This window comes from Ictidomys tridecemlineatus, unplaced genomic scaffold, assembly GCF_052094955.1.
Source record: "Ictidomys tridecemlineatus isolate mIctTri1 unplaced genomic scaffold, mIctTri1.hap1 Scaffold_46, whole genome shotgun sequence".
In the NCBI taxonomy this organism is placed as follows: Eukaryota; Metazoa; Chordata; class Mammalia; order Rodentia; family Sciuridae; genus Ictidomys; species Ictidomys tridecemlineatus.
In genome coordinates, this window is record NW_027522984.1 from 206,978 (window position 1) to 275,577 (window position 68,600).

Consider the following 68,600-nt stretch of genomic DNA (forward strand, 5'->3'; position numbering starts at 1 on the left):
TAAGTAAAGAAAGGGAACAAATAACATGGTATTCCACATACTTATTGAGAAGCAAAGGGTCAAAGAAATTAAATTTTAAGAGCTTCTTGACTTTCTTTACAAAGGGATCTTGTGGGTTGTTGAGGGAATCGATGTTCACTCCAAATGATGTAGCAGTGCTCACATTCAAGCTGTAGGCCCCAAAAATGCTGAATAGAGAAAGATATAATATGAAAAGATAAAACCAGTGCCTCTTCCCAATCTTTCCACTACACATGCAGCAAGAATTAGGAGTAAGTTCACATACCCAGGCAAGACAAGCAGAGAGCCACACACTCACAGTTATCTGCTAAACTATCAGATGACTCCATGATCCCTTCACACATACTATGAGGCCTTTATGAGTTTCAAATTAGGTATTGCCCTTGTTCCAGGAGTGATGGGTACAGTGAGGTGAGTTAGACTCACCTCTGAACTCAAGAAGCTTACCCACACCAGAATAAGATCCATAATCAGACACACTACAGTAGCACAAATAGAATGTGAATAATGATAGTTGTATACAAACTGAGCTTCATCAGGACAAGGGAGGAATAACTAAGTCTTCCTAGAGGACTCACGAAAGGTGATCTTGACCTTGTCTTCTAGTATATCCAAAGTCACAAATATTTGCAGCCAAACAAACCTTGGCAAATACAGGAGAGATCCTTTCTCCCCCAGCTGCCCTGTCTCCTTCTGGGAGCAGCATCTTCTTGGATGAACAGTTGGAGTTGTGACTCCAAACTCTTGCTTTGTCTGCTCATTGCACTAGCTCAACATTTGAAATTCAGTTCTGTGGCAGGCAGTTGGAGGGGCTCCTGCTTGAGCTTGGAATGCCAGAGCTGCCCTTTTACTTCCTCTTTCAAATTGATAAACTTTCCCTTCTCTGATTACAGTCTTATGTTTTTCACCAACACATCTCCATACTGGTTAATGATGGGGAACATCTACACACAAAACACAAGATCACCCATAGTTAAGTAAGGAGACTCAGTCCCCGACGCTATAGCTTTCCCAGGATGAAGAAGTATGAGGCATTTATAATGAATCTCACTATATCTCTTCTAAAACATAATGACAGAAGAATATTTTTAGGAAGTTCAAATTCAGAGGACTATCCGTTTGAAAGGGACTACTATCTCTCTCACTTTCTACCCATACCCAGATTAAGCCTTTAAGTTTCCTATGAAAAGCCTTCCTATTTTATTACCTCCTTGAGTTTTCCACTGTTGAAGATTGGAGACAGCAGTGTTCTTATTCTCTTCTATTCTTCATCCTCAGATACAGTGATGGCTTTTTTTCATTAATCCCACTGGAACAAAATTCTAAGTCCAAAGAAAAAGAGATTTTGTCTACATAAATGTGGAGGTCTCTACAGTTGCAAAAGTTTGTTAAACAAGTTCTATTTATTTAAAAAAAATGTTTAGTGTGTGATAGTAGAAAGAAAACACCTGGACTTAAGCCAAATGATGTGCAAGATTGACATAAAACCTACTAAAACCAGTGGGGAATGTGATAATAGGAGCAAATGTGACTCCATTTTGATTTACGACTTCATCTTGTAAAACAACCATGCCAAGTAGAAGAGTCATGACTGGGGCAAGATGTTCTTTTCCTTTTGCTATAGAAACTTTTAAGAACATGGAACCACCTAATGGGGTATTGTTTCTGTAACTAGGGTAACAGGGCTCTGTTTCTGTAACTGGGGTGACTGGGCTAACTGTGATTGGTTAGGCTTCCCTCTGCGTGACTGCACTATCCTGCTTCTGTAACCTGGCTTGCTTGCATTGGCTATACTCCCTGAACATCCCTTTTGCAGTTTTCAGACTTATAAGGAGTGCCCTTGCAATTGTTTGGGGCTGATTAGGGGAACAGCTTTATGTTCTGGTCAGCCACCACTAGTGTGCCTCAATAAAGGCTTGATTCAATTATATGTGAGTGGTCTGGAAGTCAGTTTATGAAACCCTGGGATGAAGCTTTAAGTATAACATTTGGGGGTTCGCCCTGGATTTATTTCTTCCTGACCGTCACGGTTAATTTGCATCCAACGATGGGCCATTAGACCTCAGCAGCAGAGTAGAGGGGAGCTCCTGAGAGACACTCCACAGCCTCACTCCAATCCATCCTAGGATGCTCTGAAAAGCCTCCTGCTGGCTGTAAGTTCTGGTGAGTCCACTCTTCTCTGAGGGAAAAGGTCATATTGGATGCAGCTGCTTACACCTTCCCTGGGACAGGACGAGATGTTATCACTGTCTCCCTGGAGGTCTTCCTGTGTGACCTAATCTGTCTGTATCTGGGGCCCACTGGAGGTCTCCCTGGGAGGTCTCATCTGTCTGGGGGCAGGAGGAGACATAGTCTCTGTCCCACTGGAGGCCTCCCTGCAGGGCCTCATCTGTCTGGGGGCAGGGTGAAACATGGTCTCTGCCCCATTAGAGGTCTCCCTGTGTGACCTCAGAGATTGTTGCTTGTCCTGTGTCTGTTCTGCTGTTTGTCATTTCTCCAGTGTCTTCTGCTGTTGGTCATTTGTCCATTGTCAGTTCACTGGCCATTTGTTCTGTTTGCATGGTCTCTGCCCCATTAGAGGTCTCTCTGGGTGACCTCAGCTATTGTTGCTGTCCTGTGTCTGTTTGGCTGTTCGTCATTTCTCCAGCGTCTTCTTGCTGTTTGTCATTTGTCCCGTGTCTGTTCACTGGCAGTTTGTCCTGTTTGTCTATCTGAGTGTTGTGCATGGGCCCTTTTCTTGTTCTCGTAACCGCTCTTCTTTCAACAGGACTCCTTCGCTCCACCGATATCAGAGACAAGGAAGCACTACAGAGATCTCTACCTGGACCCCTTTAACTTGTGTTCTTAACATTTTTTAGGACTTTATCTGTTGGTTGGTTTTTGTTTGCTCCCTTTGTGTCCTGTGTTAATATCTACCTCAGGTGGTTTCTAATGGGAATAAAATGATTAAAATGATTTATCTGTGCTCACTACAGCTTGTATTAAAATGTAAAATGCTGCCAACAGGACTAAAAGAATTGTCAAAAGTAAAAGCTAAGGTAAAAAAAAAATTAGAGATTGTCTTCATTTAGGAACTAGGCCAGGTGGCCAACTGAGTAAATCATGTCAGTTCTTATAGAGGACAGATTAAAACTAAAGTGCTTTATAAAACTATTATTCCTAAATTATGTAATAAAAATCATTATTTTGTCTAGAAATTTGGCTTTTGTCTCTCAGTATTTGCAAGCATGAATAACTTCCAACTCTTAAAAAATTGTCTAAATATTTTTCAATGTCAGGCTAAAAGTTGGTGGCCACTATCCAAGAAACCAAAAAAATCAGTTTAAAATGAGACCCAAACCTGGGGGACTCTCCCAAGGAGATCAATGGAGATGCATCTTTGGGAAGGTCCTCCAAAAAAAAAAAAAATAAGCCCCCTTCATTGGTCTATGTTCCTTCAACTCTTTTCAGTTTTCATGAACAGAACCACCTCAGGAAAAGGTTAGAAAACTTTTAAAATTCTGTATTTGTTAAATTCATAATTTTGATCAAATATGCTTAGGTTAATGTTTTTCTGATTAAACTCTGCTTTATTCTAAGACCAATTTACAAGAGTTAACTCTCAATCTAATAGGTTTATTAAAAATAAGCTACAAAGTTTTTGTTTTTGTTTTGTGTAGGTGCACTGGTGTACTGTCTGTCTACATGTATTTCCATGTCTACATATACTTGGTACAAAAACTTGACATATGAGCTCATAAATTAAAATTTTTAAAAAATGAATCCAAATACTTTTGGTTTATATAATTTAAAAGGTTCAATTTAAATTGGAAAAAATAAATAAATGTACAAATGTCTTCAAAGTTACTAATGCACATTTTTGTTTTTAGATGGTTAAACAGCTGTTAAAATGTAAATGTCTATAAAGTGTCTGATATCCATTGTCTCTAGGATTTTTATTCGACAGAGAAAAAAATGAAAATTAATTACTAATACTATTCAATGCACTTGTCAGATACCTTGTTTTTTAAAAAAAAGATATGTAAATTTCATCTAAACGTATATAAAATTAATCATGGATGTGTTTGTTAGAGACATCTAATTGGTACAAAGTTAGAATGCTAACTGTTAAATATAATATCAAGTACTCTTAACTCCTTAAATTCCATAAGGTAAAATATTTAAGCAATGTTGGTGTTTTCATAAATTGGTAAAGTAAAAAAGAAATTTGAAACTATTTTGTGTTATTATAAAAACAAGGTAACTATGAGTTACAATGTCCCAATAGGTATAATTCTGCATTCAAAGAATCAAGATGTTTCAACTGTATTTCAATTATAGTACTGTAAGTAACAAGTATTTCATCTTATTAAAAGTAATTAATTTATCTAAATTCAAAAATTTATAAGGGTTATTTCAAGTTACAAACAAAAAAAATCAATGGGCTAAAAATTATTAAAAAGTTCTAAATATAATAATATATTTAATAAAAAACATTTCCAGGTAAAAAGTCTTTATGTGGTAAAGTATAATTATAATACATTTAAGTAAACAAAAGGGTCTAATTAAGTAATATAAAGGTCTATAAATTAAAGAAAAATATTAAAAAGTTTATATGTAACTAAGTTGGTTACATATGTAACACAAATAGTCAAAACTATTCAAGGTTGTTCCCTAATGACAAATAATAATGTACTGATCTATTTATATGTTAAATTGATAAAAACTTCTAAAAATATTAATTACATTATGTCTATTAAGGTTTAATCCTCTAGAACAAGTAATCTTAGAGAAATTAAGGTTTGTACATTTATGGCTAAACAACAACTGTTATTTTAAAATATTGTCCTATGGAATTCAAGCTTCCGTTCGCCTGCATCTCCCAGGCAAACAACTGTGACTCAGCACTAAACGATCTCGCTGAAATAACTGGTCGGCCCTTTGGAACCTGTGGAGGTTAACACCAACCGAGCCTTCATAGGCAGTGGCCACAGGATTGAGACAGGGCTTGCGAGAGCAAGTCAAGACCCACACTTGCATTGGTCACCTGGCAAAGAAAACAAACTGTAGCCATTTGCATGGGATACCACCATGGCAGAGAACTGACATCACCGGAATGCTGCGGAAGAGATCACTTCATTGAAACTGTCGGCGACAGGTGTGTAACCCCCTAGCCCTTCTTCTCCACACAGCAGGGAAACCTTAAGGGCCCCTCCCAGCTCTCCTGTGAGCACAATCGTCAGACCAAGGGAATCAGGAGTGGCGAGGGACCCGAGGCGCGAAACCCTTGGCTACTGTTCCCACCAGTGCTGACAACTGAGGGCTCTTGCACCAGCTACCAGGGGGGCATGGCTACTGGAGGGCAAGTAAAATTTTCTGAGGGTTCTCAGCCCCAAGCTCCACAAACTTAGGGTCTGAGGGAATGGCAAATAGAAAGAGTGTGCCCAGTCTTTCAAGAAAATAGGACTCCTGGGAACAGCAGACCTGGCGTGCAGCCAGTATTGTGGTAAGCGTCACCGGTGAGTGGGGCCTCGCTTGAGGAAAAGTGGGGAAGTGACTAGACACAAGAGAAGGCCCTTGGCACTCAGGATTGGAGACCTGCCCAGTCTGGGAAGAAGAGGTTCTGCACAGTGATTGGTTCCCGCCTATTGAGAGGAAAAACTTGGCGTGGTGGGCACAGCTCCACCTACTAAAAGAGAAGTTAATAAAAATATAAGATTGCATTTATTAAAATTTTTTTATTTGAGTTTATTTTTCATTTTCATTTTTTTAATTTTTTTAAAATTTTAAATTATCTTTTTAAATTTTTTTCTTATTTTCTTTTCTATTTTTTTCTTTTGTCTTTTCATTTCTTTTCAACTTCCTTATTCACCCTTCCTTGAATTCTACCTGCTTACTCTCATTCTCTTTAGTGACTTCTTTCCTTCCCTTCTAATACATTTCCTCCCAAGCATCAAATAAATTTATAGGAGTAAACAGTAACTCAGCAGTCAAACAGAACAAGAAGTAACATGAGCAGCATGAAAAAGAAAAAAGAAAAGGAGTACACACAATGCAGGATAGCCTAAATATTCAGGAGGACCTAGAGGCATCAGAAAAATGGACAAATAAAGAAATCAAATAATACCTTAGACAGATGGAATGGAATCTGAAAGAGGATATGAGACAGCAAATTCAAACAGTGAAAGAACACATTGAAAATGAATTACATAAACAGATAAAAAAGAAATAAGCATCTTTATCAGGAGATAGAGATTAGAAAAAAATAAAACAATAATTCTAGAAATGAAGGAAACTATAAACCAAAATAAAAACTCAAATGAGAGTATCACTAACAGAGTGGAGCAAATAGAAAGCAGAACATCAGATAATGAAGAAAAAATGTATCATCTTGAAAAGAGACTAGCCAACTCAGAAAGGCCGGTAAAAAAATCACGAGAAAAACATCCAAGAGATATGGGATAACATAAAATAACAAACTTAAGAGTCATCAGGATAGAGGAAGGTATAGAGGTTCAAACCAAGGGAGTGAGAAACTCGCTGAATGAAATAATTATAGAAAACTTTCCAGAAATAATAAAGAAAACGAATATACAAATTGTTGATGCATACAGGACACCGAACATACAAAATCAGAGTAGACCAACGCCAAGACACATTGTTATGAAGATATCCAATATACAGAACAAAGAGAAAATATTAAAAGCTACAAGAGAAAGGAGGCAGATTACATTCAGGGTTAGACCAATAAGGTTAACAACGCATTTTTCATCACAGACGCTGAAAGCAAGAAGATCCTGGAACAACTTATTTCAAACACTAAAAGCCAATGGATGCCAACCAAGAATTCTGTATCAAGCAATATTAAGCTTCAGGTATGACAATAAAATAAAAATCTTTCATGATAAACAAAAGTTAAAAGAATTTGCAGCCAGAAAACGAGCACTGCAAAGCATCTTGAGCAAAACACTACATGAGAAAGAAATGAAAAACAATAAACAAAACCAACAGTGGGAAGGACCTCAGTAAAGACAGAGGGTGGGGGGAAAGCTAATCATGGAGAAACAAACTAAATTTTTAAAAAAAGATAAATAATCAAACATGGATGGAAGTACAAATCATATATCAATAGTAACTCTAAATGTTAATGGCTTAAACTCTCCAATAGAGCCTCATAGGCTGGTATCATGGATTAAAAAAACAAATCCAACAATATGCTGCCTCCAGGAGACAAATCTAATTGGAAAAGACATACACAGGCTGAAGGTGAAAGGATGGGAAAAAATATACCACACACACGGTGCTTGTAAGCCAGCAGAGGTGGCCATCCTTATATCGAATAAAATCGACTTCAAGACTAAGTTAATCAAAGGGATAAGGAAGGAGATTATATACTGTTAAAAGGAACCATTCACCAACAAGACATAACAATTATCAATATTTATGCACCAAATAAAGGTGCTGCGATGTTCATAAAACAACTTTCCTCAAGTTCAAGAATCAAATAGATCACAACACGAAAATTATGGGTGACAACAACACACCTCTCTCACCATTGGACAGATCTTCCAAACAAAAGTTGAATAAAGAAACTATAGAACTCAATATCACAATCAAAAACCTAGACTTAACTGACATATATAGAATATATCAACCATCATCAAGTGAATATACTTTTTTCTCAGCAGCACATAGATCCTTCTCAAAAATAGACCATATATTATACCATAGGGCAACCCTCCGTAAATATAAAGGGGTAGAGATAATACCATGCATTTTATCTGATCATAATGGAATAAAACTGGAAATCAATGATAAAAGAAGGAAGGAAAAATTCTACATCACATGGAAAATGAACAATATGTTACTGAATGATCAATGAGTTACAGAAGACATAAAGGAGAACATAAAAAAATTCTTAGAAATAAATGAAAATATAGACACAACATATTGGAATCTATGGGACACAATGAAAGCAGTTTTAAGAGGGAAATTCATCACCTGGAGGTCATTCCTCAAAAAAAGAAAAAACCAACAAATAAATGAGCTCACACTTCATCTCAAAGCCCTAGAAAACGAAGAGCAAAACAACAGCAAATTTAGCAGAAGGCAAGAAATAATTAAAATCAGAGCAGAAAACAAAGAAATTGAAACAAAAGAAACTATTGAAAAAACTGACAAAACTAAAAGTTGGTTCTTCAAAAAAATAAATAAGATCGACAGACCCTTAGCCATGCTAACGAAGAGAAGAAGAGAGAGAACTCAAATTACTAACATACGGCATGAAAAAGGCAATATCACAACAGATGCTACAGAAATATAGAAGACAATTAGAAATCATTTTGAAAACCTATATTTCAATAAAAAAGAAGATAGTGAAGACATCGATAAATTTCTTAAGTCATATGATTTGCCCAGACTGAGTCAGGAGGATACACACAATTTGAACAGACCAATATCAATGGATGAAATTGAAGAAGCTATCAAAAGACTACCAACTAAGAAAAGCCAGGACTGGATGGGTATACAGTGGAGTTTTACAAACCTTTAAAGAAGAATTTATACCAATACTTTTCAAGTTATTTCAGGAAATAAAAAAAGAGGGAGCTCTTCCTAATTCATTCTATGAGGCCAACATCACCCTGATTCCTAAACCAGACAAAGATGCCTCAAAGAAAGAAAACTACAGATCAATATCTCTAATGAACCTAGATGCAAAAATCCTCAATAAAATTCTGGTGAATTGGATACAAAAACACATCAAAAAAATTGTGCACCATGATCAACTAGGATTCATCCCTTGGAGGCAAGGATGATTCAATATACGGAAATCAGTAAATGTTATTCACCACATCAATAGACTCAAAGATAAGACCATATGATCATCTCAATAGATGCAGAAAAAACATTCAACAAAGTACAGCATCCCTTTATGTTCAAAACATTAGAAAAACTAGGGATAACAGGAACTTACCTCAACATTGTAAAAGCTATCTATGCTAAGCCTCAGGATAGCATCATTCTGAATGGAGAAAAATTGAAGGCATGCCCTCTAAAATCTGGAACAAGACAGGGATGCCCTCTGTCATCACTTCTATTCAATATAGTTCTCGAAACACTGGCCAGAGCAATTAGACAGATGAAAGAAATGAAAGGCATAAAAATAGGAAAAGAAGAACTTAAATTATCACTATTTTAAGATGACATGATTCTATACCTAGAAGACCCAAAAGGGTCTACAAAGAAACTACTAGAACTAATAAATGAATTCAGCAAAGTGGCAGGATATTAAATCAACACGCATAAATCAAAGGCATTTCTATATATCTGCCGCAGTCTGGCTGGGCACAATTCAGGAGCCACTTGTCAAAAGAAACTAACTTTATTTTTAGAACTACAAATGCCAAACAAAACAGCTCCTTTGGAAAAAACCCTCAGAGCCCAACTGCCACCACCGGCTTCCCACAAGCCTCTCACCCCCACACCAGCCTCTCCACCTCCCACAATCCTCCTGCTCTTGAGGTCGATTGGCTGGGTTGCGTGGGCGGAGCCAAAGAAGTCCCCCAGTGGGCAGCTCTGCAGAGGAGCCAATCAGCTAGATGTTTCTGGGGCCGCTGTGAGCCAATCATCAGCTGGCAGTCTGAAGGGCAGGGAAACAGCCCTATGAACATCACCGCAGAGGAGCCAATCAGCTAGATGTTGCTGGGGCCGCTGTGAGCCAATCATCAGCTGGCAGCTGGAAGTTTGCTGGCAGCTGGAAGTTTTCTGGGGCCCCTTTGGCTGTGGCTCTCAACATATATCATCGACAAAACTTGTGAAACAGAAATGAAAAAAAAACATCCCATTCACAATATCCTTGAAAACAATAAAATACTTGGAATCAACCTAACAAAAGAAGTGAAAGACTTAAACAATGAAAATTCCAGAACCCTAAAGAGAGAAATAGAAGAAGATCTTAGAATATGGAAAAATATACCCTGTTGATAGATAGGCAGAAATAACATCATCAAAATTGCAATATTACCAAAAGTTCACTATAGGTTTAATGCAATCCCAATCAAAATCCCAGTGGCATTTCTTGTAGAAATAGATAAAGCAATCATGAAATTCATATGGAAAAATAAAAGACCCAGAATATCAAAAGCAACTCTAAGCAGGAAGTGTGAATCAGGCTGCACAGCAATACCGAATTTCAAACTATGCTACAGAGCAATAGTAACAAAAACAGCATGGTAGTGGTACCAAAACAGGTGGGTGGACCAATGGTACAGAATAGAGGACACAGAGACTAATCCACAAAGTTACAACTATCTTATATTTAATAAAGGGGCTAAAGGCATGCAGTGGAGGAAGAAGAGCATCTTAACAAATGGTGCTTGGAAAACTGGAAATCCATATGCAACAAAATGAAACTGAATCCCCTTCTCTCATGATGCACAAAAGTTAACTCAAAATGTATCAGGAAGTTTGATATCAAATCAGAGACTCTGTGTCTGATAAAAGAAAAAGTTGGCTCCGATCTACATATTGTGGGGTCAGGCTCCAAATTCCTTAATAGGACACCCATAGCAGAAGAGTTAATAAAAGAATCAACAAATGGGACTTACTTAAACTAAAAAGTTTTTTCTCAGCAAAAGAAACAATAAGAGAGGTAAATAGGAAACCTACATCCTGGGAACAAATTTTTACTCCTCACACTTCAGATAGAGCCCTAATATCCAGAGTATACAAAGAACTCAAAAATTAAGCAATAATAAAAAAAATTGAACAATAAGATAACAAATAACCCAATCAACAAATGGGCCAAGGACCTGAACAGACACGTCTCAGAAGAGGCCATACAATCTATCAACAAGTACATGAAAACATGCTCACCATCTCTAGCGTCAGAGAAATGCAAATCAAAACCACCCTAAGATACCATCTCACTCCAGTAAGATTGGCAGCCATTATGAAGTCAAACAACAACAAGTGCTGGTGAGGATGTGGGAAAAAGAGTACATTGTACATTGCTGGTGGGACTACAAATTTGTGCGGCCAATTTGGAAAGCAGTATGGAGATTCCTTGGAAAGCTGAGAATGGAACCACCATTTGACCCAGCTATTCCCTTTCTTGGACTGTTCCCTAAAGACCTTAAAAGAGCATACTATAGGGACACTGCTACTACAATGTTCATAGCAGCACAATTCACAATAGCTAGACTGTGGAACCAACCTAGATGCCCTTCAATAGATTAATGGATAAAAATATGTGGCATTTATACACAACGGAGTATTAATCTGCACTAAAAAATGACAAAATCATAAAATTTGCAGGGAAATGGATGGTACTAGAGCAGATTATGCTAAGAGAAGCTAGCCAATCCCTTAAAAATAAATGCCAAATGTCTTTTTTGATATAAGAAGAGCAACCAAGAGCAGAATAGAGAGGAAGAGCATGAGAAGAAGATCACCACTAAACAGACATGAGTGTCGGGAGGGAAAGAGAGAGAGAAGGGAAATTGCATGGTAAAGGAAGGAGACCCTCATTGTTATACAAAATTAGATATCAGAGGAAGTGAGGGGGGAAAGTGGAAAAAACAAGAGAGAGAAATGAATTACAGTAGATGGGGTAGGGAGAGAAGAAGGAAAGGGAGGGGAGGGGAGGGGAGGGAAGGAGAGGGGAGGAGAAATGGTAGAGGATAGTAAAGTCAGCAGAATACAACATACACTAGTATGGCAGTAGGTAAAAAAGTGGATGTGTAACTGATGTGAATCTGCAATATGTATCTAGGGTAAAAATGGGAGTTCATAATCTGCTTGAATGAAATGTATGAAATATGATATGTCAAGAACTTTGTAATGTTTTGAACAACTAATAAAAAAATGAAAAAAAAACAAAGAAAAGAAAAAAATATCACACATACCCTTTTTAGACTGAAAATACTACATTAAGGAAAGGGTCAACATACCAAAGAGACATGCAAATGAAATGCTCTGGCAGAATGCCAGGCTGGACCTTGCAGGAGCACTCAAGTCTGGGAATGTGTATCGAGTATGAACCCAAGAATTGGGGCATGAAGTCTCAACTTATCTTAGCTCATCATTGTGCCTTTGGTGTGACTGGGGTCTCTCTAAATGAAGTTGGGAAGGAGCGAATGTGCTGTTGGAATTTTTGTTGTTATATATCACCTACATGTTACCTCCCTCATTGTTTGGTCCAGTTTCTGAGTCATAGACTTGTCAGGCCCTTATTTATAGAATGACAATCATGGTGTCCTGGCTTTCTCTCTCATTTTATAGATATAGAACCTATCCACATGTGCTATGTGAGAAGCTGGGAATTCCTGTGCCAACACCTCTGCATTTTGTTGGAATGCTTTTGTAAGGTGAGTATGGTTGAGTTTCTTCCTATTCTTTGGCAAAGAAAATGCCAGTTTAATGTCATTGATAAAAATGCACTTCTTTGGTAGAAAGTTCCCGACTCTCATCCTTTTTGAAACAGTATGCAAGCTCCACCCTGAGCATGGCCAGGTTTTCGTTGGGGCTCTGTTGTCAACTCTTCAAGAGCCTCAGTGGAAATACTCAGATCCCTAATTCACCTGCATTTGATGCTCATGATGTTGTTCAGACTTGTACATATCATAAAGAGATGTTTAATTTGCCTTTGCACATTTGAGCAAAAATCTGTGAAAGAGAAGATGTCAAGCACATTCAAACATTCCTATTCATAACTCGATCTCATGAGTAGCTTTATTTAAAAAAGTGATCATGGATACATTTTAAACTACAATTTCTTGAACAATGCAAGTATTCATAGTTTGATAATTTGCACATAGATAATTTCTTAATGTATAAATCTATGGTCATTTCCATGGCACTGCCCAAGTTTTACTACTAAAGGTACATATAGAGGATTTGAGAGACAAAACAAAAGCATTCTGCATTTTTAAATTATCCTTCAAAGATAACACCCTGTCTGTAAGTCTTAGAAGGGAGAAAATACAAAAGAGATAAGACAGCTCTTATCTATGGACTTCACATAATTAACCACAAGGTGAGTATTGTTTTTCCACAAGGTCAAATTTAGTGATGTAAAATAAACAGTAATTGGATGATTTAAAAAATTATTAAAATTTAAGTCAATTGAATGGAGTGTTCCAAAAGAAATGTGAATTTGTGGCTTGCATTTGTGATTAACCTGGTTAGGTATTTACCTCAGGGACTGAATACTAAATAGAAATCCATGAGCTCTAATCCAGATGGTAAGAGGATATGCTGCTTTCTGCTTAGATTATCTTTCCCAAAGTCTGAGGCTTCTTTTTTTTAAAGAGAGAGAGAAAGAAGAGAGAGAGAGAGAGAGAGAGAGAGAGAGAGAGAGAGAGAGAGAGAGAAGAATTTTTTAATATTTATTTTTTTATTTTTTATTTTTTGGTGGACACAACATCTTTTTATTTTATTTTTATGTGGTGCTGAGGATCAAACCCAGTGCCCCATGCATGCCAGGTGAGCACATTACTGCTAGAGCCACATACCCAGCCCCTGAGGCTACTTAATTAGATTCTATTTCTACAATTCTGAGACCTAATGACTACCTGAGAATTCCATATAGATGTTAAAGATTGGCATTCTGCCAGAGCATTTGTTCCTCAATTAGAAGCAGGGATCAATATTTTCAAAATAACAATATAAATTTTCTTGTTTCTCCTCCCAGGGTTTTTGGCAAAATGACCCCCAATGTAATGAAAATATGGGAAAATGTGGGGGTGATTATTTTTGAAACTTCCCTTTGGTCGACTTGTTGGATGAGGCACTCCAGGGCAAGAGGACACTGCCAGCCCAGAGCTATTACTGGGAATTAATTATCATGAAGCTTTTAGAGGCTCCTCCTCCTGCCAAGAGTCCCATATTTCACAAGGTGTCAAGGTTCATGGCCAAGAATGTCATACTTCTGACTTTTCTCAGTCTCCGATGACACAAACACTCTTGGACTCACCTTCTCTCCAGTGCCCAGCCTCTACCCCCTTTTCAATTTTTTTTCTTTATTAGGAGCCTTTAACACTGCATAGGAGGCATTAAGTCAGACATTCCTAAAATGTGCACAATGCATGGCTTAATCTCGTTTCAAGATTGTCACTTTAGTAAAAGTGACCTTTATATACATTTGGGGGTTATTATGTACATTTGAAAGAAAAGAAGAGACAGAGATGAACAGATTGGGAAATGATTTGACCTCTGCTTTCTTTTATTTTAACTTTCTCTGCAAGTGTAAAGTCTTGGGGATTTCATTTGTTTTTTCCTGTCAATTAGGAGTTTTCAATAGTAGTGTACACAGGGATTTCTCTGCCTACCTGATTCTACTGACTTTGAAAAATGGACTTCCAGTATATTTTAAACCACTGTGTTCCCATGACCTTGTGTACTTCATAATCTTCTAGGGTGAAGTCAGCTAATTTCAGCAGCCATTTTCTTAATAATGGTTGGTGAAAGCAGCTCCAGAGGTATTATTGTAGTTCTTGTGTGCTATAAACAAGTGAGAGAAGGCTTTGCCTCTTCCTCCCTCTTCATCTTCTCTCATTAAGTCCTCAAAACTGCAGAGCTGACCAAATTATTCTGCCTAACTGGTGTGGCCCATAAAGGCCATGTTGTTGATTGGAAAGAGCACACAGGGCTGAGTCCCCACTGATACTGTCTCTTGCATCTTAAGCACTCGTAAGAACTTAATAATTTAATTTAATAGACAACAATAATTTAATTGTTGTCTATTTTTCTCTAATCTAATATTATTTCACATCAGAAGAAACAATTGAGAGCATGAAGAGAGAACTTTCAGAAGTGGATAAAATCTTTGCCCCCTGGGCTTCATTTATGGTGTTAATATTCACAATATACAAAGAACTCAATGGGCTTAACACCAAAAAAATCAAATAACCAAATCAATAAATGGGCAAAAGAACTGAGCAGACCCTTCTCAAAAAAAGAAATACAAATGATCAATGAATATATGAAAAAATGTTCAACATGTAAAGTAACTAGAGAAGTGCAAAATTATTTTCCATGATTTTATAATTATGTCAAAATAAAACTTATTGTTATAGATAAATAAAAAGAACTAATAAAAAATTTCAAATGACATTTGTCTTTATATCTTAGAAGAGATATTATTTGATTCATTATAAATATTTATTACTATATAATCCCGGGAAAACCAGAGCCTCGGGGACCCGATTCTCCTCTAACTGTGGGTGGAGTTGCGTTTGTGCTTAGATGATCGCCATCATTAACCAATATGAAGACGCATTGGTGAAGTACCTGAGCCAGGAAGTGAAGAAAGGTGACCCTGTCACTGTGAAAGAGTAAGTAGCAAACAGCTCTGGGGTTCTGAGCTGTTTTAAGACCTTCCAGCAGCCTGCCAGGGAACTGAAATTACCACTGTTGAGCTACTCCCTGACCAGACAAAAGCAAGTGTGTGGTGTCACAACCACAATGCGCCAACCAAGAAAGAGAGGCTCCCAGGAGAAGGCAGGATAGCTGGGACATCTGTGTATAGAAAACAGAATTAGTTTATCTGCTTCATCATCAATGTGGATATTCTGTAAGTCAAAACACATGTCTTACAATAAAGAATGTGATCACTCAGAAGTTGAGGGTAGAGCCTAGGGAATGTTGGTTGGGGGGAAGTTTCTGATACCTATTGAGGAGGAATAGAAAGATACAATGCAGGTTATGCAACAACAAATCTCTTCATGGTTGCACTGATATTATCAGCAAAATGCAAAATATGAAATATTCCTACAACTTCTTCTTCCAATCTCAACAGAGATAAGGTCCCGAAAGGATACGGATTACAACTACCATGTCATTTGTTGTATAAAATGGGTAATTTTGACCCATGCACAACCTCTGATACTGTCTTGAGAAATCTGAAAGAATATGTTCACCAAGTTGTAAGCTCATCCAAGTACATTTTGAGGAGATTTTCAATGTTTTAAGTAAGGATATTCTTACTCATTCCCTTTTGCGAGATTCTGCCATTGGGGCCACCTTGGGTCCTGGAGTGCAGGACCTCTCAGGAGCTGTAGAGAAGGGGGGACAATGTTTCTGCCTCTAAGAACAGTGTGTTGCTTTTATGTGATGTGCTAGAGAGGAATCAGCTCTGGGCACAGACTGTGCTTAGGCAGGACCTAGGTCAAGGTCACCTATCTTGGATCCCCTAGCAGGAGTCAATTATAACACCCTGGTCCTGCTGAAGCTCCATACTTAATCATTTTTTATCATCTACACTCCACTCACTGATGTAATTTGTCTGATTATGGGTGTCTGTCTCTCTGTTACTGAACCCTTTGAGCTCACTGAGTGCACCCTAGTGTCCCTAACTCCTTTGGCACAGGGGCAGATGCCTCATGGCATTTGATAGGAGCATGAACTAGTCATTGAATCAACAGTTATATTTGACAGTGTGTGAATGTGCTCATATCACTTCTTCCAGCATGTGTAGAAGGAGAGTAAAGCAATACAGATTAAAAGTTTACATTTCTTTCTCTACTCAGAATATTCGGGAGCTACAGCATGGATGTGATCATTAGCACATCCTTTTGAGTTAATGTCAATTCTCTCAACAATCCATTTGTAAAAAAAAGCCAAGAGCATCTTTGGTTCAGATGTCTTCCATCCATTTTTTCTTATAATTAGTATGTGGACTACCATTTCTTTTTACTTTTAAAATAACAACTTCATTAAGATATTTTTTACATACTATATGATTCCTTAAAATTTAAAATTTCATATTTTTAGCATGTTAAATGATACATGCAGCCCTCACCATTGTCAAAACTCAGAAAACTCATTATCTTTTAACTGTCAGCTTCCAAAATTACTTACCTGAAACAAAATCACTCTATTTTCTGTTTCTGTAGCTTTGCATATAATGTATACATTATAAAAAATGGAGACATGTAATATGTGGTATTTTGTGATTCAAAATGTATCACTTAGTATTTTGTTTTCAAGTGAAATATATATCAATACTTCATGTTTATGGCCAAATAATATTACATTGTATAGACATAGCACAATTTAGTTATCCTTTCATCAGTTGATGGACATATGTATTATTTACACCTTTTGGCGATTGTGAATGATGATGTTATGAACATTAGTATGAAACTTGTTTGTGAACTCTAATTTTCAATTTCATCTGAGTGTATACTCAGGAGTGAAATTGCTGCCTTACAAAGTACTTCTGTCAGTGTTTTTTATAATAGCTGTACCATTTAATAATGTTACCAAAAATGTATGAGTGTTTCAATTACTTCACTTATTTTCTAAAACTTCCTGTTTCCATCTCTTATTTTAGACATTATAGTGGATTTGAGATGGCATCTTTTGTGGTTTTGATATGCATTTTCCTTTTGTTTTCTGATAACAAGCAATGTTAATCACTTTTTTATTTGTTCTTATTAGATATGAATGACGTATTTATAAAAGCATAAAGTATACCTTATTCTAATTAGGATGCCAGGCTTGTGGAGGTATATGATGTGGAGATTTACTATGATGTATTCATCTATACATATAAAAGATAAGTCAGATTCACTATTTTAAAGAATGTCTATCAATATCTTTTGCCCACAATTACCTGAAGCATTTGTTTTTTGTTTTGAGGCTTAAGAATTTTACTGGTGTGAGTCAGTACCATGTACCAGAGGAAAAAAAAATCGTGTGCTTCATTTGTGTACAATGTGTCAAAATGCATTCTACTGTCATGTATGAATAATTGTAACAAATTAAAAATAAAATAAAAAATAATTTTTAAATAATTCAATTGAAAAAAATACTTCTTCATATATTCTTTACACAGTCTCTTACCAGATTATGATTTGTAACATGTTTGTCCTGTTCTATAGATATCTTTTTACTTTTTTTATAGTGTCCTTTGAAGCACAAAGTTTTTAGTTTTTTTGCAGTTTATTCCTGTCATGAATGAATGAGCAGAATTTTTAAATCTTAAATGTATTAATCTCAAAGCTGTAGTGATCTCAAAAGAGAGCAATTTACAGTAGATGCATGAAATTTGATGCCATTTATATAAACGTTAAAAACTCAACAGGTTTTGGAAACTTACATTCAAATGATGTGTGATTTATGTCATTTCCTTTTATTATTTGTCTAAGTATCAAATCTAAGAATCGATTGAGACCATATGGACTTAGACACTTTTTATGGTCTACTACTAAAAATTGTAGTTTAGCTCTGATATTAAGGTTGCCCAACCATTTTAATTTAAGTTTACATTCAGGGACAGGTGAGGACAACATGTTATTCTTTTGCATATGTCTATGTAGTTGTCCCAGCACCATTTTTTGAAGAGTGTCTGCCACATTCAATGGCCATGGCATCTTTCTCAAACTTCCATGAGCCATAGACATGTGGGTTAATTTCTGGACTCTAAATCCTATTCCATTTATATATATGTTTACCCATCTTCCAGGACCACATTTTATTTTTGCTTTGGAGTAGGTTTTGAAATCAAGAAATGTGAGTCCTACAACTTTAATCTCATCTTTCAACATCATTTTAGCTATTCTGTGTCCCTTTGAATTCTATGTGAATTTTAAATAAACTTGCCAATTCCTCAAAGAAGCCAGCTAAGATTCTGTTTCAAATTCATTAGGATCTGCAAATCAATTTCAATACTATTGCCATTTGGACAATATTAAGTTTTCTGATCCAAAAACCTGAGATGTTTTTTTCTAGTCATGTAGATCCTCTTTCTTGTATTTCAAGAGTATTTTGTAGTTATTAGTGTGCTTGTTTTGCACTTTTGTTAAATTGATTCCTAAGTATTTTATTCTTTTTAATGACATTATAAAAATTATTTTTTCAATTCTTAGTTTTTCTTTTGGGTTGTTTGTTACAGTGTATAGAAATACAGTTTATTTTAGTTTACTGATTGTACATCATGAAATGCTGGTGAACTTGTTATTACTTACAGTACTCCCAGAGAAGTGATGAGAGAGGGATTCTTGTCACGTTCTTGATTTGGGGTGAAAATATTAAATTATTAAGCTATAAGTTTTCATAAATATCTTTTATCAGGTTTACAAAATTTTATCTTAGTCCAATGTGCTGAGTGTTTTATCACGAAAGAATGGTTTTGAGGATTATTTTTCCAGGGGAAGGGTTGGATTTGGTTTTTATCAAATGTTTTTTTTCTGCATCAATTGAAATAATCCTCTTATGTTGACTTTTTATTTTATGGATTTGGTGTATTACACAACCTCTTCCTGTGTTGTCTTTGCTTGGTTTTAGTATTAGGGTAATACTGGCCTTTTAGAATATATTTTATTCTAAAATATATTTATTTCATTTTAGAAATGCTCTTTTAATTTTGGAAGTGTTTGTGAATAATTGATATTAGTTCTTTATTTCATAGAATCTACTATGAATAATTTCTACTACTAACACAATCATGTTACATTTTTCAAGTTTATTCAGGTTGTATATTTAATTCTCAATCAATTTCTATAGCTTATGTCTTTAAGGATTTTGTGCATTAAAATATGTGAACAATCAAATTGTAAGAATTCTCTCATAATCCTTCTCCACTGTTAGTAATAATTTCTCCTTTTATTTCTCATGCTATTAATTTTATTCATTTCTTTCTTAATATTTATTTTATTTTTTAATTAACATGTATGTGTTATGGAAATAAATGGGGTTTCATATGATGTCTCAACACATATACACAGCATACACAAATGAAATACAGACTTTCTTTATATACCTTCTGCCATAAACCTTCCCAACCTATAATAATCACTATTATATATTCAGGTCAAATTTTTCACCTTTCACATATGAGAAAGAACATGTGGTACTTGTATTGATGTATCTAGTTTAGTTCATAACCTGAATGTTCTCTAATTCTATCTACTTTTTGCAACAAAATACAAGATTTTATTCTTCTTTATGAATGAATGATCTATTGGGCACATATGTATATGTGTGTATATATATTTTATTATATTATAAATACATAAATTTATATTATAATATATAATAAATATATATGTATATATATATATTTATATACATATTATATATCACTTTCTTTATCCATTCATTAATGGAGTCCTAGATTTAATTCACATCTCAGATTTTCAGAATAATATAGGAATAAATATGGATGTACAGATGTTCCAATCATATAGATAAAAATAGATTAATATAAAATAGGTTTTATATATCTATTGAGTATTTCATTTATAAATAATACATAATATAACTAATTTTTAAAAACCTAACAATCAAAATCTCCAAGTAATTCAGTTTAAAAATAGGCAAACACTCTAAATAGTTATTTCTCAAAAGAAAAAACACAAATGACATAAAAATACATGAAAAACTATTCAAAATAATTTGGTGTCATAGAAATGCAAATCAAAACTACAATAAGACATCATCTCACCCTGGTTAGAATGACCATTATCAAAAAAAGAAAGAATGAATGAAAAAATAACAAATGCTGGCCAGATTAGGAGAAACAGTTCTCTTATATATTGTAGGTGGAAATGTACACTATTCTGGAAAAAAATGTGAAGATAACCAAAATAAACAAAAATACATATATGCGGGGGACCAGCCCCGGCGGGGTCCAGGGAGTCCTGAAGGAGGAGTGGTGTCGGCGAAATGATGAGACAGGAGTCGTTCCGTTTGAGCAATCTTCAGAGAGAGAGAGAGAGAGAGAGCTAAAGCTGCTTTTTTTGGGTCCCCTTTTTATTACAATTTTTCTCATCATTATAGATTCACAATACGTCATTGATTATATAATTTAAAACTTTTCCAAGACATGACATTTTCTTAACCATGATTGAGAGCACACTGATCTACATTCTTCCAGGATATGACCCCCAGCCATACAATCATCAAAGTACAGAATCATAAATAAAACATGTCACCAATTTACTTCCTTCAGATTTTCCCAAGATTTACTATTTTTACCAAGATATTTTATTTTTTTATTAACTAATGCCAAACTACCTAACCAGACTCTAATTCTCCTAACTAATCATTACCCTAAAGTACACTTGTACTTTATTTTTAATCTAAAATTCCCATCTAAAAAAGTCCCTTTAAATCTTATATTTAAAATATCTTAAAGTTTATGAGTCATCCTTAAAGCATATCAGAAACCTATACAACTAAAGACTTAAGAATTTCTAAACTTAAAAATCTAAATAAAATAATATTTATAACATTATTCTAAAACTGTGTCTTATAAAGCTATTTTAATTGATTCCTAAATTTATTCTCATAAAACTGGTTGAGCTGCTTTCTCAAAGAGTTTCTTTGTTTCTCAGTCAAGGTACACTAGTTCTCAAAGAATTTGTAACTCAGTCAAGGTACACTAGTTCTCAAAGTGTTTGTTTTTCAGTCAATGTGCACTAGTTCTCAAAGAGTTTGTTTTTCAGAGGATGATTGTTGTCTGATATTAGGTTTGTCTACAATGTACTAAGATAGAAGAATAGCCTTCTACTTTGTCCTTGATATGCTGAGGGGTGGGTAGCAGAACAGCTTCCAAGGCATGAACTACCTGTTCTGTTCTAGCCATCTGAAATTTAATTTGTTTGGCATTTAACATACTCATACCTCCTGTGAGAAACATAAGCATGATAATGCAAAGTCCCAATTACATAAAAAAAGGTCTCATGGCTTTGGTTACCCACCAACGAGCATGGCTTTGCCAGCATTCATCCTCACTGTGACCCTGTCAAGGAAGTGGGAGAGCGGCTTTGCCAAAACTTTTTCTCACTGTGACCCTGTCAAGACAGTGAGTGGGGGATCACCTTCACCAGATATACATTCTGATCCAGATGCCCACTTCTAGTACATACTGAGAGGAAATATCATCATATGAAACTGTTATCTCTTTGTATTTCTTGGTCAATCTGGCTAATGGTTTGGCGATTTTTATGATATTTTCAAAGCAGTAAGGTGACTTATAGACACGTTTTGTTTTCATCAATTTTATTTCTTTTCTATTTCATTTGTTTCAACTTGGGTTTTTATGATTTTCTTCCTTATGCTTGCTTTTTGTTTAATTTCCCCCTTTCACCATTTTATGATTTAATTTTATTTTTTAATAAAATTTATACATCTGTAGCTATATGTTTATGAGCACTGCTTTTGCAACTTCTCCTAAGTGTGATATAACATGTCTTCACCTTAATTAACCAAAAAACAACTTCTAGTTGCCTCAAGATACCATCATTGATGCTTGACAGCTGTATCTGGAAGTTTTATGGTTAATTTCCACTTTGGTATGAGTTTCCTGATTTTCCATCTGTTATTGATTTCTGGTTTCATTTCTTGACAGCTGAGGAACATAGGCCACATTGTACCTATCATGCCAACTTTTCCTAGAATGCATAATTAAATATAGCACAGACTATGAACTGGTTTACCCAGAGACCCTATTCCAATAGGGTAAGGGGCCAGGGAATGTAATCCTCTTCCTTTGCTCAGTCCTGTGGCATTTAAGGGGCCACTGATCCCCTGCTATGGTGGCTGCAACCCCATGTATGAAGTGCCCTTGCTCAGCCATGAACCAGACACCAGGTACTGGCCACAGAGGAAATAGCTTCTGGTGGAGAAAACTGATGATTTTTCTCTTCTGTATTTTTTAGAAAATGATCAATGCTCCTGGGATGTTGCCTTTTTATCAAGGTTTCTCTTTATTTTTTCTTTCACTTTTTTTCTAGTGATATTTCCATTCTTTAGACCAGTGTTTCAAGCATAAAGTGTCTACAGGTTTTCAAAAAGTGTTCTGGATTTTTAAAAAAATGCTGTAATAAGGATGAAACAAAAACGCCTAGAAAATAAAGAAAAGGTAAAACCTGGTGGTGGTGACATGACAATGTTCGCTTTCTGATCATTTATTTGCTGTGTACATCTGAATTGTGCATATACAAATGTACATGTAATTTTGTAAGTGGTGCTGGGGATTGAATTCAAGGCCCCATATATGCTAGGCAAATACTGAATCACTGAGCTTCATTCCTTAGTCCCTCTCTGTGCATTTTTTAAAGTTGATGGAATACTTTAAGATTTGCACTGGAGAATTTTTACATTTTGGTTAGAATGAAGAGCAAATTTTAAAAAGGCAAACTGATAATGAGTAAGATTGACAATGTTTGATACAATAATAGACATGATGTTATATCTTGAAAAAATATCATTCAAATAAAAACCTTATCATTTCCCTCCCATTCAGTAAACTGTCAAAATAAAAATCCTATTTCAAAATGATTTTACTGTTAAAAAGTATTCCCCAAATCTTAAACTGGTGAACAATCGTTACAATTCCAAGCCCTTTACATCTTAGTTGGCACATTCTACAAAGGAAGGTCCTATTGGGTACCTGGTGAAGTATGTGTATGTTAAATCTGACTCTTTTCCTGTCCACAATCAGGCTGTGCTCTTCATGACCATCAACGTGATATGCTAACCAGCTTTGCTTTCTGCTTTGCCTGGAGGTCAGCACAAGAATGTCTCCAGGTCAGGGAGGCAGGACAGCCATACCCAAGTGTGACTGAAGATTGAATCATGTACCTAATGGGTGGAGAATTAGATGATACACAAACAAAAGCTACTAATCATCTTTGAAACTACCAAGTGTATTCAGTGTGGCCATTGAATAAGAATGAAGGCAAACTAAAAGAATTTAAGTCCAGGACCACTTTCTGGGCAAGCAGGTGTAACAGGAAAAGGAGACAAACCAAGCATTAGGGAGAGCAAAGACCACAGATATTGGACACCATAGCTGGATTTCTCTCAGAAAAATATCTTGTTTTCCATGGTTTATACATGCATGTTTTGTTCACTGGTGGTTTGTGCAACCCTAGCCAGACTTCTGGACTTAAAGGACCCACATTCTAAGAAGGGAGGTGAAATGCTACATTCCAGATGTACTTCTGACTTTATGACTGATTTTGTCATTTCCATTTTCATTTCTGCTTCCAGAACTGCATTGATTTTCTCCAGTTAATGATTAATTCCCAGAATTCCCAAGACAAGGAGCCCTACCAAGGTAACCAAGAATGTTTCATGGTCCATTGACAGGGAAATTCAAATAAGCAAGTTATCCTGAAAATATACATGTTTTCTAGAGAAAATAAATTTCCACCAAATTGCAGGAAGATACACATTTGGATTTTGCAAATGGTACCCACATGTACTGTCTAGAATCATACAGGTGTAACAAGGCTCAAAAATTGAAGGGAAACTAGGAGAAAGCATTTCAGTCATGAAGTTAGTCTGTTGTCTTTTTACCATTGACATCAGAACAAATGCTGATTCGAAGCTTCATTTAGATGCCCTGAATCAGAACCTCTGCCTGGATATTTGCATTTGTACATACAATCAGGAGGTTCACTGTCCCAGTAGTGGTGAGGGTCAATGGCAGTACTGGGTGAAAATGTGTTCACTAGCTTCACCTGATATTAAGATTAACTTTTTCCCATGTAATTCATAAGAATGTTGTGGGGGAGACCTCTTATACTGTGTAAACTTCCTATTCCTCAGCATACTTTCACCAACTAGTTTTATCATACATGAATGATTTTTGATATAAAGCATTTGAATTATGTTTACAAACTGCTATCTTTATCATTCTATCATCTACCTACATTTATGAGTTGGTATTAGATTGTAAGAGAGTTCCATTTTTATTTATGTCAGTATAATGTTATATACTATGGATTTATTCTCTTGCTATCAATTTTTATTTTTATGGTCAAATTCTCTTGGGCTTAAGTCTTTTAACAACTTCTCCCTTCTCCTTCTGTTCCTTCTCCCTCCCCTCTTCCTCATCTTATATTTTGATTGTTAAAATTGACTATATTTTATAGCAGTTTTAGTTTCATAACAAAACTGAGAAGAAGGTGTAGAGATTGCCCTTATCCATTTTTTTTTCTAAATTCATATGTTTTCCTAATTACAAATATCCTTCACCAAAATGATATATTTTCCATAATCAATGAACCATCACAGATAAGTCACCTTACCCCTAAGTTCATAGGTTAACATAAGGGTTTTGGACACATTAACATAAGGGTTCTTGCACTGGACACATGGCTATGGAGCTTTTGGCATGTAGGTAATGTTACTGAAGAAGTGTACTTTCTATTGTTATTTAGATTTAATTCATTAAAATTTAAATTTAGATAGACACATATGGTTAGTGGCTACCAGATTGTACTGAACAGTTGTAACTTAAGTTTATAATCCAATTTCATTTCACTATCATTGGGTTTATACCAGTAGTGGGGAAAACTCGATTTGAGATTTCCCACAATAGCATCATAGAAAGCTTCTGTAAGCTAGAATTCCATGTAGATGTTTCTCACACTTATTTTGCATTATTTTTTGTTATGAATTACATGGTTGGAATGTATACCATGTTTATTTCAGGTATTCGAGTATCAACAAATTCTAATCATTTCTCTAATCAATGAGATGAATACTTGAATATGACTTTTCAGGAGAAAAGTCAAGAGAAACAACACCTTCTATCACAAAGGCCGTTTGATGATTATGAAGTTCAGCAAATAGAGGGGATGTGTACTAGGAAAGATGACATTCAGCTCAAGATTGATAAGCAATGTTAATTCCACTCACTTAACCTCATCGTCCTATGGCTTCTGCCTAATACCCTGTATCAACATATTCTTTCTTGTGTGATTTTAATACCACTCATTAGACTCTGGTTAATCACTACTCTTCTGAGTTTATTTTCTCTGTATAGTTTCTACACACCCTGAGGTCATCAAATTTTAAGACTGGTGCCCCAGGTCTTCTATTACCTGATGATTCTTAGGCTAATTTGTGCACAGGGTTGACCACATCTCATGAAAGTTCAGATTTAAATTTGGTAGCTCTAGAGCGAAGCTTGAGACTCTGTGTTTCTAATAAGCTCCTTGAAGATGTCCATGCTGCTGGTCCATGGACCACAGTTTGTGCAGAAAAATTTCTCTGTGGCTTAGTATAGTTCTGTCAATCATGGCCTTTATTTTTCCTGCAAAGATGCCAGTATTGCAAATGCTTTCAAAGTTCTTCAACCTACATTCTAGATAGAGTAAGTTTATTTTTTTTCCCCAGGGGAATAGTGCTACCCACTATTTATAGCTAAACAACTTTCATGATATGCAAGGCACAGTTGAAAAACACTGTTTGTTTGACATCCATACTGTCCCTTGAAATCACCCAGTTGTGTTCGTGGTGGGGTGGTGGCAGAATGAGGAACATTATGAATTGCTCTTTCAGTTTTTCCTCATGGGATTTTGGATCATCATTCTGATTTATCTTCATGTAAACTGTAAAGTGTGCATGAACCTGCTTAGACCAAATTGTCTTTCCTCTCCTTTTAGGTCTATCAGATCTGGAGATTGCAGCCCAGTCTATTATCTTTATCTTGGCTGGCTATGAAACCACTAGCACCACTCTTTCATTTATTATGTATCTACTGGCCACCCACCCTGATGTCCAGAAGAAGCTTCAGCAGGAGATTGATGAGACTTTTCCCAATAAGGTGAGTGAATGGCACCTGGAGGGGAGAAGAGAGTTAAAATCTCTGGGCATATCAGTTTGCCATTGGGCAGTTCTAAAATCATGATGGTTATTAAATGCTTTGTAAATGCTATGGTATTTTACCAATATGAGTTATTTGAGGAGCTCTGAAAACATCAGTGTACTGTGTCAACAGAGTTTTAAGTCATTTCCAAATCTTAATTTACAAAAATTTCTTTCTTCCAGGCACTTGTTACATACGATGTACTATTTGAGATGAAGTATCTGGACATGGTGGTGAATGAAACTCTCAGATTATATCCAATTATTGAGATAATTTTGAGAGTCTGTAAAAAAGATGTTGAACTCAATGGGGTGCACATTCCCAAAGGAACTAACGTGGCTATACCAATATATAGTCTTCATCAAAACTCCACGTACTGGCCAGAACCTGAAAAGTTCTACCCTGAAAGGTACAGGGCTCCTGAGAAAGGAAATCAACCCATAATACGCTGTTTCACACATATTCTGAGGTCTTTTAGTGCAGATGGCATACATGTGATTTTAAAGTTTTCTTGTTGTAAGAAAATTTTAAAAAGTTTTTTACAAAGTGGTAATTGTTTTAGAAAACAAACATTAAAAAAAATAAATGACTATAGCCATTTAAGGCCCTAGAACATCAAGATAAGCCCTATCTATCATTAATGTGATAAATGTCAGTAAAAACATTTTTATTTAAATGTGTAGTTTTTAAAGACTGAAATGCTATCACATTTCATTTGATTTTGAACTGTTTTTTATTTTATTTATCAGTAATCTATAAACCTTTCTGCCACTTGACCACTCTCTTATTTTAAGTGCTTATCTTTTTTAATCGTTTTAGGGTTTTTTCCTGTTTACGTTAGCTCCTTGAATTTTCTACCAGCTTTAGGAAGCACTGCTATCTTCCACTTGATTAAACATTGCTTCCTGGTTCCTCCAGCACAATTGTTAAATACAAGTTAAGGCCTGAGAACCCTCCCCCATCCAGATGGTTTAAGCAGCCTCACTGAGCATGGAGAGAGCTCAGATCCTCTGAGTCTTGTCTCTGGAGTGTTCTGGGCCAGCTTCTCATACTCTCCACAGTTGATGACTCTTTCAAAGCCAAGTAACCTGCCCCCAAGACACCTGAGATATTCATCCTTAAATATGTCTTGACCTTGGTCTTCTGAAAATTTGGATCCAAACTCACAGTTTGCACTCTGGAAAGAGTTACTGTTTTCCTGTTGTTGTACTGAGGAGCAAAATAGAGAAAGTTTTCAGGGTAGTGTCTGGGTCGTCAGGTGGCATGGGATCAAGACTTCTCTTGGCCCCTAACTTTACACTTTTTGATTAGAGTGACCTTGTCTTGTTGGTTATGAGTTCCTCAATGCCAGTTTCCTCCAATTTCAGCACTTCCAACTTTTGAACTTTACAGATACAAAATCAGAGATTACACATCTCTTTGATTCACTGAGGCATGATAAGATACTACGTGCTTAAGGTGCATCAGGGACTAGACCAGGATGAGGAAAATTACAAAGATGTGTGGTATGGAGGACTCTTGGCATACACACAAGCATAATCTACAGACAGCAGTTTGGAAAACACATTCAATGCTTCCGCATCTGCTCATCATCTGCTCAAACAATTATCAACCAACCTCATCAGACCCTCCACACACCACACACCCTCCAAGAGATTCCATGTTACTTTGAATCACAATCACCTCTAAATTTGCCAAAATGTTCTCAAATATATAAAAATACACTTAAAAACAATCACAATGTCATTATCACTTTCTCCAAATCAACATTTCTCCTTAAAGTAATAAAATAACCAGGGCTCAATTTAAATAAAACCTGGGTTCAACATTCCAGGAATTATTTGTAACCTGATGAGACAGACTCAGAAGACAATGATAATATTCTATGGGGAGAGAGGAAGAGACAGAAGGAGAAGGAGAAAAAAGACGAATGAGGAGGAGGTAGAGGGAGAGAGGAATTGGGAAAAAGAAGGGAGAGAGGAAGGAAGGGAGACAAGAAGATCCAGAAAAAAAGGAGTATAGAGAAGAGAGGTAATTATAGTAGGAGCATTTTCTCCTCCTTCATCAATAAAAATATGAAATGCAGGAGTGGGGGTTAAGGCAGGAACACACTTTTCTTCATTTATATGCTCATTTTCTAATTTTTTTCAGAGTGTGTGTGGATCACAATCCTGAATATAATTTCATTACTTAAAGACATATTTTCTTTTAAATAGCATTCATCACATCTTAACAAGAGAGAGAGCTCCTCTAGTGTAAGTAGAATGAAAAAGTTCTGTAGGTTTCAATTCTTATAAGCAAAGTCACAGCAGGATTTCAGTGATCATTCCACAAAAGAATCCTGTGTTTTGCTGCTTCTACCTACTCTGATATGACTATTCTATGTATAACCTAAGAGATCATCATCTTTTCTCAAGTAGATTATATGAAATAAGCAACCCTTTCCTCATTAAGGGAGAAAAATCCTTTTTTTGGCATTTTGTGTGAAATATATTGTTTCTACTGATTCATACTTTTTCATTTATATCCAGTTATTTAAATACTGAGATATGATTATAGGTATTATCCACACCTCATGTTTGATAGGAGAATGACAATGAAATAAACACTTAATTTGTGTAATATAAATATACAGATTCTTATCAGCATTAAGAAGAAATGCAAAAGAATGGCAGTGTGTGTTCCTGAGAGTTGTCAACATGGTCATTATTGGTCTTTATCCTTTTTCACTCCACAGTCCATACTGCCTTGGTTCAGAGCTTATCATTGTTCCTGGTCAGGTGGGTGACCCAAACCTTCTTCTCTGAAGTATCTGAGCCCTTATCAGTGTGACCTGACTTGGGCTTTAGTTTCCTATTGTCCTCCATCACAGGACCTGGGAGTTTAAATAGTTACTGAGAAAATGTCCTATGTCACACTTGCTCTTTCTCTCTGTGTTGTGTTGTAGCAACTCAGTTTCCCTTCCTAGTCAGAATTAATCACTCCATGCCACAGAGTGACCTTCTTCTTCACCTGTTGATTCAGCTATAATGAGAATCCTAAAGTAGCTACCTCAACTCTCAGAGATAAACTTTACCCTTGATGCCATGTCCTGTTTGTTCACGGATCTATTGGGCAGATGCCAGGACTGAGTGAGGAAACAGGGGCTGATATCCAAAGTTTAGGTTAACCCTTTTTTGCATAAGAATCTCTATCCAGTGGGTGGTAGTAATGAGTATTTCTTTCTTGTTTCCATAAGAAAATAAAATCACTTTGTGTCTGGGTGGAAGAATCTCTCCCTTTGTGGCTAAGAGTTTTCTAAAGCAGCACAACAGAAATGTTAGTGTTTCATGGACATCAATCTTATAGGGAGAGAACACACTCTCATTTCTATCCACTGAATTCTTGGGGGTCTGATCCTATGAATTCTTGCTTTGGTAGAAGAAGTACCATAAATTAGATGCAGACGTCGAGCATGTATCACATCCTGGAGGACATTGCTCCAGCAATGAGAGGTGTTGTCATCTAGGTGTTACTTGAGGCAGAGTCTTTCAAGGGTATTTTACCATTCTATCAGGTTCTGTGTTTCAGGAAGATGGAGGACCTATGTTAATTATAACAAATCCCATGAACACAGGCCACATTACACACTTGTTTGCTGTGAATGGAGCTCCTTGTTCAGAAGCAATGCTGCATGGATTACCCTTATGGTGAATAAAGCATTCTGTGAGTCCAGAGATGGTAGTTCTGGCAGCAGCATTTCAGGAGAGGAAGCAAAATCCATACCAAGAGTGAGTGTCCAGTCCAGAAAAAAAAAGGAGGAGTGTCCCTTTCATGCTGAATGTGGTCCAATGTCATCAATGTGCTATGCAGTGGCTGGCTGATCACCCCAGGGAATGGTGCGATGTTGGGAACTCACGATTGTCTTTGCTGTTAGCCATGGGTATTCAGCAGTGGCTTCAGACAGATTTGCCTTGGTGAGTGTAAGTTTATCATGATGAATCCAGGGATAAACTTTACCCCAGATGCCATGTCCAGTTTGTTCATGGATATATTGGGCAGATGCCAGGACTGAGTGAGGAAACAGGGGCTGATATCCAAACTACTGGTTAACCCTTTTTGGAATAAGAATCTCTATCCCATGGGTGGTTTTCATAAGAATATTTTTTTCATATATATTATCCAGAGAATCGTGAACTTCCAGGATATTAAAGGGAACACATGTATCAGAGGAATGAATGTCTCCCGTAGGCAACGTAAAGAACTTTGGGTTTTCTTCTGGAGAAAGGGTTAAGGTGTTTGCCTTCATGCTGCATGTATTGTATTTAGTTACACAGGTATCATTTTTGTATTTGAAGGTTAACCTGACTTATGGAGGTGTGCATGTGTACCAAAAAGACAGAAGATGGACTGCAGTGACTTTGTGATGTGTGATGTTTTCTAGGATGAACTACATCTCACCAAATTCCCTCTAATCCATCGTTTCTGTTTAAGGTGGGTCTCAAGAGGAGCTACCTGGGAGATTAGAGGGCAGAAGGGAAGCAGCCATCCTGTAGTACTAATACATTTTTGCTGGTCTGCTGGCTCACACCTCACTGGTAGGGAGCAGTGGCTGGGCCTGCAGTTACTCTATCTTCCCCAGGATTCTCCCTTAAGCTCTTGGAATTCTGGGCTAGGGGTGTGCATTCAGCTTCATTAGAAATCTGACCTAAATTTCCAATGTGCCTGTATGATCATACCATATGGATCTCATCTTTATGTATAGCCACAAGTAACTAATAAAAAAAACATAAATAAATAGCATATCAGAAGAGCAGAGGGAAGGAATCAGAAGAAGGGAGGAGGAGAGGGAAACGGGAAGTATGGAGACTGAATTGAGGACTATTTTATGCTTTTTAATTATGTCAAAAGAATCCCTAATATTTTGTAGAATTCAAAAGAGCCAATACAAAAAGAAGAACCTTAGTGCCTAATTCTATAGACAAACAGACTGACTCTTTTTGTTTTCTCTTGTGGGGTCACAGCTCATGCTTTAGGATTTTGTCTGTCTTTGTCTGCCCTGCTTTGTACTGTCTTCCCTTTCTACTGCTTGTCCTGTAGAGTTTAAATTTCCACATCAGACTTAAACATGACAGCAGTATACCAACTCCTTAACCAGCTTCCACAAAGAAATAAGGCCAAAGTTCTGTAACACAACCATTAACAATTACATGCATAACTAACAACATCTTAGTGGTTCAGCTGCTCTTATTAGAACCTGCCTGGTAAAACAGGAAACATAATCCAACAACCATAAAAACACAGACACACACTCACACAAATCATACACATGATTACACACACATAGGCCTATATTTAGTAAAAAGAGTCATAAATTCTGGCCCTTAATAGAGTCTTGGAATTTCAAATGACCATGATCATGATGACAAATTTTAGGTTTGTCTTGCTTTGAAGAAAAATGAATTTTAATAATTTCAGTTTCTGGATACTTACAAATAGAGAAAAAACTCTTCACAAATATTTTTTTTGGATCAAGAGAGCTTATCACCCTGTACACAGGATCCCATATTTCTGGCATCACACTTTGTCTCCACTCCCTGTTTCCCCAAGGACTTTGAAGGGACCATGTGGCTGTGGAATCAGACGTCTCTGGCAGACTTTATCCTTGAAGGGCTCTTCCATGACTCCCCAACGCACCTTTTCCTTTTCTGCCTGGACCATGGTGGTCTACTTTGTTGCACTGAGTGGCAACACTCTCACCATCCTCCTCATCTGTGTGGATCGTGGGCTTCACACCCCCATGTACTTCCTGCTCAGCCAGCTCTCCTTCATAGACCTGATGCACATCTGCACAACCATCCCCAAGATGGCTACCAACTACCTGTCTGGCAGCAAGTCCATCTTCTTCCTGGGATGTGCCACCCAGCACTTCCTCTATTTGTCTCTGGGTGGTGCTGAGTGTCTTCTGCTAGCTCTCATGTTCTATGACAGGTATGTTGCCATCTGTCATCCTCTGCGTTACACTGTGCTCATGAGCAGAAAGGTGGCACTGATGATGGCCCTCACCTCATGGTTGGGGGCATCTCTGAACTCCCTAATTCACACAGTCATCTGGATGCACTTTCCCTTCTGTGGATCTCGGAAAATGTACCACTTCTCCTGTGAGTATCCAGCTGTTGTGAAGTTGGTATGTGGTGATGTCACCGTCTATGAGACCACAGTGTATATCTGTAGCATCGTGCCTCTCCTCCTCCCCATCATTCTGGTTTCTACATCCTATGGCTTCATCCTGCACAGTGTCACTGAGATGCATTCAGCTGGGAGTAAAAGAAATGCTTTTGCCACTTGTAGCTCCCACTTCATTGTGGTCTTTCTCTGGTTTGGTGCCTGCATCTTCTCGTACATGAGGCCCAGGTCCCAGCGCACTCCACTGCAAGACAAAGTTGGTTCTGTGTTCTATAGCATCATTACTCCCACACTGAATCCTCTGATTTATACTCTCTGGAGTAAGGATGTAGCTAAGGCTCTGAGGAGAGTGTTGAGGAGAGGTATTATCACCCAATGACTACACCTGTATTCGGCCCAAGTATAGAGTGTTATTATGGGTAAACCTCTAAGAATTTTCAAGAATCCAGATCCATGATGTAATTTGACTATCCAAAGAATAAAGTGGCTTATGTATACCTTCACTATTTTAACTGAGTTGCAGGAATTCAAGTAGCATTGTGTATGTGTCTAAATCCTTCAGAGTATTATGAAAAAACCTTTACCAATCCCATTTAAAGTAGACATATGAAGTTAAGTGATACTCTAAAAATATTAAGATAAATATATAAAGACCTTTTCTATCATTATTTTTATTGAAAATACATATGTAAATCATGACAACAAAGACTATTTAGGGAGTATAAAATTAGAATGTGTTGATTAATATTAGAAACCTGTGAAATAAAGCGTGTTTTGAAAGAAAGAGTTGGTGATAAAATATTTCTACTCAGATATTTTGAGTTACTGAATCAGTGTTTAAGAATTTATAAGGGCAGATATGAAAAGGTGAGGGTGCAGAGGTGGGTGGATAGAATTCCTCCAAAACCAGAGAGGCTGAGTTTTCATATCTGTCACACAGATGGTCACCTCCTTTCCATCAAACAACACATAATTCTTTGCACAGACAATGAACAAGCCCAGCAAAGGTCCAGCCTCCTAGTAACTCAAGAGCATCATCCACCCATAAATCTATTTTCAAGACCAATTTTTATTTATAGAGAAAATCAATATGTCTTTTCTTCTGAGAATCATCTTCTTTGAAGAACAGAGCAGAGATTTTCAGGGAGATTTAGACTCTACTTTCCAGGCTCATCTCTTGACACAACCTTTAGAACAATGGGTTTTTCTGGTTGAAGAAATGATTTCTTGCTTAATTTCAGAGGAATCTGCAAACATTAAGCAAGTATATTTAGATGTAGTAAATGAAACTCGAACAACAGAAAGAATCGGAAAAAGTACATTTCAGACAATAAAGCTATACAAACAAGTAAAAAAATACTTTCAGCCTCTTGTGTCTGGGATTCCTTAGCTACCTGATCTTTAATCTCTTGTTTTTTATAAAGCCACAGATATAGAGCTCTAAAACTGAAGAAGCCTAACATTGCACAAGTGTCTCAAAAGAGAGTCTTTGAGTGAGCAGATACTTTTCTTTAAATAGGTTCCTCAACTAAATGTAACTACCCACAAGACCTTACTTTTTCATAAAGTGTCCTGACCTGTGTTTCCTTGCAAGGATGGAAGAAGAAGTTCTGCAGTAATCTGATGAGAGCAAGTTTTATGCTCATGAGAGCAAACCTCATGCCAATGCAGTTTCTGGGTCCATTTCCAAAGGGCATGTATATGTAAGGATTGATGTTCTCCTTGTTCTTCTTACTGAACCTAATTTCACAATAGTAGATGAAACCAAGTTATTGAGACATAAATCTATGAAACCTACATAATTGGGGTTGTCTCCTAAACATTCATAAGAAGCAAAACACAGGATTCTTTTGTGGAATGGTCACTGAAATCCTTCTGTGACTTTGCTTATAAGAATTGAAACCTACAGAACTTTTTCATTCTACTTACACTAGAGGAGCTCTCTCTCTTGTTAAGATGTGATGAATGCTATTTAAAAGAAAATATGTCTTTAAGTACTAAAATTAGATTCAGGATTGTGATCCATACACACTCTGAAAAAAATTAGAAAATGAGCATATAAATGAAGCAAAGTGTGTTCCTACCATAACTTCCACTCCTGCATTTCATATTTTTATTGATGAAGGAAGAGAAAATTCTCCCACCATGATTACCTCTTTTCTCTATACTCCTTTTTTTTCTGGATCTTATTGTCTCCCTTCCTTCCTCTCTCCCTCCTTTTTCCCAATTCCTCTCTTCCTCTACCTCCTCCTCATTCATCTATTTTCTCCTTCTCCTTCTGTTTCTGCCTCTCTCCCCCTAGAATATTATCATTGTCTTCTGAGTCTGTCTCATAAGTTTAGAAATAATATCTGGAATGTTGAACCCAGTTTGTATTCAAATTGAGCCCTAGTTTTTTTATTACTTTAAGGATAAAGTGTTGATTTGGAGAAAGTGATAATGACATTGTGATTGTTTTTAAATGTATTCTTATATATTTGAGAACATTTTGGCAAATTTAGAGGTGATTGTGATTCAAAGTAACATGGAATCTTTTGGAGGGTGTGTGGTGTGTGGAGGGTCTGATGAGGTTGGTTGATAATTGTTTGAACAGATGATGAGCAGATGCGGAAGCATTGAAAGTGTTTTCCAAACTGCTGTCTGTAGATTATGCTTGTGTGTATGTCAAGAGTCCTCCATACCACACATCTTTGTAATTTTTCTCATCCTGGTCTAGTCCCTGATTCACCTTAAGCACGTAGTATCTTATCATGCCTCAGTGAATCAAAGAGATGTGTAATCTCTGATTTTGTATCTGTGAAGTTCAAAAGTTGGAAGTGCTGAAATTGGAGGAAACTGGCATTGAGGAACTCATAACCAACAAGACAAGGTCACTCTAAACAAGAAATGTAACATTAGGGGCCAAGAGAAGTCTTGATCCCATGCCACTGGACCCCCCAGACACTACCCTGAAAACTTTCTTTATTTTGCTCCTCAGTACAACAACAGGAAAACAGTAACTCTTTCCAGAGTGCAAACTGTGAGGTTGGATCAAAATTTTCAGAAGACCAAGGTCAAGGATCAAAATTTTCAGAAGACCAAGGTCAAGACATATTTAAGGATGAATATCTCAGGTGTCTTGGGGGCAGGTTACTTGGCTTTAAAAAAGTCATCAAATGTGGAGAGTATGAGAAGCTGGCCCAGAGCACTCCAGAGACAAAACTCTGAGGATCTGAGCTCTCTTTATCTTCAGTGAGGCTGCTTAAACTATCTGGGTGGGGGGTGGTTCTCAGGCCTTAACTTGTATTTAACAATTGTGCTGGAGGAACCAGAAAGCAATGTTTAATCAAGTGGAAGATAGAAGGGCTTCCTAAAGCTGGTAGAAAATTCAAGGAGCTATAGTGAACAGGACAAAAATCCTAAAACAATTAAAAAAGATAAGCACCTAAAATAAGAGACTGGTCAAGTGGCAGAAAGGTTTATAGATTACTGTTAAATAAAATAAAAAACAGTTTAACATCAAATGAAATGTGATAGCATTTCAGTCCTTTAAAACTACACATTTATATAAAAATATCCATACTGAATTAATCACATTAATAATAGATAGGGCTTATCTTGATGTTCTAGGGCCTTAAATGGCTATAGTCATTTATTTTTTCTAATGTTTGTTTTCTAAAACAATTACCACTTTGTAAAAGACTTCTTAAAATGTTCTTAAAACAAGAAAATTTTAAAATCATATGTATGCCATCTGCACTAAAAGTCCTCAGAACATGTGTGAAACAGCCTCTTAAGGGTGGATTTTTTTTCAGGAGCCCTGTACCTTTCAGGGTAGAACTTTTCAGGTTCTGGCCAGTACGTGGGGTTTTGATGAAGACTATATATTGGTATAGCCACGTTAGTTCCTTTGGGAATGTGCACCCCATTGAGTTCAACATCTTTTTTACAGACTCTAAAAGTTCTCTCAATAATTGGATATAATCTGAGAGTTTCATTCACCACCATGTCCAGATACTTCATCTCAAATAGTACATCATATGTAACAGGTGCCTGGAAGAAAGAAATTTTTGTAAATTAAGATTTGGAAATGACTTAAAACTCTGTTGACACAGTACACTGATGTTTTCAGAGCTCCTCAAATAACTCATATTGGTAAAATACCATAGCATTTACAAAGCATTTAATAACCATCATGATTTTAGAACTGCCCAATGGCAAACTGAGATGCCCAGAGATTTTAACTCTCTTCTCCCCTCCAGGTGCCATTCACTCACCTTATTGGGAAAAGTCTCATCAATCTCCTGCTGAAGCTTCTTCTGGACATCAGGGTGGGTGGCCAGTAGATACATAATAAATGAAAGAGTGGTGCTAGTGGTATCATAGCCAGCCAAGATAAAGATAATTGATTGGGCTGCAATCTCCAGATCAGATAGACCTAAAAGGAGAGAAAAGACAATTTGGTCTAAGCAGGTTCATGCACACTTTACAGTTTACATGAAGATAAATCAGAATGATGATCCAAAATCCAATGAGGAAAAACTGGAAGAGCAATTCATAATATTTCTCATTCTGCCACCACCCCACCACGAACACAACTGGGTGATTTCAAGGGACAGTATGGATGTCAAACAAACAGTATTTTTCAACTGTGCCTTGCATATCATGAAAGTTGTTTAGCTATAAATAGTGGGTAGCACTCTTCCCCTGGGAAAAAAATAAACTTACTCTAACTAGAATGTAGGTTGAAGAACCTTGAAAGCATTTGCAATACTGGTATCTTTGCAGGAAAAATAAAGGCCATGATTGACAGAAATATACTAAGCCACAGAGAAATTTTTCTACATAAACTGTGGTCCATGGACCAGCAGCATGGACAGCTTTAAGGAGCTTATTAGAAACACAGAGTTTCAAGCTTTGCTCTAGAGCTACCAAATTTAAATCTGAACTTTCATGAGATGTGGTCAACTCTGTTCACAAATTAGCCTAAGAATCATCAGGTAATAGAAGACCTAGGGCACCAGTCTTAAAATTGGATGATCTCAGGGTGTGCAGAATCTATACAGAGAAAAAAAATCTCTGAAGAGTAGTGATTAACCAGAGTCTAATGAGTGGTATTAAAATCACACAAGAAAGAATGTGTTGATACAGGGTATTAGGCAGAAGCCATAGGACGATGGTGTTCAGTGAGTGGAATTAACATTGCTTATCAATCTTGGGCTGAATGTCATCTTTCCTAGTACACATCCCCTCTATTTGCTGAACTTCATAATCATCAAATGGCCTTTGTGATAAAAGGTGTTGTTTCTCTTGACTTTTCTCCTGAAAAGTCACATTCAAGTATTCATCTCATTGATTAGAGAAATGATTATAATTTGTTGATACTCGAATACCTGAAAGAAACATGGTATACTTTCCAACCATGTAATTCATAACAAAAAAAATGCAAAATAAGTGTGAGAAACATCTACATGGAATTCTAGCTTCCAGAAGGTTTCTATGATGCTATTGTGGAAAAACTCAAATTGAGTTTTCCCCACTACTGGTATAAACCCAATGATTCTGAGATGAAATTGGATTGTAAACTTAAGTTACAACTGTTCAGTACAATCTGGTAGCCACTAACCATATGTGTCTATCTAAATTTAAATTTTAATGAATTAAATCTAAATAACAATAGAAAGTACACTTCTTCAGTAACATTACCTACATGCCAAAAGCTCCATATCCACGTGTCCAGTGCCAGAACCCTTATGTTAATGTGTCCAGAACTCTTATGTTAACCTATGAACTTAGGGGTAAGGTGACTTATCTGTGATGGTTCATTGATTATGGCAAATATATCATTTTGGTGAGGGATGTTTGTAATGGGGGAAACATATGAATTTAGAGAAAAAAAATGGATAAGGGCAATCTCTACGCCTTCTTCTCAGTTTTGTTATGAAACTAAAACTGCTATAAAATATAGTCAATTTTAACAATCAAAATATAAGATGAGGAAAAGGGGAGGGTTGAGGAACAGAAGGAGAAGGGAGAAGTCGTTAAAAGACTTAAGCCCAAGAGAATTTGACCATCAAAATAAAAAATGATAGCAAGAGAATAAATTCAAAGTATATAACATCATACTGACATAAATAAAAATGGAACTCTCTTACAATCTAATACCAACTCATAAATGTACGGTAGGTGATAGAATGATAAAGACAGCAGTTTGTAAACATCATAATTCAAATGCTTTATATCAAAAATCATCAATGTATGATAAAACTAGTTGGTGAAAGTATGCTGAGGAATAGGATGTTTACGCAGTTTAAGAGGTTTTCCTTACAACATTCTTATGAATTACATGGGAAAAAGTTAATCTCAATATCAGATTAAGCTAGTGAACACATTTTCACCCAGTACTGCCATTGACCCTCACCACTACTGGGACAGTGAACCTCCTGATCGGATGTGCAAATGCAAATATCCAGGCAGAGTTTCTGATTCAGTGCATATGAATGAGACTGGGAATCAGCATTTGTTCTGATGTTGATGGTAATAAGAAAACAGACTACTTCATGACTGAAATGCTTTCTCCTAGTTTCCCTTCAATTTTTGAGCCTTGTTACACCTGTATGATTCTAGACAGTACTTGTGGGCACCATTTGCAATGTCCAAATGTGTATCTTCCTGCAGTTTGGTGGAAATCTATTTTCTCTAGAAAACATGTATATTTTCAGGATAACTTGCTTATTTGAATTTCCCTGCAATTCACCATGAAACATTCTTGGTTACCTTGGTAGGGCTCCTTGTCTTGAGAATTCTGGGAATCAATCATTAACTGGAGAAAATCAATGCGGTGCTGGAAGCAGAAATGGAAATGGAAATGACAAAATCAGTCATAAAGTAAGAAGTAAATCTGGAATGTAGCATTTCACCTCCCTTCTTAGAATATGGCTCTTTTAAGTCCAGAAGTCTGGCTAGGGTTGCACAAACCACAAGTGAACAAAACATGCATGTATAAATCATGGAAAACAGGATATTTTCCTGAGAGAAATCCAGCTATGGTGTCCAATATCTGTGGTCTTTGCTCTCCCTAATTCTGGGTTTGTTTTCTTTTCCTGTCACACCGGCTTGCCCAGAATGTGGTCCTGGACTTAAATTCTTTTAGTTTGCCTTCATTCTTATTCAATGGCCACACTGAATACACTTGGTAGTTTCAAAGATGATTAGTAGCATTTGTTTGTGTATCATCAAATTCTCCATCCATTAGGTACATGATTCAATCTTCAGTCACACTTGGGGATGGCTGTCCTGCCTCCCTGACCTGGAGACATTTTTGTGCTGATCTCCAGGCAAAGCAGAAAGCAAAGCTGGTTAGCATATCACGTTGATGGTCATGAAGAGCACAGCCTGATTGTGGACGGGAAAAGACTCAGATTCTACACACACATACTTCACAAGGTGCCCAATAGGACCTTCCTTTGAAGAATGTGCCAACTAAGATGTAAAGAGCTTGGAATTGTAATGATTGTTCACCAGTCTAAGATTTGGGGAATACTTTTTAACAGTAAAATCATTTTGAAATAGGATTTTTATTTTGACAGTTTACTGAATGAAAGGGAAATGATAAGGTTTTTATTTGAATGATATTTCTTTCAAGACATAACATCATGTCTATTATTGTATCAAACATTGTCAATCTTTCTCATTATCAATCATTTTAAATTTGATTTTTATTCTAACCAAAATGTAAAAATTCTCCAGTGCCAATCTTAAAGTATTCCATCAACTTTAAAAAATGCACAGAGAGGGACTGGGGAATGAAGCCCAGTGATTCAGTATTTGCCTAGCATATATGAGGCCTTGGATTCAATCCCCAGCACAATTTACAAAATTACATGTACATTTGTATATGCACAATTCAGATGTACATAGCAAATAAATGATCAGAAAGCGAACATTGTCATGTCACCACCACCAGGTTTTACCTTTTCTTTATTTTCTAGGCGTTTTTGTTTCATCCTCATTACAGCATTTTTAAAAAAATCCATAACACTATTTGAAAACCTGTAGACACTTAATGCTTGAAACACTGGTCTAAGGAATGGAAATATCACTAGAAAGAAAAAATAAAGAGAAACCTTGATGAAAAGGCAACATCCCAGGAGCATTGATCATTTTCTAAAAAATACAGAAGAGAAAAATCATCAGTTTTCTCTTCCAGAAGCCATTGCCTCTGTGGCCTGTACCTGGTGTCTGGTTCATGGCTGAGCAAGGGCACTTCATACATAAGGTTGCAGCCACCATAGCAGGGGATCAGTGGCCCCATCAATGCCACAGGACTGAGAAAAGGAAGAAGATTACATTTCCTTGCCCCTTACCCTTTTGTGTATTGGAATAGGGTTTCTGGGTAAACCAGTTCATAGTCTATGCTATGTTTAATTATGCATTCAAGGAAAAGTAGGCAGGATAGGTACAATTTGGCCTATGTTCCTCAGCTGTCAAGAAATGAAACCAGAAATAAATAACAGATGGAAAATCAGGAAACTCAGACAAAAATTGCAAATTAACAATAAAACTTCCAGATACAACTGATAAGCATGAAAGATGGTATCCAAAAGCAACTAAAAGTTGTTTCTAGGTGAATTAAGGTGAAGACATGTTATGTCACACTTAGGAGAAGTAGCAAAAGTAGCGCTCATAAACATATAGCTACAGATGTATAGTTTTTATAAAAGATAGTTCTCAAGTCAGTAGTCTAAGTTAAATCATAAAATGGTGAAAAGGGAAAATTTAACAAAAGGCAAGCATAAGAAAAAAAATCATAAAAACCCAAGTTGAAACAAATGAAATAGAAAAGAATTATAATTGACAAAAACAAAAGGTGTCTATAAATCACCTTACCCCTTTGAAAATATCATAAAAATCACCTAACCATTAGCCAGATTGACCAAGAAATACAAAGGGATAATAGTTTCATATGATGATATTTCCTCTCAATATGAACTAGAAGTGTGCATCTAGATCAGAAGGTATATTTACTTTTATTTATTTTGAGGTCCTTCACACTCTTTTTCAGAAGGTGTACATTTCTACCTACAATATGTAAGAGAACTTTTTCTCTACATCTAACCAGCATTTGTTATTTTTTCATTCATTCTTTCTTTTGTTGATAATGGTCATTCTAACCAGGGTGAGATGATGTCTTATTGTAATTTTGATTTGCATTTCCTTGACACCAAGTGATATTGAATAGTTTTTTCATGTATTTTTAAGTCATTTGTATTTTTTTTTTTTGAGAAATAACTATTTGGAGCATTTTTCTATTTTTAAACTGCATTACTTGGGGGTTTAGTCATTAAGTTTTTAAAATTTGTTATATTATAAAAATATATATCATTTATAAATGTAATACTCTATAGATATATAAAACATATTTTATATTAATCTATTTTTAATCTAAATGATTGGAATATCTGTAAATCCAGATTTATTTCTATATTATTTTGAATACCTGAGATATGCATTAAATCTAGGTATTTATGTATTTATAATATATATTATAATAAAAAAACACATACATACATATATACCCACACATACATATATGCCCAATGGAACATTTATCCATAAAGAAGAATAAAATCCTGTATTTTGTAGCTAAAGGTGGATGGAATTAGAGGACGTTCAGCTTACAAACTAAACTAGACACATCAGTACAAGTACAACATGTTCTTTTTCATATGTGGAATGTAAATATTTGACCTGAATGTATAATAGTGATTATTAAAGGTTGGAAAGAACTATGGCAGAATGTGGATAAAGAAAGGCTCCATTTCATTTGTGTATGCTGTGTATATGTATTGAGACATCACATGGAACCCCATTTATTTGCATAACTCATACATGTTAATGAAAAAATAAAATAAATATTAAAAAAGAAAAGAATAGCAAGAGAAATGAAAGGAGAATTTATTACGAACATTGGAGAAAAATTATGAAAGAATTCTAACAATTTGATTGTTCACATATATTTGTGCAGAAAATCCTAAAAGACTCAAATTACAGAAATTGATTGAGAAGTAAATATACAGCCTGAATAAACTTGTAAAATGTAATATTATTGCATTAGTAATAGAAATTTATTTACAAATACATGCCCAGATCTGGATTGTTTTAATAGTAGATTCTACAAAATAAAGAACTAATACCAATTATTCACAAACACTTCCAAAATTAAAACAGCATTTCTGAATATAATCTAAAAGGCCAATATTACCCTAATACTCACACCAAGCAAAGACAACACAGGATATAGTTGTGTAATACACCAAATCCATGAAATAAAAAATCAACACAGAGGATTGTTTCAATTGATGCAGAAAAAACATTTGATAAAAATCAAAACCAACCTTCCCCCCAGAAAAATAATCCTCAAAATCATTCTTTTGTAATGAACCCTCAGCAAATTAGGACTAGAATGAAATTTTGTAAACCTGATAAAGGATATCTATGAAAACTTGTAGCTTAACAATTTAATAGTTTCACCCTAAATCAAGAACATGACAAGCATTTCTCTCTCACCACTTCTCTTGGAGAACTGTAAGTAATAACAAGTTCACCAGCATTTCACGATACAAGATCAGTACACAAAAATAAACTGCATTTCTCAACACTGTGATAAGCAATCCAAAAGAAAAACTAAAAAATTAAAAATAATTCTATATCCAATGACATTAAAAAGAATAAAATACATAGGAATCAATTTAACAAAGGTGCAAGACAAGCACAATAATAACTACAAAATATTGTTGAAATAAAAGAAAGAGGATCTACATGACTAGGAAAAACATCTCAGGTTTGTGGATGAGAAAACTTAATATTGTCCAAATGGCAATAGTATTGAAATTGATTTGCAGATCCTAATAAACTTTGTAACAGAATCTTAGCTGGCTTCTTTGAGGAATTGGCAAGTTGATTTAAAATTCACATAGAATTCAAAGGGACACAGAATAGCTAAAATGATGTTGAAAAATGAGATTAAAGTTGTAGGACTCACATTTCTTGATTTCAAAACCTACTCCAAAGCAAAAATAAAATGTGGTCCTAGAAGACGGGTAAACATATAGATGAAAGGAACAGGATTTAGAGTCCAGAAATTAACCCACATGTCTATGGCCCATGGAATTTTGAGAAAGGTGCCCTGGCCATTGAATGTGGCAGACACTCTTCAAAAAATGGTGCTGGAACAACTACATAGCCACATTCAAAAGAATAACATGTTGTCCTCACCTGGCCCTGAATGTAAAACTTAAATTAAAATGGTTGGGCAACCTTAATATCAGAGTTAAACTACAATTTTTAGTAGTAAACAATAAAAAGTATGTAAGTCCATATGGTTTCAATCAATTATTATATTTGATACTTGAAGCACAAAAAATAAAAGCAAATAACATAAATCATATATCATTTAAATGTTAAGTTTCCAAGACCTGTTGAGTTTCTAACATTTATATAAATGGCATCAAATTGCATGCATCTACTGTTAATTGCTTTTCTTTTGTGAACACTACAGCTTTGAGATTAATACATTTGAAGATTTTGAAATCCAGCTCATTCATTTTAATGGTTGGAATATGAAATACCTCCCATGATAGGAATAAACTTCAAAAAACTAAAAACTTTGTGCTTCAATGGACACTATCAAGAAAGTAAAAAGATATCTATAGAATAGGAAAAACTTGTTACAAATCATAATCTGATAAGAAACTGTGTAAGCAATACATGAAGAAGTATTTTTTCAATTAAATTATTTAGAAATTATTTTTCCTTTTATTTTTAATTTGTGCCAATTAGTTATACATGACAGTAGAATGCATTTTGACACATTATACACAAATGGAGCACAAGATTTCCTTTCTCTGCTTGTACATGGTACAGACTCACACCAGTAAAATTCTTAAGCCTCAAAACAAAAAGACAAATACTTCAGGTAATTGTGGGCAAAAGATATGGATAGACATTCTTCAAAATAATGAATCTGAATTATCTTTTCTATGTACATAGATGAACACCTCATAGTGAATCTCCACATCATGTACCTCCACAAGCCTGGCATCCTAATTAGAATAAGGTATACTTTAAGTTTTTATAAATATATCATGCATATCTAAAAAGAACAAATAAAAAAGTGATTAACATTGCTTGTTATCAGTAACCAAAAGGAAAATGCAAATCAAAACCACATAAGTTGCCATCTCACATCCACTACAATGTCTAAAATAAGAGATAGAAATAGGAAGAGTTAGAAAATAAGTGAAGTAATTGGAACCCTCATACACTTTTGGTAAGAATATTAAATGGTACAGCTATCATGGAAAACACTGACAGAAGTACTTTGTAAGGCAGCAATTTCACTCCTGAGTATACACTCAGATGAAATTGAAAAGTAGAGTTCACAAACAAGTTTCACACTAATGTTCATAATGGCACCATTCATAATAGCCAAAAAGTCGAAATAACATAAATGTCTACCAACTGATGAAAGGATAACTAATTTGTAGTATATCTATACAATGAAATATTATTTGGCCATAAACATGAAGTACTGATATATATTTCACTTGGAAACAAAATGCTAAATGATATCACTTTGCATCACAAAAGACCACATATTTCATGTCACCATTTTTATAATGTCTACATCATATGTGAAGCTAAAGAAATAGAAAATATAGTAGTGTTTGTTTAGGGTAAATAATTTTGAAAGCTGACAGTTAAAAGATAATGAGTTTTCTGAGTTTTGACAATGGTGAGGGCTGCACATATCATTTATCATGCTAAAAATTATTGAACTTTACATTTTAAGGAATCATATAGTATGTAAATAATATCTTAATGAAGTTTTTGTTTTAAAAGAAAAAAAGCAACGGTGATATACATACTAATTATAAGAAAAACTGGATGGAAGACATCTAAACGAAGGGCCTTCTTGGCTTTTTTCACAAATGGATCTTGTGGATTGTTGAGGGAATTGACATTAACTCCAAAACATGTGCTAATGATCACGTCCATGTTGTAGCTCCCCAAAATTCTGAGTAGAGAAAGAAATGTAAAATTTTAATCTGCACTGCTTTACTCTCCTACTACACATGCTGGAAGAAGTGATATGAGCACATTCACACACTGTCAGAAATATCTGTTGATCAAATTACTAGTCCATGCTCCTATCAAATGCCATGAGGCAGCTGCCCCTGTGCCAGGGGAGTTAGGGACACTAAGGTAGTGAGCTCAAGGAGTTCAGAGGCAGAGAGACAGACACCCATAATCAGATAAATTACCTCAGTGAGTGGAGCGCAGATGATAAAAGATGATTAAGTATGGAGCTTCAGCAAGACCAAGGTGTTATAATTGACTCCTGGTAGGGGATCCAAGATAGGTGACCTTGACCTAGGTCCTGCCTAAGCACAGTCTGTGCCCAGAGCTGATTCCTCTCTAGCACATCACATAAAAGCAACACCCTGTTCTGAGAGGCAGAAACATTGTCCCCCCTTCTCTGCACCCACTACTACAGCTCCTAAGAGGTCCTGCACTCCAGGACCCAAAGTGGCCCCAAGGGCAGAATCTCGAAAAAGGAAATGAGAAAGAATATCCTCAGTTAAACCATTGAAATTTTTCTCGAAATGTACTGGGATGAGCTCACAACTTGGGGAACATATTCTCTCAGATTTCCCAAGACAGTATCAGTGGTTGTTCATGGGTCAAAATAACCCATTTTATACAACAAATGATATGGTAGTTGTAATCCATATCCTTTCAGGACCTTACCTCTGTTGAGACTGGAGGAAGAAGTGGTGAGAATATTTCATATTTTGTACTTTGCTGATATTCTCAGTGCAACCATAAAGAGATTTTTTGTTCCATATCTTTGCATTGTATCTTTTTTTTTTAAATTTTTTAAATAACTTTTTTAGTTGTAGAGGATAGCATGCCTTTATTGTATCAGTTTATTTTTATGTGGTGCTGAGGATCAAACTCAGTGCCTTACACACGCTAGGCAAGTGTTCTGCCACTGAGCTACAACCCTAGCCCTGTGTTATATATTCTATCCCTGCTTAATAGGTACCAGAGACTTCCCCCAATCCAACATTCCCTAGACTCTACCCTCAACTTCTTAGTGATCATGTTCTTCATTGTAAAACATGTATTTTGACTTACATAATATCCACATTGACGATAAAGCAAATAAACTAATTCTGTTTTTGTACACAGATGTCCCAGCACCCTGCCTCATCCTAGGAGCCTCTCCTCCTTGGGTGTCCCATTGTGGTTGTGACACCACACACTTACTTTTGTCTGGTCAAGGGAGTAGCTCAACAGTGGTAATTTCAGTTCCCTGGCAGGGTGCTGGAAGGTCTTAAAAGAGCTCAGAACCGCAGAGCTGCCTGCTACTTACTCTTTCACAGTGACAGGCTCCCCTTTCTTCACTTCCTGGCTCAGGTACTTCACCAATGCATCTCCATATTTGTTAATGATGGGGAGCATCTAAGCACAAAACACAACTCCACCCACAGTTAGAGGAGAATCGAGTCCCCGAGGCTCTGGTTTTCCCAGGATTATAAAGTATGAGATATTAATAATGAATCAAACAATATCTCTTCTAGGACATAAAGACAAAAGATGATTTAAAATTTTTAATTAGTTCTTTTTATTTATACATAACAATGTTTCCTTTTGAAATAATTATAAAAGCATGGAAAAATAATTTGACCTAACTCAGTCCCAATAATTCCTCTTTCTGTCCTCTCTTCCTTGCCTCGGTTCCCTTCCTTCTACTCTATTGATCTTTCTGATATTTACTTTTAGTTTTTTTTTTTAATTAGGAATTTCAAACTTAGTGGAATATTCTTTGGAAAACTATGATGTTCTCACGTATGTCCCATCCCCAAATCCTTATTTAAGTTTCTAACTAAAGTCCTCTTAGTTTATTACCTCCTTGAGTTTCCCACTGGAGAACACTGGCGACAGCAAGACTCGAAGTCTCTTCCACTCTTCATCCCTTGCTGCAAAGAGCGCTTTTTGCAAAAATCCCAACGGCAAAACTACCTGAAGTTCACAAAGAAAAAGACATTTTGTATGAGGTATGTTTTGGAAGTCTCCACATTGTAGAGAACTTGTTAAACAGGCATCAGTTTTTTTAATCAGTTTTTTACTGAGTGTCTACTAGGGGGCAGGCACTGTGCTAGATGCTCCATAAACTTTTATCCCAAATTCCTCTTCTCTTGTGAGGGTAGAGGGGGTACCCAGCCACCAGATTCATGTTCAGTATTTATATTACAGCTGCTGTGTAAATACAAAGGCCCCTCATGGTAGGTAAACTGTTCTCCCAGGGGACAGAGAGCATTATGACCTAGGGTATCCTATACAGGCAGCACAGGAAAAAACTGATTGATGACAGTCATCGAGATAACCTTGGAAAACTAGGTTGCCCAGACCAGTTATACTTTTCCATATATGTACAGCATGAATATCTTGCAAGGGATGCCAGGATATAGCCACTTAAATATAGTAGCTAATAATTTAAAAGATTAGGAACTTCTTCTCAATTCTTCAAAAATAATGCAATTATATGGAAGCACTTTTTTTTGAATCATCCCCCACTACACACACATGGAGGGACAGAAAGAAAAGGAAAGATAACTATGTTTCCCAGCTTTAGACTGGCCTGTCAATCCAACCTGCTCGAAACTGTCATTCAGCTTCCAACACTGTGTTTTGTTTATAAAGGTATACATCCAGTGCTCATTCATGATGAAAGCTCAAAACACTAGGAAGAAAAAAAAAAACTTCTTCAATCTGAAAGAGACTCTATATACTAAAAAACCCAACACCAACAACAAAGACCTTCAGCTAACATAACATTTACTGGTGAAATGGTGAATCTATTCTCCTAAGATCAGTAACAATTTAAAGTTTTCTACTTTTATCATTCTTATCCAATATTACCATACTGTAAATCCTTACTGGAGCAATGGGCAATGTTTTTAAAAAGGCATGTAAATTGGAAATGAAAGAACCTGAAGTGACCATGTCTTCAGGGGACAAAATTATCAATGTGGAAAATCTCAAAGAATATTTTAAAACTTCTAGAACTAATAAATAGGTTCACCAAGGTTGTAAGATACAGTATTAACATGCAAAAACAAGTTACATTTCTATATAAAAACAAGGGAAATGTGAAAAAGAAACATTAAAAACACAATACTATTCACTGTCACTCCAAAGAAAATGAAACACATTAGGAACAGAAATAAATGCAAGTACAGGAATGCTATGCTGGAAACTAAAAAATGTTGATCAAAGATATTAAAGAAAATCTCAAGAAATGGAGAAGCATAACATGAATTAAAAGATTCAACCCAGAAAAGATACAGATTTTATCCAAATCAATCAATAGATTTGATTGAATTCTTATCAAAATCTCACCAAGTGGGTTTTTGCAGACAAGCTTATTCTGAATTTTTATGAAAAATTAAAGGACCAACATAAATAAAGTGGGAGAGCTGGAGATGTGGCTCAAGCGGTAGCGCACTCGCCTGGAATGCCTGCGGCCAAGGTTCAATCCTCAGCACCACATACAAACAAAGATGTTGTGTCTGCCGAAAACTAAAAAAAATAAATATTTAAAAAATCTCAATTTCTCTCTCTCAAAGAATAACTAACTAACTAACTAAATAAATAAATAAATAAAGTGGGAGTGAAATAGACAAACTGAGTCAGTCTTAGCAGGTTAACAAACATAAAAGAAAATTAGGAGTTAAACAGTATGATAGTCTCTAATGCTAACTTAACAAACCAGGAGACAGGAGTTTTAGAAGTCAGCTCAGCATTCTGAGGTTATGAAGTCATCAGAAAAACAAATAAGCCAGAGGCAAAGACCATTTAATTACAATAAAACCCACTGAGAGAGGCCACTAGTCTGCCCTGTTCTGATAATAATACTAGGGACTCCCCCAGATGAGGTGTCACATGTTTTTGAACTAAGGGGCAAATGCATGCATAGAAAAGTTAAGATGGTAACTTTTTGGTTTATATATGTATATATTTGTAGATGAACACAATATCTTTATTTTATTTATTTATTTATTTTTATTTGGTGGAGGGGACTGAACCCAGCACTTTACTCTTGTTAGGCAAGCACTCTACCACTGAGCCACACAACCCTGGCCCCAAAATGATAATATATTTTTTCCTTTGCTTTATTAACATAGTCACCATCCCCCAAGGTAGGTACTTAAAATGGTAATGAGACTCATTGCAAGAAAAAACACAATGGAGAGAAGAACACAGGCACAACTAAAATAAAACAGAGTGAGAAATAGACATACCCTCTCAGCTCAAATGGATGCTTGACAATGGTGAAAACAGAATGATCAGAGGGAGGACAGTCTTTCTAAAGATGGTACTGAAACAACTGGAAAGCCACAGGCCAACAACAAGACAACAACAACAAATGAACCCTCACCGTGTTTTACCATGAGCATGACATAGATCATAGGTTTTTATGTAAATTGTAAAGTCTATAACTTTTAGGAGAGAAACAAGAACAACACAGAAGTTAGAGGCAAAGCTTTTCATGTATTAGCGTCCCCCATAAAAGACAATACTTGCTCTTATGGAGACCCTGTTAAGAGGAAAAGACAAGTGACCCATCAGGACTTGAAAAGACTAGCAAGAGGGAGCCTTGGGGATCACTATATCCCAAGAAAGCTGATGATTATATGGATTTATCCACAGCAGCAATTTTGCCCAAATGTACATAGGCACACATGTACACGGGCACATAAAACTGGTAAAATCTAAATAAGTTCTGTGGATTGTATCAGTGTCAATTTCTGGTTACTCTAGTAAGAGGAATAGACTACATTCAGAGATAAGTAATATGCTATTCAAAGCATTTCAATTGGGAAAAACATAAGAAAAGTTATATGAAACTTCCCTGAACAGTTTTGGAGCTAATTTCTGTGAAGGTGTGATTACTCCAAGACACAAATTTAATCAATAAATATTTGTATTTTTTAAAATGACCTAAACATACACTTCACAGAAAATAATATACACTCAATGAACAAGTATATGAAAAACTATTCATCAGCTCTAGCAATCATAGAAATGCAAATAAAAACCACTATCATGTCACTCCAGTCAGAATGGCAATTATTATGAAAATAAACAACAATAAATTTTGGTGAGCATGGGGAGAATACGGCATACTCATACATTGTTGGTGGGATTGCAAATTGATGCAGCCAATATTGAGATTCCTTGGAAATCTTGAAATGGAACCATTATTTGACCCATCTATCCCTCCCCTTGGTCTATAGCCAAAGGACTTAAAATCAGCATACTACAGGGACACAGCCACATCAGTGTTTTATAGCAGCACAACTCACAATAGCAAAACTATGGAACCAATCTAGATGCTCTTCAGTGGATGAATGGATAAAAAGGGAGGGGGGAATATATACCCAATGAAATTTTACTCCACATTAAAATAGAATGCAATCATGCCGTTTGTAGGTAAATCGAGGGCATTGGAGAAGATAATACTAAGTGAAGTTAGCCAATCCCAGAAAAAACAAATGCCGAATGTTTTCTCTGATATAAGAAAGCTGATTCATAGTGGGTTAGGGAGGGGTTGAATGCAAGGAATGGATGAACTCTAGATAGATGAGAGGGGTTGGAGGGAAAGGGAAGGGGCGGGGGTTAGCAAAAATGATGGAGTATGATACACATCATTATCCAAAGTACATGTGTGAAGACATGAATTGGTGTCAACATACTTTATATACAACCATAGATATGAAAAATTGTGTTATATATGTGTGATAAGAATTGTAATGCATTCTGCTGTCATTTATTTTTAAAAAATCAATTAAAAAAAGAAAAAAGAAATTTAAAAAAATGAATACTTACCGGCCGATTTGTAAAAACAGAATAACATTCTTTCACCAGCACTGTTTTGATCATCTCTGGATCCGTAATAACCAACACAGGCTGTTGACCATCATACAATCTGTGTTGGGAAAGAAGAGCTCATTAAACCTACTAAGCCATATTCTTCAGTTAGAGTAACACCCAGGAATCCAAACTGATATTCCATAATCCATATGCCTGACTGTAGAATGCACAGTGACACTAGATACAAGTTCAAGTTAGGTGATGACACACAACAAGATTCTGACCATATAAAATGAAGCAGGGAAGAGATATTTAAAGATGAAAAAAATTCTTTATAAGAAGAGCCTGGTTGGAGATGTCTAAATGGTGTGTACATATTTTCTACCTCATTCTCCAATAATTTTTGTATTTAAAAATATTTCACAATCAGTGCAGTTTTATTCAGCACTTCTCTAATTGCTAGATATGTGAAACGTTTTTCATATATTCATTAATCACTTGTATTTATTCTTTTGAGAAGGGTCTGCTCAGTTATTTTGCCCATTTATTGATTGGGTTATTTGATTTTTTGGTGTTTAGCTTATTGGGTTGTTTGTATAGTGTGAATATTAACACCATAAATGAAATGCATGAGGCAAAGATTTTATCCACTTCTGAAGGTTCTCTTTTTATGCTTTAATTGTTTCTTCTGATTTGAAAGTATATTAAATTAGAGAAAAATAGACAAGTAAATTATTAAGTTCTTACAAGTGCTTAAGATACAAGAGATGGCTGGAGTTGTATCAGTGGGGACTCAGTTCTGTGTGCTCTTTCCAATCAACAACATGGCCTTTATGAGCCATGCCAGTTAGGTAGGATGATGTGGCCAGCTCTGCTGTTTTGAGGACTTGATGAGAGAAGATAAAGAGGGAGGAAGAGGCAAAGCCTTCTTCCACTTGCTTATAGAACACAAGAAGTACAATAATACCTCTGGAGCTGCTTTCATCAAGCATTATTAAGAAAATGGCTACTGAAATTAGCTGATTTCACCCTAGCAGATTATGAAGTACATAAGCCCATGGAAACACAATGGTTTAAAATGTACTGGCCATCCATTCTTCAAAGTCAGTAGAATGAGGTAGGCAGAGAAATCCCTGTGTATACTTCTAGTGAAAACTCCTAATTGTCAGGGAAAAACAAATGAAATCCCCAAGACTTCACACTTGCAGAGAAAGTTAAAATAAAAGAAAGCAGAGGTCAAATCATTTTCCAATCTGTTAACCTCTCTCTCAGCCTTTTTTTGAAAAGTACATAATAACCCCAAAATTTATATAAAGGTCACTTTTGTTCAATGTAGCAATCTTGAAAGGAGATTAAGCCATGCATGATGAACATTTTAGGAAGGTCTGACTTAATGCCTCCTATGTGGTATTAAGGGCTTCTAATGAAAAATTGGAAAAGAGGGTAGAGGCTGGGCACTGGAGAGAAGGTGAGGCCAAGAATTTTTGGGTCATCAGAGACTGAGAAAAGTCAAAAATATGACATTCTTGGCCATGAACCTTGACATCTGGTGAAATATGGGACTCTTGGCAGGAGGAGGAGCCTCTAAAAGCTTTATGTAATTAGTTCCCAGTAATAGCTCTGGGCTGGCATTGTTCTCTTGCCCTGGAGTGCCTCATCCAACAAGTCTACCCAAAAGAAGTTTCCAAAATACTCACCCCCACATTTTCCCATACTTTTCATGACATTGGACATCATACTGCCAAAAACCCTGGGTGGAGAAACAAGAGAATTTATATTGTTATTTTGAAAATATTGAACCCTGCTTCTAATTCAGGAACCAATAATTAGAATCCCTTGAAATCAGACTGGAATATGGTCCATCACTGGCAAAGAAGAAAAAATAAATGGGATATTAGTGTTGAGAGCCACAGTTTAGTAGGAATGATGCCTGGCATTTTGCTAGAGGGAATGGTTAAAAGATGACCCTGCTCTGTGATTAGGGTGGCTCTGGAATTAGGGTGGATCCCGCTGCCTCTGGCACTCGCTACTTTGGAGTTCCCGTTGAGTTCTCTTGGGGTTCAGAGAGAGTTGGCTGCGTGGAGCCCTGTGGAGGGAGTGTGTTCCTGGGAAGTGTGTGTAGAGTGCCGGTGAGAGTTCGGGAATAAAGAGTTGCTGTTTGAACCTACAAGGCTTTGTGGAAGCTTGGTTAATTTGTGCCCAGCCAGACTGCAGCATATTAGAAAAGGGAATTTAGAGTCCATCTTGAATTTTCTTGAAGTATTGTACATATTGAATAAATTATTCTCTCTTTTTTTTTTTTTAGACAAGGTATTGCCATGTTTTCTATAATGACCTTGAATTTGTGATTTTCCTGCCTCAGCCTCCAGAGTGGTTGGGACTACAGGTGTGTGCCACAGTTTCACTAGTTGTCCTTGAGTATGAATATGAAGCAAGTCTAGTTTTCTGTATTATTTTCTCATGTGCATGGACTGTTTTGAAATCCTGCCAACTTTGAATCATTCCCTCCACCTGGATGTGAAAAAATCAAAGCTGAGAGAAAGTGAGTGAGTTTCCCAGGGACATTCTCAAGGCCACTTCACTCATTTTTCCTCAGATCTTTTTTCATTTCTCTCATGAATCTCCCTAGAATACTGGGGAAATGAGGAAGTTCAAGCATCAGTCACCTCTCAGTTGACCATGTTGATGTGAGTAGTTTAGCTGGCTATTTCACTACTGTGACCCTGACAAGAATTATGTGGAAAACTAAGATTTACTGGGCTCACATTTTCAGAGGTATCAGTTCATACATCACTTCCTCTGTTGCTGTGGTCTGTGATGAGGCAGGATAACATGGCAGAAGAGTGTGAAGGAATAAAGCAGCTCAGGACGTGGCTGGCATCAGGAAGCAGACAGAAACTCTACTAACCAGGGACAAAATGTATGCCCTGAAGCCAGGCCCCCAGTTACCCACCTCTTCCAGCAACCCACTACCTGCTTATAGTTGCTCCCAGTTAATTCTTTCTGAGGAAATAGTGCAGAGTAGATTAAGGCTTTCAAAATTTAATCACTTTATTTTTGAACTTTCTTACATTGCCTCACACAGGAGCTTCTGAGGGATACCACAATCATAACAGTGATTCTCATGCATGTTGTGGAGTGAGAAAGAATAAGTAAGGATTGTCAAAATGGAGTCACCTTCCACTTTTCCAGCTCAAAGTGGAAAAGATGGAGAGATTCCACTCCTACCCATGGGAGTCAACAAATTAAGTACTGAAGCAAGATTTAAAGTTAGGTAGTTAGTGTAGTTAGGTAAATTGGCTCTAATATCCAGTGAAATCTAAGATGGAGGCCATGCTGGGAATTACTCAGGGAAAAACAAGGACAACTCATGGAATGTTAATGAAGTCCCCAAAAAGGCCCTAGGCCGAAGTCCACCTGGAAGAAGTATTAATGAATAGCCCCCAACAGATTTAGAAATAGCCCATCCCTTAGAAGTTATAATCCCATCCCAAAAGGTGATAATTAGGCTTACCTGTGTCCCATCCCTCGGGCCTTCCAACCTACATTCCATCAGCAAAACTATAAAAAGGGGAAACAACCACACTTCCACAGATTCCACCTCTTGGGTTCCCTTCTTCCTCCGAGAGAAGTCTTTTCTGCTGTCCTTTAATAAACTTCTAATTTCTACTCTGACCTTGCCTCGGTGTGCTTCTTTGGTGTTATTCTTCAACATTGGGGAAGCAAGGACTCGTCACCGGTCAACAGCGGTAACAGTACTTGCTCTAAGTTTTTTCTTCTAACACTTAAAAAGAAATCTTCCTATTGCTATGTTTCAGGGATGATGTTTTTATGATGCACAGGGAGACCCCCAATTATGTGGATCTTACAGCCTGTCTAGTATACTGTTGATCTGGAAAGCATGAATAGGAAATAATGCCTTTTCAGCAGGAATAGCAGAATGGAATTCTCAGGGGGTCAGGGGGTCTATAATTCTCAGGGGGATCTATAATTCTGCTCAGAATTATAGAATTAGAGTATGATAAATAAGCCTCAGTGTCAGGAAGAGATAATCTGAGCAGAGTGTAGCCTATTTTTTCTGGCCTCTGGTTTTGACCTCATGAACTTCTGTCAGTAGTCAGGCCCTGAGTCAGATATCTAAATGGGTTAATGACAAAGGCTTGATGAAAATTCACATTTCTTGTGAAACATGTTACATTCCATTCAGTTAACTTAAATTTTAATTTTTTTAAATCATGTGATTACTGCTCATTTTATATGTGATACTGCCTTTGTTAAAAACCAATACACATCTTGTGTTTAATTATGTGAAATCCATAGACAAGGGCTACCTTATCCCATTCATACTTATTCGTTGCTAAGACTCACTGCTAGGGTGCTATCTTTGAATGATAAGAAGAAATGCAGAATGCTGTTGTTTCATCTGGTAAATCCTCCAAATATGTCACAGGAAGTAAAACTTGGGTGAAGCCATGGAAATAACCACAGGGTATTTGCACATTCAAAAATTAAGTATGTGCAAATTATTGACTTATGAATGCTTGGGGTACTTCAGAAACTGTAGTTTCAAAGACACTCATGACGATTTTTTATTTACAAAGGGACTCATGAGATCTTGCGAAGAATAGGAGTGTTTGAAGGTGTTTACCATGCTCGCTTTCACAGACTTTTTGCTCAAATACTAAGCACAATATAATCGTCCTGGAAATGTGCACCCAGCAAGTTAAACATCTTTTTTATGACGAATTCAAAGTCTGAACAACATCATGAAGATCAAATGCAGATGTACCAGAGATCCGAGCTGTTCCACTGAGGCTCTTGAAGAGTTGACATCAGAGCTCCAGGGAAAACCTGGCCATGCTCCAGGAAGAACCTGAACATGGTTTCTCAAAGGATAAAAACTACTAAATTTCTCCTGAAGATGGACATTTTTACTGATGACACTAAACTGGCATTTGTACTCAGGTGAAAAAATAGAGGGAGCTCAAGCACACTCACCTTGCGGTAGTACAGAAGAGTTCCAAATAAAGGCAGAGGTGTTGGCCCAGGTATTCCCAGCTTCCTAAATAGCCCATGAGAATAGGTTCCATATCTATAAAGTGAAATAGAAAGCCAGGTCATCCTCATTGTCATTCTATAGATAAGGGCCTGACCAGTCTCTGACTCAGAAACTGGACCAGGCAGTGAGATAGGTAACATGTAGGTGATACATAACAACAAAAACTCCAACTGACACATTCTGTTTTCCAACACCACTTAGAGATAACTTCCTGCCACAAGAGACACAATGATTAGGTAAAAGAACTTGAGTCTTCATGGCCCCAATAATTGGGTTTGTTCTTAATAAACATTCCCAGGCTTGAATGTGCCTGAGAAGTTCAGGCTGGCATTCTGCAAGGGCATCGCAGTTGCTATGTGTATTTGGTATGGTAACTTTTCCTTAATGTAGAGATTCCTAGCAAAAAAAGGGCCAATGCTTTGACATGACTTTCATTATGAGATTTTGGGTAACCAAATCCATTCAAGCACAGAGTGTCCATTGAGAACCTATGGTAACATTGTTTCTTGCAATTTGGAAATAAACCTTTCATACTTTTCCTTCTTTCTATGCCATGTCTCTGGTTCAGCATTCAGCCCTTCTTTAAATTTGACTTCACATGGATATTTGGAAGCAGTCATAGTATTCTTATTTCTGTTGAATGACAAATGTGACATTAAGAAAACTGGGACTTCCATTTGTGTCATACCAATGTGAGCCATGTTGAGTGTCACCCAAGTCCATTTTCAGACAATCTAAGTGACTTGAGCAAGAAGGAAGGCTGAGTTCCCTTATACTCTTATGGTTCTGTGAGAAATAAATGACTGAGGAATCATCTTTAGGCCATTCCTCCTCTCATTGAGTGCGATCTTCCAACTGCTGATGCTCAGATGGCAGCACAGAGGCAGGCATGTTTTCATGTTACCAAGGCAATCAATCACAAAATAGTTTTGTTTATTGCCTCTATGCATCAACTCTCCTTGTATTAAAACCCACAAAGGCTGGTGCTTCCTTGGGCTGGCCAACCTGCAACACAGATGTGTCATGTTCACAGCCCTGTGCCTGAGGGTTCTGGATCCTAAAATCTTCACCCCATCAGAATTGATAATAGATGAAAGGAAAAATGGTGAACGAGAGATTCCTGGCAGCTACTTCAATCATGAAACAACCAGTTTTGCAAAGATTGTCCCGTAGTAGCACAGAAGAGAAAAGTCTGGCATGTTTAAATAGCTCAACATGCCCAGCAATTCCTTTTAGCTACATGGAAGGTGACCTTCCAAATTTCAGTTACAGTCATGGTGACAGAGAAGACAATATGCAATATAAAATAAGAACCCATAATGTGTTCCAGACAGTTAAATAAGAACTTGCTTCTTCTTTGTAGGAGAATGTTTAAGACAGTATAGTTTTCACATACTCTGTACAAATCCTGTCATTACATACAGTAAAATTAAACTACATTGATTCACTAGAAAAGTTCTACAGAGAGAGGATTATGTTGCCACAATACCCCTGACTTAGTACCTTTTCTTTCAGAGAATAAAAGCCAGGTCTATATTTTTATTTTTCATGCTATTTTTGATTCCTTATTTTTAAGAGTGAAATTGAGACAAATGTCAGATGTGACCTGTGTGGAGTCTCTCCTACCTACAATCAAAATAACCTCTTTCCCTCTGTTTCATGATGTCAGGATCCCATTAGTAAAAGCAATTTCCCTACTAAATGATATTCATTCATGCGTTTATGTTGGAGTGTAAAGGAAAAAAGTAAAGCCAAATTGGCTTTTTGATGTTGTTCAGGCTGCTAGAAGATTTCATATTGAGGGGAAATAAGTCTCTTTATGAGGCTAATATCTCAAAGAGAGGAAAAATAATACAAAAGGAAAGAATAAAACTTCTTAAAATTTCTGTCAGGTATTCTCTGCTCTAGACACTTATCATTTAGAAGGAAACAGTTCTGTGAATTTCAGGGTGAAATAATTGAGTTTTACAATGGAAGGAAGTGTCAGGAGAAAAAGAGGGAATTGTGCAGTCAACCTTCCAGGGAGTCTGTGGGGAAATTGGTGTGTTGTATAGATGGTGCTGGGGGCAAGAGGGGGCAGGAGTCACCACATGCACAGGGGATAGTCCTCTTGCATGTCTTCTGCAATAGGCAGAAATCCAAGAAGATAAAGAGACCAAATCCAAGTAAACTGGGTGTCCCCAGAATTCCCTAAGCTTCAAAGGGACTGAGGTTCCCACTGCATGTGATAATAGTTATTAATTATCTGTATATGCTGAATTCTGGTTTATTCCTCTAGGTGCAAACACAGAGCCAATTAGATAACCCCCCAAAACAAATCTCAACACCAATTGCTCTATCCAAAGAAACTCACCATTTTTCTTCAGCAGTTCTGTCTTCTGAATTTTTTTTCTACTATGTGGGCTTTCTTTGCCAAAATGTGTCAAGTTGTAATTCAGTGAGGCCAATTTATGTGCTAGGAAAGGAGATGGGGCCAGGCATGCTCAATAGGAACTTTTTAAGGATTTATAGAAATTTCAATTCCATCATCTCTTATGATTTTTTCAAATAGACAAAGAGGAACATGATTAGGTCCCCACCTCCAGGGTTACAGAGGAGGGGAGGCTGGACAGCTACTTACAGATATAGGAGCACCAGACAGATAGCCAGGAGGACCCAGGTCTCTATGGAAGAATTGGGAATTAGGTCCATCACTACTTTTATTCAGTAGTTCTGTCTTCTGAATTGTTTTTTTCTGCTATGTGGGCTTTTTTTGCCAAAATGTGTCAAGCTGTAATTCAGTGAGGCCAATTTATGTGCTAGGAAAGGAGGTGGGGCCAGTCATGCAGCCAGTAGAAAGGCCACCTATGCATCTTCTGGAATTAGAGGGGTCAGGTGTCCTCTTTGCAGTTGGCAAAGAATCATGCACTCTCCTTCTTTGATCTTTTAAACAACTGACTTAAACCAACTTCCTTTGGTAATTTCATTAACTTTGAGGCCAGCACCTGTCCAATGGGTAACTAAAAGAAGAATAAATCTTGGTATTCTGCCTTCATTAGGTATCCTTTACTAACCTAATATTTGTGACTACACAGCTTTGCACAAAACATGTTAATCATTTAAGGAGTGTTTATCTAAAAATTAGCAAAATAAGAATGTTTAGTCCCAAATATACCTAATCTGATACCACCTTGGAGATTGAGGCAAGATTGAAGGAACATTTTATTGTCAGCTTTGGGGGTTTTGTTTTGTGTCATTTGTATATTTGGTGCTGAGGATGCAACCCAGGGCCTTGTACATGCAAGACAAGCACTCTACCAACTGAGCTTTAGCCCCAGTCCTGATCCTCAACTTTTACAGTAGCTTTTCTTCAGAGCCCCAGAGTGGTGCCTAGAATTTCTCATTCATTTTTCAATTCCTTCCAGAAATGGCAGAGCCTTGTAGACAAATCACTATGAGGAGAGTGTTCCCTGAACAAAAGAAATCATATCATGACATCTACATTTCCTTTCTAGTATCCAAGGTCTGGTAGATGAACATCCTGAGCAGTAAGTAAAAATTTACCCCTTTCAAGTGATTAGGACTTCTCAGGAGCTACCTCACAGTGCTAGAACTGAGATAGTGATCCATGAGACTAAAGTTTGGGCAGGATTGCTTAACAATGCATACTTCTTCCCCACTGCTCTAATTCTTGTATCAAAGCCTTCAGGTCAAGTCCACACCTTGAAGACATGCCTAAAATTATATCTTCCTGGGGTGGATACACAGATTAAAGTTCTTTACTTGCTTTTTACAATTACCCTTTGTGTTTGATTTTGGGGGTGAGTGGCCAGACCTAGATTTTGTATCTGGCCTGGGACTTCTGTCATATGCTTAGTTCATTTTTGGTGGAAAAATTAATATATCACTGTGTAATCAATAATGTCAATGTTATGTAATATTTGATATTTGAACTCAAGCAAAGCCATTAGCATTTAATTTTCTTAATTGTTCATGGCACCATAGCTGCTGACATGAGAATACACGAGACCTTCATCAAAACAAGCTACATCCATAAATCTTTGGCTATACAGGTTACTGCACCTAGAATGTTTTTGTGCCTCACAAAAGACTTCAACTTATCCTTCAAAAACCAGCTCCCACAGCACCTATTTTGGTATAGTCTTTCCTAATTTATCTTGAGCAGTAGGACAACTTATTCCTTGCTGTGATCTCCACGACTCTGGAAGCTGACGAAGGAGGATTGCAAGTTTAAAACCAGTCTCATAAATTGATTGAGGCCCTATGACACTTAGATAGATTCTCTCTCAAAATAAAATATAAAAAGGGAAGGATAATAGAATGAATCAGACAGTATTACTTTATGTGCATATATGATTACACAATCCAAGTAAATCTACATCATGTAAAACCAAGAGATTCATTCTACTATACTTCCTACTCATAAACCCCCTTCATTCCCTTCACATACTTCTACTTAATCTTGTCTACACTCCACTTTATTGTGAATTAGCATCAAGATATCAGAGAAAACATTTGAAATTTGGTTTGGGGGGATTGTCTTATTTTGCTTAACATAATATTCTCCAGCTCCATCCATTTACCAGTAAATGCCATTTTATTCTTCTTTAAGGCTGAGTCATGTTTCATTGTGTGTGTGTGTGTGTGTGTGTGTGTGTGTGTGTGTATATATATATATATATATATACATATATACATATCACATTTTCTTTATATATTCATCTTTTGAAGGACACCTACATTTGTTTTATAGGTTAAGTATAAAGATCTGCTCACGTATTTGGTTATAGAGACTCAGCCCCAGATACCATGCTGACTTGAGTAGGGTACACATGAACAGGCAATTGTAGGATGCCAAATAATAATCATAGAGGTATGAGAAAAAACATTCTTATCAATTTTAAAGGTGGAGCTTCTTTCTTGGGATGGAACAGTCCATTCTCTTGTGCATCGTCAGCCCACATAATATCTCTTTTGATAAGCCTGTTATTACTTTCACTGGCAAATAAATTGCACATGGTTTTGGCTTTTGTTTTACATTCAAAATTCACAGGTCATAATCTTAAGTATGCAAAAAGAAAAAATAAAGAATAGGATGAAAGAAAAAAAAGAAATATGATTTTTTAAACTCAGCTCTCAAATGCTCTTTCTTTTAAGTGACGACTATTTTCATCTTGCCAACTTTGGAAGGCCGACAGTATCTAAGCTTTGTGGCACAGAGAGGGAATGGCCAAGTATTTTGGGCTTTGTGTTTGGAGTGGTGTGAAGACTATCAGGTTCAGGAACACATCCTCTTGGACTGAAAGAGGAATGTTCTTCACCCCATAGTCACTGCAGGTTGAATGAGATGTATGCCCACTCTATGTTCAGGACCTGTGTCAAGCATTACACATGAACTATCCAGAAACTTGGCTTTCATGAATTTTAACCGTTGTTGGTGGAATGAAACACTAAACAACAAAGAACAAAAAAAAAACCCCACAAATTCAGATTTTGAATTATAAATTTGAATGAGTTCTGTGAAGTAAAAGAATACTTTACTGAAACTTGTAGCAGGATTTAACTCACTCATTCTTTCCTTTTTAAACTCACTCCTTTTTCAAATAAATATAAAAACAACAGAATCAAAGGAACTAAAGAGAAGGGAAGTGTGAGACGTTGGGTGTGCCTAGACTTCTTTCCTCATGTAGGTGATGGATATTGCCTAGAATTGACTTAAGATTTCCGTGGGTCTTGTTATCTGAATCACAGGACTTGCTCAGGACTGCCTGCCTCTTTCAGGATTTATATAAAACACACCACTTCCTCATTATTCTACTTATTTTGTATATTAAAGTCCACAAGTTCCTGCAGTCCAGTCAGGAACCAAGAGATCCTATGATCATGATTCACAAAGGTGGAATAGGCAGGATCTCAAAGAAGATACACCTGCCATGGAAGGTCTGAGCTCTAAAGTCCAGAGAGGTTTCTCAACTGGGAGTGCAGAGAGAGAGGTACACCACACCCCTACACACCCCTTACCTCAAAAAAAACTAGCTAGTGTTTATTTTTTTACTCTTTAAAGTTTTCTTTGGGATTTTTTCGATATATATGACAGAAGATTGTATTTTGACATTATACATTTGTGAAATATATCTTATTCAAATTAGAATACCATTTTTGTGGTTTACATGATGTGGAATTTTACTGGTCATGTATTCATATATGAGCATAGGAAAGTGACGTCCAATTTTTCTACTTTCTATTCTAATATTTTGTTGTTGTTGTTTTTATTGTTGTTGTTGTTGTTGTTGTAAGGACTTTTCCTTCTTTAACTGGCACAACCCATCCAACAATTCTATGAGTTATGTATGGCTATAATTATCATTTTATGAAAGAGCAACTTAGCCCCAGAAATTTTTACTCACTATATACAGTTACATAGCTAATTGCTATCATCAAAAAGTAGGGCTCTGGAGCAAAATCTTGTGATTCCATTTTCCGTTGAAAGTTCAAGAGACGTTCTAGAAACCCTGGTTGATGTTTCAACCTCACATAGGTAACATATTTGTTTCCACATCCCCCAGAACACTCCCAACACGGTTACAAAATGCTGCAGAACTGCTTGTAAACACAAATCCACAGACGACCTTTTGTTTACTTATTACTAAATGTGAATTCACTGAATTCTATGAGTCAGCAGACAGTCAGAGGTAAAAGGAGTTTAGCCATTTTGCCATCAGAATCATTCCAATAGTCAGGAAAACAAGAAGGAAAAGAGGTCAAAACCAATAAATCAAAGAGAACTGAGAGAATTAATCAGTGAGGACAAAAATGTGCATCATGGGGTTATGTTGAAAAAGCCTGAAAAGCCTGCACACTGTCCCCTCTATGTGGGCCAGTGACCTTCTAACTTGCCTGGTGGGACTGCAGGCTGGCCTTATCCAGGGAATGACCTGCTCACTACCATGCAGATACCTGTAAAATGGATCTTTTAACATTTCTTACTGATTTTGTTACCGAGTCCTTTTTATTTTTTATTTTGAAAGAGAGTTTTGCTAAGTTGCTTAGGACTGCACTATGATACAGATTAAAACTGATAATCCACTGGCTTATGTAAGCTCTTCTTTTCAACAATTTTGCCAAGAGTTTTGGATTGATCATAAAGCAGTTATTCCATAAGGAATATTCCATATTCCCTCAAGGTCCATCCATTGTAGAATGAGCTCATTTATCTATTAAAACACAATTACAAAAACTGAAAGGGGGATATAGGACTATGACTCCCCAACATAACCTCAATAATGCTCTATTTGTTTTAAATTTTCTAAATTATGACTCAGAAGGTCACACTGCACTGAGTGACACATGTCTTCCATAGCAACAGGCCCTTTAGGACTTACAGACTGATCAATGTAAAGGACAAGACACAGTGATTATGTGGGGCAGAGGTCATGCTTGTATTTTTCCAGAAGGTGCTTTTTGTCCTTTTGGATAGCTGAACACACCATCAGGCATGGAGGACTTTGAACCTAGATTCAAATGACTGAAGATCGACCCAGAGAAGCCTTCACTCAAAAGTTAGAAAATATCATATTTTGTCCCTGTACAACTAAAAACAATTTTTTAAAAACTCAAAAGAAGAGAATAGGGACCCTGAGAAACCGAACAAGGAAGCTAATTTCATGGAAGGACCTGAAGAAATTGACAATATGGGCTACAGGAATGATTTGACAGCAAGGGAAAACTAAAACTCCAATGGTGATGCTTGCTGCAGTAACACCTCTATTTAGCTGTTGAGTAAAAGGGAATCAGAGAGAAACTTATTGTACATATTTTCCAGATCCACCTCTAGTACACCCAGGTGTGTGGACTGGAGAATCCATCCCAGTATCTACTAATCACTCACATATGATGGGAGGACTTACAAACACTCATATTACTCTCAAAGATGTGACTGGATTTAATTATTCTGGCTATGTTGTGTTGGTTCCATGATAAACATGCTGGCTGTCTAAAGTGTTATTTGAGGGAAAGACAGCAATTAGGAGACTTATACCAACTAATTGTACTGTTAAAGGAGATTTAAAACCTTATATTAGATGAGTTATGGGACTTTCCTATAACAAACCAGTCATCTCAGCAGAACGTCCATGAATAATACTTCATTGTCCTAACCATTCTGCAATAGAAATAGGCACTTTTCCTAAGTAGATAGATTGTATAAATACTTTTACACTACAACATAAAGTGCCTAAAAATAGTAGGTATATTTTGTACTGGTCTCCTAAAATTGACAAAAGGCAGTTATGCAAGAGGACTGCCAAATTCCTGGAGGATTTGTTAGCAACATCTTGACTTTCAGCAAAGGTGGCATTCAGAAAGATGTTTGGTACTTAATTGCTGCCTCAGAATTCTTACATTTTACTGACAAGTCTTTACCAGACTTTGTAGGCAAGAATTGTAAGGAAAGTTTTTGCTATGGCTTATGAGCCTGTGTTCAATTACCTTATGTCTTAATTACTGGAATGTATAAATTAAATGAAAGATTATAGATATCTTGTAACATGTAGTAAATGTAATTTAACTAACTGTATCACCAGATATAATAGAGGAAAAGGAATACTCCATCAGCCCTCTTTTGTCTTATTACCAGCTAATATTTCAGAGCCATGGTACATTGAAGCTGATTTTCAAATCTTACAACAAATATATGCCTATCTAGTGAGATCTAAATGTGCTCATAATAGTGGGTGTTGTTGCCTTGGTTTTTTTTTTATTGCTTCAATGGTCACAGCTTCAGTGGCCATATCTCAAAATATTCAACATGCAAATTTTCTTAATAATTTGGCTCAGAATACTTCCAAGGCTCTTCATAATCAAATAAATATTGATGAAAGAATTGAGACTAAGCTAAATGCTTAAGAGGCTACTGTCATTAATATTAGTAATGAACTTTCAGCTTTGAAATTCTAGGAAAGACTTAAATGTCTTGCTAGCCAAATACAATGCTTCCCAATGGATTGGAAGAAGGTTAAAAACCATTTGTTTTGGTATTTGGCAAAATAATAATAACAGCTTGATTTTTTTGGAGCTACATCATTGTATTCAAGATGTAAAAAAAAAAGTAAAATTGATTTTTTGGATTCTACTTTTTAGCTGATCAAATAACCCTGGAAACATTCTTAAACATTCTGCATGTTATATTCTTGTGTTGTTCTCTTTGCTACTAATTCTCTATTGTAATAGTAGAATGGTAAGCCTTCAAAATAAAGATTCATGGATTCAAAAAAGTGACCCATCGCCTTCTTTTTGAAAGAAAAATGTGGGAATATTAGGGGGGCTGTTGGGCTCAATGACTGGCATTTTCCTTCTTGTGATTGGAAGAGGTTCTGTCGGTTACTTTTGTAGGGACCTAGATATTGCCTGAATCTTTGACGTAGCCGAATGTGTCTTCATGCATGGGTGTTTCTTCCCACAGCCCCAGGGGTTGAATTTCTCACCTGTAACCCTGGCCCTCTTGACCTTTTTTGGATGAAACTTTTTAAAGAATGAGGGTCTCCCTCCCAATAAAAGCTCACTTCTGAACAGGTTAGCTCTCTCTCTTGCCAGCCTCTGGTGACTTTCCTCACTCTCCCATTTGGGGAGCTTGAGGCCGAGAGCAGAGGAGCCATCCTGAAGCTTGATTTAAAGGTAAAGTGTGTGTGTCTGTGTTTTATTTGGTATCCCAGGAAATTCCCACGAGTGACCTTAAGTTTAGCTGCCTGCACTGGTTGTGGGCGGCAGTATAAGACCAAGATTCTGTAACATAATCCAGAACACACACATGCATACTCATTTACACACACACACACACACGCACGCACACACACACACACACACACACACACACACATACATATTAGATGCTCAACTCCTGTTCTTAAACTCTGACTCATAAAATGAGCAGCAAACCATATAAATCACACACATGCTCACACACATAACAACCCCATATATACAGACTCGCACGCACGCACACACACACACACACAAACACACATAATATGTATACATATACACACATACATACACATTTTTTCATGAGAGGAGACATAAATTTTGGTCCTTAATTTTAAAGTATAGAAATTTTGGAATTTCAGAGTGATCATGATCATGAAGAAAGATTTTAGATTTCTCTTGTTTTGAAAAAAGTATATTTCAATAATTTTAGCTGCTAGATCATTAGAGAAAGAAAAATTTTCTACAATTTGTTTTCTTGGATCAAAAGTTCCTTATCACTATGAACGCATTATCCCGTATTTCTGGCATCACATTTGGTTTCCACTCCTTATTTCCCCAGGGACTTAGAATAAATAAAATATCATCCTGGTTTCTACATCCTATGGCTTCATTCTACACAGTGTAAGACAAATTCCTTTGTCACTTGCAGCTCCCACCTCACTGCAGTCTCTCTCTGGTTTGGTGCATGCATCTTCTCATACATGAAGTCCAGGTCCCAGTGCACTCTACTGCAAGACAAAGTTGGTTTATTACTCCCACTCTGAATCCTCTGTTTTATTTATTTTTATTTTAACTTGTTATATATGACAGAAGAATGAGTTACAATTCATAGTACACATATAAAGCACATTTTTTCATATCTCTGTTTTTATAGAAAGTATATTTACATCTTTAAGGTCTTCATGTATGTATTTAAGGTAATGATATCCATCCTCATTCCACCATCTTTTTATTCCTCCATGCCCCCTCCTTAGTACTTGCACCCCTTTATTCTATCTAGAGTTTGTAAAAATCCTCCCATGCTCCTCCAAAACCCCATTATGAATGATCCTCTTTATATCAGAAAAAACATTTGACATTTGTTTTTCTGGGATTGTCTAACTTTACTGAGCATTATCTTCTCAAACTCTATACATTTACCTGAAAATATCATGATTGTATTCTCTTTTATTGCTGACTAATATTCCATTGTGTATATATATCATTTTTTGTTAATTCATTCATCTACTAAAAGGCGTCTGTGTTGGTTCCGAAGATTGGCTATTGTGAGTTGTGCTGCTATACACTTTGATGTGGCTGTTTCCCTGAAGTATCCTGTTTTTAAGTACTTTGGGTATAGACCAAGGAGTGGGATAGCTGGGTCAAATGGTGATTCTATACCCAGATTTCCAAGGAATCTCCATACTATTGTTTATATTGGCTGCACCAATTTACAGTCCTATAAGCAATGTATGAGTGTACCTTTTTCCCCACATCCTAACCAACACTTATTGTTGTTTGTATTTTAAATAGCTGAATTCTAAATGGAGTGAGATGAAATCTTAGAGTAGTTTTAATTTGTATTTCTCTAATTGCTATGCATATTGAACATTTTTATATATTTGTTAGTTGATTATAAATCATCTTCTGAAAGGTGTCTCCTCAGTTCCTTGGCCCACTTATTTGTTGAGATATTAGTATTTTTGGTGTTTAGCTTTTTGCCTTCTTTATATACCCTAAAAATTAGTGCTCTATCTGATGTGTGAGATGTAAAATGTTGCTACCCAGATGTAGGTTCTCTATTCATCTCACTGATTGTTTCTCTAACTGAGAAGAAACTTTAGTTTGAATCCACCCAATTATTGATTCTTCATTTTAATTCTTGTGCTATAAAAGTGTTATTAAGGAAGTTGGGGCCTAATCTGACATGATGGAGATTTTGGCCTACTTTTCCTTATAATAGGAATGGTGACTCTGATTTAATTCCTCGGTTCTTGATTTACTTTGAGTTGAGTTTTGTGCATGATGAGAAATAGCGTTTTAATTTCATTTTGTTGCATACGGATTGCCAGTTTCTCTAGCACCATGTGTTGAAAAGGT

At 36.4% G+C, this 68,600-nt stretch overlaps 1 protein-coding gene, 1 long non-coding RNA gene and 2 pseudogenes across 5 annotated transcripts; 2 read left to right on the forward strand and 2 right to left on the reverse strand.

Moving 5' to 3' along the window:
* Positions 1-5,040, reverse strand: part of LOC144373705 (cytochrome P450 3A9-like) — a 20,476-nt pseudogene extending 15,436 nt beyond the window's left edge.
* Positions 5,041-22,750: 17,710 nt separating this feature from the next.
* On the forward strand, positions 22,751-26,568 carry LOC144373692 (uncharacterized). Its single transcript, XR_013433272.1, has 3 exons — positions 22,751-22,870; positions 24,004-24,070; positions 26,409-26,568. It is a non-coding gene; the product is annotated as an uncharacterized LOC144373692 (long non-coding RNA).
* A 5,465-nt stretch (positions 26,569-32,033) lies between these two features.
* On the forward strand, positions 32,034-33,854 carry LOC144373688 (olfactory receptor 2AE1-like; annotated as a pseudogene).
* Positions 33,826-59,537, reverse strand: LOC144373687 (cytochrome P450 3A9-like). 4 transcript variants are annotated; one of them, XM_078036721.1, is made up of 14 exons: positions 59,380-59,526; positions 59,113-59,214; positions 56,699-56,792; positions 53,398-53,450; positions 51,716-51,815; positions 47,732-47,845; positions 47,196-47,284; positions 45,685-45,833; positions 40,729-40,856; positions 39,533-39,599; positions 37,033-37,193; positions 36,582-36,808; positions 34,354-34,516; positions 33,826-34,023 (listed from the first exon to the last, which is right to left on the reverse strand). In XM_078036721.1, exons 4-14 carry the CDS (start codon positions 53,403-53,405, stop codon positions 33,934-33,936), a joined length of 1,296 nt encoding a protein of 431 aa, XP_077892847.1. In that variant the 5' UTR covers positions 53,406-53,450; positions 56,699-56,792; positions 59,113-59,214; positions 59,380-59,526; the 3' UTR covers positions 33,826-33,933. The 4 variants fall into 4 exon arrangements, with proteins under 4 accessions (XP_077892847.1, XP_077892846.1, XP_077892848.1 ...); XM_078036720.1 differs by lacking the exon at positions 59,113-59,214 and having other exon boundaries at positions 59,380-59,537; XM_078036722.1 differs by lacking the exons at positions 34,354-34,516; positions 59,113-59,214 and having other exon boundaries at positions 59,380-59,537.
* Positions 59,538-68,600: the final 9,063 nt, after the last annotated feature.

Excerpts from the sequence above, each read along its gene's own strand:
- LOC144373687 (XM_078036720.1), bottom strand. The coding sequence starts at position 59,450 with ATGGACCTAATTCCCAATTCTTCCATAGAGACCTGGGTCCTCCTGGCT. Across the intron at positions 53,451-56,698 it reads CTCTTCTGTACTACCGCAAG|GGTTTTTGGCAGTATGATGT; the intron begins GTGAGTGTGCTT and ends TTCTCCACCCAG. Across the intron at positions 37,194-39,532 it reads AGACAAGGAGCCCTACCAAG|GTCTATCTGATCTGGAGATT; the intron begins GTAACCAAGAAT and ends CTCTCCTTTTAG.